Source organism: Salvelinus namaycush, chromosome 2 (assembly GCF_016432855.1).
Source record: "Salvelinus namaycush isolate Seneca chromosome 2, SaNama_1.0, whole genome shotgun sequence".
Classification (NCBI taxonomy): Eukaryota; Metazoa; Chordata; class Actinopteri; order Salmoniformes; family Salmonidae; genus Salvelinus; species Salvelinus namaycush.
In genome coordinates this window covers 77,279,461-77,351,549 of record NC_052308.1, presented here as the reverse complement: position 1 = coordinate 77,351,549, position 72,089 = coordinate 77,279,461, and the positions used below count along the sequence as shown (strand labels likewise).

The 72,089-nt window shown below is 42.5% G+C and overlaps 4 protein-coding genes across 4 annotated transcripts; all 4 read right to left on the bottom strand.

Moving 5' to 3' along the window:
* Positions 1 to 1,057: 1,057 nt before the first annotated feature.
* LOC120023649 (uromodulin-like) lies at positions 1,058 to 5,497 on the bottom strand. Its single transcript, XM_038967702.1, has 6 exons — positions 5,336 to 5,497; positions 4,398 to 4,555; positions 1,814 to 2,059; positions 1,536 to 1,686; positions 1,325 to 1,400; positions 1,058 to 1,077 (listed from the first exon to the last, which is right to left on the bottom strand). The coding sequence occupies exons 1-6, from the start codon at positions 5,495 to 5,497 to the stop codon at positions 1,058 to 1,060; spliced, it is 813 nt and encodes a 270-aa protein (XP_038823630.1).
* Positions 5,498 to 31,464: 25,967 nt separating this feature from the next.
* On the bottom strand, positions 31,465 to 34,915 carry LOC120019186 (pancreatic secretory granule membrane major glycoprotein GP2-like). Its single transcript, XM_038962499.1, has 6 exons — positions 34,708 to 34,915; positions 33,423 to 33,574; positions 32,770 to 33,018; positions 32,409 to 32,559; positions 32,002 to 32,077; positions 31,465 to 31,816 (listed from the first exon to the last, which is right to left on the bottom strand). The coding sequence occupies exons 3-6, from the start codon at positions 32,970 to 32,972 to the stop codon at positions 31,797 to 31,799; spliced, it is 450 nt and encodes a 149-aa protein (XP_038818427.1). The 5' UTR covers positions 32,973 to 33,018; positions 33,423 to 33,574; positions 34,708 to 34,915; the 3' UTR covers positions 31,465 to 31,796.
* Positions 34,916 to 40,065: 5,150 nt separating this feature from the next.
* LOC120019196 (pancreatic secretory granule membrane major glycoprotein GP2-like) lies at positions 40,066 to 43,091 on the bottom strand. The gene is made up of 6 exons (XM_038962510.1): positions 42,959 to 43,091; positions 41,934 to 42,091; positions 41,191 to 41,436; positions 40,899 to 41,049; positions 40,709 to 40,784; positions 40,066 to 40,461 (listed from the first exon to the last, which is right to left on the bottom strand). Exons 3-6 carry the CDS (start codon positions 41,388 to 41,390, stop codon positions 40,442 to 40,444), a joined length of 447 nt encoding a protein of 148 aa, XP_038818438.1. The 5' UTR covers positions 41,391 to 41,436; positions 41,934 to 42,091; positions 42,959 to 43,091; the 3' UTR covers positions 40,066 to 40,441.
* Positions 43,092 to 43,096: 5 nt separating this feature from the next.
* Positions 43,097 to 58,807, bottom strand: LOC120023642 (uromodulin-like). Its single transcript, XM_038967691.1, has 5 exons — positions 58,796 to 58,807; positions 56,879 to 57,121; positions 44,174 to 44,621; positions 43,807 to 43,893; positions 43,097 to 43,209 (listed from the first exon to the last, which is right to left on the bottom strand). The coding sequence occupies exons 1-5, from the start codon at positions 58,805 to 58,807 to the stop codon at positions 43,097 to 43,099; spliced, it is 903 nt and encodes a 300-aa protein (XP_038823619.1).
* Positions 58,808 to 72,089: the final 13,282 nt, after the last annotated feature.

Genomic DNA, 72,089 nt, shown 5'->3' with positions numbered 1-72,089 from the left:
AGGAAGGTCCTCAACCAACAGTAACAATGGAGAGAGATGGAAGGTCCTCAACCAACAGTAACAATGGAGAGAGGTGGAAGGTCCTCAACCAACAGTAACAATGGAGAGAGGTGGAAGGTCCTCAACCAACAGTAACAATGGAGAGAGGTGGAAGGTCCTCAACCAACAGTAACAATGGAGTCATAAGAAAGGAGCATCATAAACTACTACTCAGACTGTCATGGTCATTCTGAAGACTTTCATTGTGTTCTTCTACAGTGGAACTTAAACAGCACTATTTCAATACACCAATCAGTCTTCCTGCTTTGGTAAAACAACCTAGGAATTGTTCAGTACATTAACTAAATACACATCATGAATGTCACTTGTCTTTAACAAGTTTAGCCAGTTTTCCTAAAATCCTCTATGGTCAATTAGTCCTCTGTTGTTCTGCCTTTTTTAAATATGTGTTTAACCTGCCTTACAATAAATATAGACATGTTTATTTCTATGTTTACAACCTGTTAAATAGACAATCATTAGACAATGAGCATCATCATACAGAGTTATTTATTGACATCATCAAATCACAGCATACACACACAGCAACTCAGGTTTGGTTGGAACTTACACACACATTACTCAGGATTGGTTGGAACTTACACACACAGCAACTCAGGTTTGGTTGGAACTTACACAATGATTTGAGGAAATGATCAGTCCTAAAACAATGCAAGTCTATGTGTATACAACATACACAGTACAATGAAATCACACTGTAGTGCATCAAATCATTACTTAGAATCTAAACGAGTATTTCTGTGCCCTTGAAAGTTACACTGGGCTGTAGGTTGGGATGGAGATCAGAGGAGTAGTGCAGGAGGGACCCCATCCTTCATATGCTGGGGGTCCCAAGGCTCACTCCAGACTCTGGGCCCCTGCCATCCTTCATATGCTGGGGGTCCCAAGGCTCACTCCAGACTCTGGGCCCCTGCCATCCTTCATATGCTGGGGGTCCCAAGGCTCACTCCAGACTCTGGGCCCCTGCCATCCTTCATATGCTGGGGGTTCCCAAGGCTCACTCCAGACTCTGGGCCCCTGGGGGCCAAAGAGAATCTGACTGTTAGAGAGGAAACACACCAGAACGACAGTTCCTCTGACCAGACCATCATTTTCCTGATCATTTCCCAAAGAATCTACATGTTGAATCTGTGAAACAGCCACCGTTCTCTGGCACCCAGCAGGTGGTCGCTAAAAGACAGCTTGGCGACAGCAGTCAGCTACTTATTGCCTAAAGCCTAGGTGGTATTTTACCTTATGAACTAAACTGGAATGAAATACTCACAGCTGATTGGCCCGATGGCTATGGGCTTGAGGAGGACAGATTCAGACACAGAGCGAGATTTCCTTCCAGAGCACACCTGTAGAGAGAAAGAGACAAACCACTACGTCAGAGAGACCAACCACTACGTCAGAGAGACCAAGCACTGCATCATAGAGACTAAACACAGAAGTCAAAGAGTCAGAGAGAGACTGAGAAGAACATCAGGACTCACTGGAGTGCAGGAGGAGCTCCTCTGGTCACACAGGCTGAGGCTGCAGTGCAGGAAGAAGTAACGGTAGTCCACCTGCAACGCAGCAGAGAAGCGAGCCCTGAGGGACGAGCCACTTTCCTCCACGGTCACCTGGGTACGATTTGTAGGACACCTGGGAGAAGAGCCAAGAAACAGCAAAGGGTTCAAGGCAGACCGGACACAGCAACAAACATACCATACTTCACACACAAAACAAACACACATAGACATGCAAACAGCTGATGAATAGAGTCATGGACCTGTCCTGAATCATGTAGGTCCGCGGGAGATTATCAGGGTTGGGGGATTGGTTGGCATAGCAGTCCCTTAGAACAACAACAAAACGCTCCATCCCGGACTCCTCTACGGACACGCCCACGCGCAGAGTGGAACCAATCGGCAGGAGGACTTCACCAGCTGGGTAAGACTCTGTGTAGTTGGAGTTACGATACAGAAACATGGAGGCTCTGGCCTTGGCACCGACTCCAACAGCTCCACGACTATTCCTATCAAGAGGTGAACATGAAGCCAAATAACATCAGATATTAGACAGTTTGATAACTTCAGATATCAAAGTTATTACAAAAAACGTGTGAACAAATATTTTATTATTGAACCTTTATTTAACTTGGCAAGTCAGTTAAAACCTGTTGGGGACAGAGGGCGCTGTTTTCACTTTGGGGGAAAATTGTGCCCAATTTAAACGGCCTCGTACAAAATTCTTGCTCGTACAATATGCATATTATTATTACTATTGGATAGAAAACACTCTCTAGTTTCTAAACCCGTTTGAATTTTGTCTGTGGGTAAAACAGAACTCATTTGGCAGCACACTTTCTAACCAGGAAGTGGAAAGTCTGAATTCGATGCTCTGTTCAAGGACCTGCCTATAAATGGGCATGATACGTATGACTATACTTGCACGTCATACACCTTCCCCTAGATGTCAAGAGGAAGTGAGAGAAGAAATGAGTTGATTATCTTGGTCTGAGATGGAATGAATCCTCTTGGAATGACGTGTCCTCCATTTTCGGTTTTCTGGAAGGCGCGTGGAGGGACCTGTAATTGCCTTCTGAAAAACTGTTGTTATAGGCGAATACTATCTCCGGCTTTGATTTTATTTGATACATGTCACAATATCATCGTAAAGTATGTTTTTTCAATATAGTTTTATTAGATTATTGAAATTTTTTCGGGACGTTAGGCGTGTTGCTTTGTCTGCATATGTTCAGGAAGGATAGCTTCGCGCCACTTGGCCAGTGTGCTTGCTAATTCAAGAGGGAAAAACGACGTTCTAATACCAAACAAAGACGGTTCTGGACAAAGGACCCCTTGTACAACATTCTGATGGAAGATCACCAAAAGTAGGATCCATTTTGTGATGCTATTTCATATATCTGTCGAACTGTGTACTAGTAGTTTTGCGCCCAGAATTTGGCCACTCTCTGGCTATAACGTAAGCTGGATGTCGTAATGAAGATATTTTTAGAATTCTAACACTGCGATTGCATTAAGAACTAATGAATCTATAGTTTCCTATACAACATGTATTTTTTTGTAATGTTTATGAATAGCTATTTGGTCAGAATAGGTGAGAGTCTAATAGAAATATCCGCACATTCTGGGAAAAATATGCTACGTTAGCATAATGGATAACCACTGATTTCAGCTCTAAATATGCACATCTTCGAACAAAACATAAGTGTATGTTTAACCTGATGTTATAGGACTGTCATCTGAGGAAGGTTTATGAAGGTTAGTGAAAATTAATATCTTTTGCTGGTTTATTCGCTAACGCTAACGTGCCTATTGCTATCGCTAACGTGCCTTGATGAATGAATGCGGTTGTGTGGTAGGCTATTGTAGTAAGCTAATATAATGCTATATTGTGTTTTCGCTGTAAAACACTTAAAAAATTGGAAATATTGGCTGGATTCACAAGATGTTTGTCTTTAATTTGCTGTACACCATCGATTTTTCAGAAATGTTTTTGATGAGTATTTAGGTATTTCACGTTGGTCTCTATAATTACTCTGGCTGCTTCGGTGCTATTTCTGACGGTAGCTGTGATGGTAGCAGCAATGTAAAACTGATTTATACCTCAAATATGCAAATTCTTCGAACAAAACATAGATTTATTGTGTAACATGTTATAGGACTGTCATCTGATGACGTTGTTTCTTGGTTAGTTTGGTTGGTTCTTGGTTAGTTTGGTTGGTTTCGTGCATGCTACCTGTGCTGTGAAAAATGTCTGTCCTTTTTTGTATTTGGTGGTGAGCTAACATAAATATATGTGGTGTTTTCGCTGTAAAACATTTTAAAAATCGGACATGTTGACTGGATTCACAAGATGTGTATCTTTCATTTGCTGTATTGGACTTGTTAATGTGTGAAAGTTAAATATTTCTAACAAATATTTTTTGAATTTCGCGCTCTGCCTTTTCAGTGGAATGTGGGAGGAGTTCCGCAAGCGGAATGCCGGGGCTGTAAAGGTTAAGAACAAATTCTTATTTACAATGACGGCCTACACCAGCCAAACACGGACGACGGTGAGACAATTGTGCGCCACCCTATGGGACTCCCAATCACAGCCGGTTGTGATACAGCCTGGATTTGAAACAGGGTGTCTGCAGTGACGCCTCTAGCCCTGCTTAGACCGCTGCTCCACTCGGGAGCCCCCCTTAAGACTTCCAAACACTTATTACATATCTTAATGTAGGTGTTTCATGTATAACAATATCTTCAATTGGAAAACCAGAGGACAGAATTATTCAAAAACAGTTTGATTTCATAATGACTGTTCTGTCAGAATTAACTTAATAAACATTCTGTGTATTTTCTCACAGTAGGTAGGGTTTGATGGCCACATTCAGACTGCTCTCTGTCCCCAGAGGATAGACACAGGAGAGAGGAAAGCTCACGGGTCGGGAGAGAGAGTCGTTCCTCCCATCTACTGGATAAACAAATAAGCTGTTGGAGTAGACAGCATGGGTGGTGTTAGTCTGAAATAGAAGAAAAGTGTTCACAGTTAAATTAATACTCAGGTCTTATACACAGACCTACTAACATTAAGGTCTTATACACAGACCTACTAACATTCAGGTCTTATACACAGACCTACTAACATTAAGGTCTTATACACAGACCTACTAACATTAAGGTCTTATACACAGACCTACTAACATTAAGGTCTTATACACAGACCTACTAACATTAAGGTCTTATACACAGACCTACTAACATTAAGGTCTTATACACAGACCTACTAACATTAAGGTCTTATACACAGACCTACTAACATTAAGGTCTTATACACAGACCTACTAACATTAAGGTCTTATACACAGACCTACTAACATTCAGGTCTTATACACAGACCTACTAACATTCAGGTCTTATACACAGACCTACTAACACTAAGGTCTTATACACAGACCTACTAACATTAAGGTCTTATACACAGACCTACTAACATTAAGGTCTTATACACAGACCTACTAACACTAAGGTCTTATACACAGACCTACTAACATTCAGGTCTTATACACAGACCTACTAACATTAAGGTCTTATACACAGACCTACTAACATTAAGGTCGTATACACAGACCTACTAACATTAAGGTCTTATACACAGACCTACTAACATTCAGGTCTTATACACAGACCTACTAACATTAAGGTCTTATACACAGACCTACTAACATTAAGGATCAGTTATAGTCTAAACTCTTCCAGTGTTGAACAACCTCCAGTCAGACATTGAGGTAACGTGTTCTCACCTCCAGAGTGTTTCCACAGCGTCCCTCCCGTCGCTCCACCTGGTACCACACCGTGCCGTTACGATCCTCGTGGGCGGAGCACCTGGAGTCAGCCAGGTGAGCTGTGGAAGCGTTCAGACCAGCGGCCCTCAGGTTAGCCCTGTCTAGACCCACCTGTATCATGCTCTGCCCACACACCACCTCTGGGGCCATGATAGGAGGATTGGTGGTGGTAACAGTTATCCGAGGTGGTGTAGGTGTAGGGGCTGTTATAAAAGGTAGATAGAGAGGGGGAGTAGAGAAAGAATGAAATAGAGGAAGAGAGAAAAACAAGAGAATACAAAATGGCTGTCAGCCAGGTGTCAAGAGCAAATAGTGCGGCAGGAACTCGTTCCTCCTACTACACTGGTATTCTGTTGTGGAATAGTCTCCCACTGCCTATTAAACTGTCCCAGTCCCGGGGGGTTAAAGGATAGGTCAGAGTTCATCTTTGGACAAAGTTGAGTAGCTCTTAATGTGACTGCATTAATGCCTCTGCTACATCAGAAAAGTGAAGGCACAGGTCTGGCTCCCGAGGCCGTCTTAGCTGTTAGAGTTTTTGTTGATAATGATAAAAGATTTATTCATGTCCATGAGGACAAAATGAACGGATCAGAACAGGTTGACTGTATTTTCATATTCCTGCATCTATTTGTTGTAGTTATTTATTGACTATATGCTGTGTTGTTTTCTCAGTGTTGTATGTATTCCATCAGAAGTTGGAAAACGTTGGAAATGGATTTGACCCCCGGTCTGTAACTCAGTGCATCTTTTCCCCAATAAGTCAATCAATCACTGAGGAGTACGATGTGTTTTTCTTAACACTCACCTTTCCTCTCACACCTCCAGGTGATCTTATCCTCACTCCTACAGGTGTCATCATCTCTACAGGTAGAACACACCTTGGTGTTGACGTCTGGAACAGCAGAGGGGAGGAGGGTTCATGGATTTGCTGTGACTAGGACACACTCAGGTTATACGCCTGATGTACAACACTACGGTTGTGAAACCACAGCTGAGTTGCACAAAAATGTTTACGCAACCGTTGTGGAGTGTCTAAAGTCTCTCTTGACATACTGTCAATATATATACAGAGACTTGGTTCTGGGTTCAGAGAGTGAATTGGACACCTTGGAACATTCTTAATGTCTTTAAGAAACAGTGACAAGGACATTATGATGGTACATACCTGCACAGTAGGCCAAGTGGCAGCCTGTTGCAGGAACCAACTTGTAGACATAGTAGTTTCCATAGCAGGCTTTGACATGGATGGGAGTTTCTTTGAAGAAGCAGCAGTTACCAGACCAGCTCCCACAGACACCCCTCTGAACCACCCTGTCTGACAGCTGGGGATGGGGATCCGTGAGCCACAGGGGGGCGTGGGTTCCACACATGTTAATCTCCACACACCTTTCTGGCATCTGAACGCTGGTGTGCCCCAGGAACAGGCGATACCAGCCCTGAAAGTTGATGCTCTGGTCACAGTGTAAGCCCCCATTAACCTGGTCGTTGTTGTTGGTGGTGGAACGCCAGTCGTCATTCAGTGCGGTGTAGTTCTGGCAGGGGTCTGCACAGCGAAGTGTTCCACCAACACTGATACAGTCCTGTCCCACTGGACACTGTGTGCCCCCACAGCTAAACTGGATAGATTTGGCAACAGTCACACCTGCGAAAACAACCCCCCCCCCATGAAAACGTATGATATCCCTGGGCTCTGGTCAAAGGTAGTGCACTATACAATCATTAGGAAGCCCTTTGGGATGCAACCCAATGTCTCTCTCTCCAGAGTTGAAACTCTGGCAATAAAGAGAACGAGGGTGATATCTACATCCTGAACTTGAGAATAAGGCTAAAATAATGAATACAGTGTGTCACACCCTGATCTGATTCACCTGTCCTTGTGATTGTCTCCACCCCCAACAGGTGTCGCTTATTATCCCTGGTGTATATATCCCTGTGTTTCCTGTCTCTCTGTACCAGTGTATATATCCCTGTGTTTCCTGTCTCTCTGTGCCAGTGTATATATCCCTGTGTTTCCTGTCTCTCTGTACCAGTGTATATATCCCTGTGTTTCCTGTCTCTCTGTACCAGTGTATATATCCCTGTGTTTCCTGTCTCTCTGTACCAGTGTATATATCCCTGTGTTTCCTGTCTCTCTGTACCAGTGTATATATCCCTGTGTTTCCTGTCTCTCTGTACCAGTGTATATATCCCTGTGTTTCCTGTCTCTCTGTACCAGTGTATATATCCCTGTGTTTCCTGTCTCTCTGTGCCAGTGTATATATCCCTGTGTTTCCTGTCTCTCTGTGCCAGTGTATATATCCCTGTGTTTCCTGTCTCTCTGTACCAGTGTATATATCCCTGTGTTTCCTGTCTCTCTGTACCAGTGTATATATCCCTGTGTTTCCTGTCTCTCTGTACCAGTGTATATATCCCTGTGTTTCCTGTCTCTCTGTACCAGTGTATATATCCCTGTGTTTCCTGTCTCTCTGTACCAGTGTATATATCCCTGTGTTTCCTGTCTCTCTGTGCCAGTGTATATATCCCTGTGTTTCCTGTCTCTCTGTACCAGTGTATATATCCCTGTGTTTCCTGTCTCTCTGTGCCAGTGTATATATCCCTGTGTTTCCTGTCTCTCTGTACCAGTGTATATATCCCTGTGTTTCCTGTCTCTCTGTACCAGTGTATATATCCTGTGTTTCCTGTCTCTCTGTGCCAGTGTATATATCCCTGTGTTTCCTGTCTCTCTGTACCAGTGTATATATCCCTGTGTTTCCTGTCTCTCTGTACCAGTGTATATATCCTGTGTTTCCTTTCTCTCTGTGCCAGTGTATATATCCCTGTGTTTCCTGTCTCTCTGTGCCAGTTCGTCTTGTATGTGTTGTTCCCGTACTTCTTTTGCTATTCTCCTTTTTCTAGTCCTCCCGGTTTTGACCCTTGCCTGTTTTCTGGACTCCGTACCTGCCTGCCTGACCGTTCTGCCTGCCCTGACCTCGATCCTGCCTGCCACTCTGTACCCCTTTTGGATTGTTCAATAAATATCAAAGACTCAAACCATCTGCCACCGGTGTCTGCATCTGTGTCTCGCCTTGTGTCCTTATACAGTGCGATAAAGGAATGAGAGACCTGCACACGGAACATTGCTGTTTTGGCTGCGGGAATAAAGCACTGGGGAGCAACAATATTCTGAGTGAAGCTCTCATTCCGTTACCTAAACGGGAATAAGCCAATCAACCCTTTACCTGAGTTGTCTGCAGTAACATGCTTAAAGAACAGGAGCATCATCAGAACACCCGATGACATCATTCTGTTCAGCTTCTCTTCAGATCAGACACACGACTGAAAGAAATGATACAAAGAAGAAGTGTAAAAATGTGAATTCACTGAGGAGCAAAGTGAGGGGGGCAGTGGAAACGCGTCTCAAACAGTATTGATGAATATACCAACAATGTGATAAACAGCATCACTCTCAGAGCTTGTCAAAGGTTAAAACACAGTCAGGTTGAGTAAGTAGCGTCATCACACTCCAAAGCCATTGTAATACAGTTGAAGTCGGAGGTTTACATACACCTTAGCCAAAGACATTTAAACTCAGTTTTTCACAATTCCTGACATTTAATCCTAGTAAATATTCCCTGTCTTAGGTCAGTTAGGATCACCACTATTTTGAGAATGTGAAATGTCAGAATAATAGCTGAGAGAATTATTTATTTCAGCTTTTATTTCTTTCATCACATTCCCAGTGGGTCAGAAGTTTACATACACTCAATTAGTACTTGGTAGCGTTGCCTTTAAATTGTTTAACTTGGGTCAAACGTTTCGGGTAGCCTTCCACAACCTTTCCACAATAAGTTGGGTGAATTTTGGCCCATTCCTCCTGACAGAGCTGGTGTAACCGAGTCAGGTTTGTAGGCCTTCTTGCTCGCACACGCTTTTTCAGTTATGCCCACAAATTGTCGATAAGATTGAGGTCAGGGCTTGTGATGGACACTCCAATAACTTGACTTTGTTGTCCTTAAGCCATTTTGCCACAACTTTGGAAGTATGCTTGGGGTAATTGTCCATTTGGAAGACCCATTTGTGACCAAGCTTTAACTTCCTGACTGATGTCTTGAGATGTTGCTTCAATATATCCACATAATTTCCCTCCGCCATCTATTTTGTGAAGTGCATCATTCCCTCCTGCAGCAAAGCACCCCCACAACATGATGCTGCCACCCCCGTGCTTCACAGTTGGGATGGGGTTCTTCGGCTTGCAAGCGACCCCGTTTTCCTCCAAACATAACAATGGTCATTATGGCCAAACAGTTCTACACAGGTAAACCTTCAAGTGACTCAAATAATGTCAATTAGACTATCAGAAGCTTCTAAAGCCATGACATCATTTTCTGGAATTTTCCAAGCTGTTTAAAGGCACAGTCAACTTAGTGTATGTAAACTTCTGACCCACTGGAATTGTGATACAGTGAATTATAAGTTAAATAATCTGTCTGTAAACAATTACTTTGTGTCATGCACAAAGTAGATGTCCTAACCGACATGCCAAAACTATAGTTTGTTAACAATACATTTGTGGAGTGGTTGAAAAATGAGTTTTAAATGACTCCAACATAAGTGTAGTTAAACTTCCGACTTCAACTGTATGTTACGCAAACATAAACTACATTATAAACCGGGTGGTTCGAACCCTGAATTCTGATTGGCTGAAAGCCATGGTATATCGATCAATAAACTTGATTGATTAATATATCAATCAATCAATCAATCAAATGCATTTATAAAGCCATTTTTACATCAGCCAATGTCACAAATTTCTATACCACGTGTATGACAAAACATGTATTTTTACTGCTCTAATTACGTTGGTAACCAGTTTATAAAAGCAATAAGCCACCTCGTGGGTTTGTGATATTTGGCCAATACACCAAGGCTAAGGGCTGTGTCCAGGCACTCCGTGTTGCGTCGTGCTTAACAACAGCCCTTGGATGTGGTATATTGGCCATATACCACACCTCCTCGTTATTGCTTAATTATATTATTGAAATCATATTTTGGTTAGGACAAAGTGGATTCTTCTAGTTGAGAGAGAGCACTTACCTCTGTGAACTGATTTCAGTGACCTTCGATGTGAATGATTGGTTGTTAATTGTCTTCTCAGATATCTCTACAGATACAATACAGCATTAACCAAATACAGACACAGATATTCATGCTGTAGTACTGTAGTACTGTAGTACTGTAATACTGAGGAAATTATAAAACCTACCTTTTTGTGATGATTTTGGTCACCACGGACACCTGTGGTACAACATTGCAAGGGGAGAGAGGGGTTTGATTTAGCTAATAACTCACTATTAACAGTCAAATCTTCCCCAAATAACTGGCCCAGTCAATCAGGAGAGATGTCCTATCTGGGTGCCTTCAAAGCAGAAGTCGTGAAATGCATGTCTAACGCAGGGCTGGTAGAAACGCTGCTCTCTGTTCTCTGGAGTTGACGGAGGAGTCTTTATATCTTTCCTGATGGACAGCGCATCACAATCTCAGAAACAATAAAGTACATCTTACCAGTCTGGAGTGAGCCTTTGTTTGTGGTAGAAAGGAACCAAGCCTGCTTGATTTATATACATATGCCGAAGAGGGAAATGACTGTTTCAAATGGTAAAATTAATATTTGAAATTCAAATAAGAGCAAACATCTTCACACCTTGTCTGGGAAGGGAAGTAGATCAGAGTGACGTCTCTGGTGTGGTGCCATTAGGCGTGAACGACAAGCAAAGGTATATAATTGATGTTTAAATGAGATTATTTGTGGATAAAAGTGGGTGAATGCAGCAGACCAATAGTCTGAGAATCTCTCTGTTGATTCAAGACAGAGAAAAGACAACAGCAATTGTGATTTTCAGTGGGTGCTACTGTAAGGTACATTTATCAAATTTCATTTTCATCCTTGTAGACCATTAAATATATTGTAAAATATTAATCTTTGTTTGCTTAAATGTCTAATTTAGCATTTTGTTTTCAAAGTTCTCTTAAAACATTTGCCTAAAACTTTGGGAAATTATTTTTTTGGATTGATGTATTGGTAACTTTGAGTATACATGTGTCATTGAAACTGAGGGGACAGACATCTCCCTGTCTCAAACCACACATTAGCATGTTGTTTAGTTCTAGTAAGTGGCCCATTATTTAATGCTTCTTTTTGTAACTTCAGAAATCTGGAATGAAGAATCCACAAGCCCAACTCAGCATTCAGCACTGCAGAAAGCCAGAGCCTGTGGGTGTAGGTTACACCTATTGTTTGGACTTGCCAAGTAGTTGCTTGACCCTGGTCTGCAGTGAGATGCAGTGCCTTAGACCGCTGCGCAACTGCAAACATGTTTTAGTATAAGTATTGATGTGACATCGTTACATATAATTGGCTCATTTCTTTTGATTAGGTTTCTCCTGTATAAGGTGGCAAGGATGTGAGGGATGCAATGGGGCAGACGTAACCTCTCCAATGAGCTTGCATTCTCCTCAACCTGGAGGGAAATGACTTCCTCATAGACATTCTTTATTTGCTTCAACAGGCTATTGAAACAGGCCAATTTTTGTTGTTGTATGATGTACTATTAGAATGTGCATCTAAATGGTTTTTCCTTAGGAATAACATGGGGGGGGGGGCTGTATGTTCCAACATCTACAAACTGTTAGCGGTAGCACCTCTCACCAATGAGTTGTGTTTCATCTTTAAACTATCAAAATAAAAAGAGTCTGTTGACTGCTGACACGAACATGAACAAGACACCATAGATTTTGTGCACAGGACAGTTGGCATGAGTATAGGATCCTGAAATGAATCTTAAACTAACATCTCCAACAACAGGATACACACAGGACAGTTGGCATGAGTATAGGATCCTGAAATGAATCTTAAACTAACATCTCCAACAACAGTATACACACAGGACAGTTGGCAGGATTCTAATCTTCTGTTTGGTAGTCGATGGGGATGGCGCAAGATCCTGCAGTGAAAAATAATCGATGTCTAGGTAACTAGAGACAACAATAGTACATACACAAGCATAAACACATTCATATTAAAAGGCACTACCCATGTGGAGTCATTAAAAAGAGCATCATAAACTAATATTCAGATTGTCATGGTCATTCTGAAGACTTTCATTGTGTTCTTCTACGGTGGAACTCAAACAGCACTATTTCAATACACCAATATGACTAATAGTCCTACTGCTTTGGTAAGACAGCTTGGAAGCCAGCTGTTTAGCCAGCTGTTGGAGTAGACAGCATGAATAAGCTGTTGGAGTAGACAGCATGAATAAGCTGTTGGAGTAGACAGCAAGAATATGCTGTTGGAGTAGACAGCATGAATAAGCTGTTGGAGTAGACAGCATGAATAAGCTGTTGGAGTAGACAGCATGAATAAGCTGTTGGAGTAGACAGCATGAATAAGCTGTTGGAGTAGACAGCATGAATAAGCTGTTGGAGTAGACAGCATGAATAAGCTGTTGGAGTAAGCATGAATAAGGTGTTGGGTTAAGCATGAATAAGCTGTTGGAGTAAGCATGAATAAGCTGTTGGATTAGACAGCAAAAATAAGCTGTTGGAGTAGACATCATGAATAAACTGTTGGAGTAGACAGCATGAAAAAGCTGTTGGAGTAGACAGCATGAAAAGGCTGTTGGAGTAGACAGCATGAATAAGCTGTTGGAGAAGACAGCATGAATAATCTGTTGGAGTAGACAGCAACAATAAGCTGTTGGAGTAGACAGCATGAATAAGCTGTTGGAGAAGACAGCACGAATAAGCTGTTGGAGTTGACAGCATGAATAAGCTGTTGGAGTAGACAGCAACAATAAGCTGTTGGAGTAGACAGCATGAATAAGCTGTTGGAGAATACAGCATGAACATGCTGTTGGAGCAGACAGCATGAATAAGATGTTGGAGTAGACAACATGAATAAGCTGTTGGAGTAGACAGCATGAAAAAGCTGTTGGAGTAGACAGCATGAAAAAGCTGTTGGAGTAGACAGCATGAATAAGCTGTTGGAGAAGACAGCATGAATAAGCTGTTGGAGAAGACAGCATGAATACGCTGTTGGAGTTGACAGCGTGAATAAGCTGTTGGAGTAGACAGCATGAATACGCTGTTGGAGAAGACAGCATGAATAAGCTGTTGGAGTTGACAGCATGAATAAGCTGTTGGAGTTGACAGCATGAATAAGCTGTTGGAGTTGACAGCATGAAAAAGCTGTTGGAGTTGACAGCATGAAAAAGCTGTTGGAGTAGACAGCATGAATAAGCTGTTGGAGTAAACAGCATGAATAAGCTGTTGGAGTAGGTAGCATGAATAAGCTGTTGGAGAAGACAGCATGAATACGCTGTTGGAGTAGACAGCATGAATAAGCTGTTGGAGTAAACAGCATGAATACGCTGTTGGAGTAGACAGCATGAATACGCTGTTGGAGAAGACAGCATGAATACGCTGTTGGAGTTGACAGCATTAATAAGCTGTTGGAGTAGACAGCATGAATAAGCTGTTGGAGTAAACAGCATGAATAAGCTGTTGGAGTAGACAGCATGAATACGCTGTTGGAGAAGACAGCATGAATACGCTGTTGGAGTTGACAGCATTAATAAGCTGTTGGAGTAGACAGCATGAATACGCTGTTGGAGGAAACATCCTTGTCTGAGGAGTCTTTAAAAAATATATTTGTAATTTATTTAACCAGGCAAGTCAGTTAAGAACAAATTCTTATTTACAATGACGGCCTACCCCGGACAACGCTGAGCCAATTGTGCGTCACCCTATGGGACTCCCAATCACGGCCGGATGTGATGCAGCCTGGATTTGAACCAGGGACTGCAGTGACGCCTCTTGCCCTGAGATGCAGTGCCGTTTTAGTATAAGTATTGATGTGACATCGTTACATATAATTGGCTCATTTCTTTTGATTAGGTTTCTCCTGTATAAGGTGGCAAGGATGTGAGGGATGCAATGGGGCAGACGTAACCTCTCCAATGAGCTTGCATTCTCCTCAACCTGGAGGGAAATGACTTCCTCATAGTCATTCTTTATTTGCTTCAACAGGCTATTGAAACAGGCCAATTTTTGTTGTTGTATGATGTACTATTAGAATGTGCATCTAAATGGTTTTTCCTTAGGAATAACATGGGGGGGGGGGGGGGGGGGGGGGGGGGGGGGGGCCTGTATGTTCCAACATCTACAAACTGTTAGCGGTGGCACCTCTCACCAATGAGTTGTGTTTCATCTTTAAACTATCAAAATAAAAATAGTCTGTTGACTGCTGACACGAACATGAACAAGACACCATAGATTTTGTGCACAGGACAGTTGGCATGAGTATAGGATCCTGTAATGAATCTTAAACTAACATCTCCAACAACAGGATACACACAGGACAGTTGGCATGAGTATAGGATCCTGTAATGAATCTTAAACTAACATCTCCAACAACAGGATACACACAGGACAGTTGGCAGGATTCTAATCTTCTGTTTGGTAGTCGATGATGATGGCGCAAGATCCTGCAGTGAAAAATAATCGATGTCTAGGTAACTAGAGACAACAATAGTACATACACAAACATAAACACATTCATATTAAAAGGAACTACCCATGTGGAGTCATTAAAAAGAGCATCATAAACTAATATTCAGACTGTCATGGTCATTCTGAAGACTTTTATTGTGTTCTTCTACGGTGGAACTCAAACAGCACTATTTCAACATACCAATATGACTAATAGTCCTACTGCTTTGGTAAAACAGCTTGGAAGTGTCCAGAACATTGACTAAACATGGATCATGAATTTCACTTGTCTTTAATAACAAGCCAGCTGTTGAGCCAGCTGTTGGAGAAGACAGCAAGAATATGCTGTTGGAGAAGACAGCATGAACGTGCTGTTGGAGTAGACAGCATGAACGTGCTGTTGGAGTAGACAGCATGAAAAAGATGTTGGAGAAGACAGCATGAATAAGCTGTTGGAGAAGACAGCAAGAGTAAGCTGTTGGAGTAGACAGCATGAATAAGGTGTTGGAGTAGACAGCATGAATAAGCTGTTGGAGAAGACAGCATGAATATGCTGTTGGAGTAGACAGCATGAAAAAGATGTTGGAGAAGACAGCATGAATAAGCTGTTGGAGAAGACAGCAAGAGTAAGCTGTTGGAGTAGACAGCATGAATAAGGTGTTGGAGTAGACAGCATGAATAAGGTGTTGGAGTAGACAGCATGAATAAGCTGTTGGAGAAGACAGCAAGAGTAAGCTGTTGGAGTAGACAGCATGAATAAGGTGTTGGAGTAGACAGCATGAATAAGCTGTTGGAGTAAGCATGAATAAGCTGTTGGAGTAGACAGCAATAATAAGCTGTTGGAGTAGACAGCATGAATAAGGTGTTGGAGTAAGCATTAATAAGCTGTTGGAGTAAGCATGAATACGCTGTTGACGGAGACAGCATGAATACGCTGTTGACGGAGACAGCATGAATAAGCTGTTGGAGTAGACAGCAATAATAAGCTGTTGGAGTAGACAACAAGAATAAGCTGTTGGAGTAGACAGCATGAATAAGGTGTTGGAGTAGACAGCATGAATAAGCTGTTGGAGTAAGCATGAATAAGCTGTTGGAGTAGACAGCATGAATAAGCTTTGGAGAAGACAGCAATAATAAGCTGTTGGAGTTGACAGCATGAATAAGCTGTTGAAGAAGACAGCATGAATAAGCTGTTGGAGAAGACAGCATGAATAAGCTGTTGGAGTTGACAGCATTAATAAGCTGTTGGAGTAAGCATGAATAAGTTGTTGGAGTAGACAGCGTGAATATGCTGTTGGAGTAGACAGCATGAATAAGCTGTTGGAGTAGACAGCATGAATAAGCTGTTGGAGTAGACAGCATGAATAAGCTGTTGGAGAAGACAGCATGAATAAGCTGTTGAAGAAGACAGCATGAAAAAGCTGTTGGAGTTGACAGCATGAATAAGCTGTTGGAGTAAGCATGAATAAGTTGTTGGAGTAGACAGCGTGAATATGCTGTTGGAGTAGACCGCATGAATACGCTGTTGGAGTAGACAGCATGAATAAGCTGTTGGAGTAGACAGCATGAATAAGCTGTTGGAGAAGACAGCATGAATAAGCTGTTGGAGAAGACAGATCGAATAAACTGTTGGAGTAGACAGCATGAAAATGCTGTTGGAGTAGACAGGTGGTGTTACTCTGAAATAGAGGAATGAATGGATCCTTAGGTCTTAAACACAGACCTACTAACATTAAGGTCTTATATACAGACCTACTAACATTAAGGTCTTATACACAGACCTACTAACACTAAGGTCTTATACACAGACCTACTAACACTAAGGTCTTATACACAGACCTACTAACATTAAGGTCTTATACACAGACCTACTAACACTAAGGTCTTATACACAGACCTACTAACACTAAGGTCTTATACACAGACCTACTAACATTAAGGTCTTATACACAGACCTACTAACATTCAGGTCTTATACACAGACCTACTAACACTAAGGTCTTATACACAGACCTACTAACATTAAGGTCTTATACACAGACCTACTAACATTAAGGATCAGTTATAGTCTAAACTCTTCCAGTGTTGAATAACCTCCAGTCAGACATTGAGGTAACGTGTTCTCACCTCCAGAGTGTTTCCACAGCGTCCCTCCCTTCGCTCTACCTGGTACCACACCGTGCCGCTACGATCCTCAGACCAGCAGCCTTGTTTAGACCCACCTGTACCAGGCTCCACCAGCTGGTGTGGGGTCACTTAGAAATGTCCTTGTTTTTTAAAGAAAGCACAATTTTTGTTCATGAAAATAACATCAAATTGATCAGAAATACAGTGTAGACATTGTTAATGTTGTAAATTACTATTGTAACTGGAAACGGCAGATTTTTTATGGAATATCTACATAGGCGTAGAGGCCCATTATCAGCAACCATCACTCCTGTGTTCCAATGGCACATTGTGTTAGCTGATCCAAGTTTATAATTTTAAAAGGCTAATTGATCAATAGAAAACCATTTTGCAAAACTGTTGTTCTGTTTAAAGAAGCAATAAAACTGGCCTTCTTTAGACTAGTTGAGTATCTGGAGCATCAGCATTTGTGAGTTCGATTACAGGCTCAAAATGTCCAGAAAACAAAGACTTTTCTTAAAAAACTAATCAGTCTATTCTTGTTCTGAGAAATGAAGCCCATTCCATGCGAGAAATTGACAAGAAACTGAAGATCTCGTACAGCACTGTGTACTACTCCCTTCACAGAACAGCGCAAACTGGCTCTAACCAGAATAGAAAGAGGAGTGGGAGGCCCCGGTGAACATCTGAGCAAGAGGACAAGTACATTAGAGTGTCTAGTTTGAGAAACAGATGCCTCACAAGTCCTCAACTGGCAGCTTCATGAAATAATACCCGCAAAACACCAGTCTCAACGTCAACAGTGAAGAGGCGACTCTGGGATGCTGGCCTTCTAGGCAGAGTTGCAAAGAAAAAGCCATATCTCAGACTGGCCAATAAAAAGAAAAGATTAAGATGGGCAAAAGAACACAGACACTGGACAGAGGAACTCTGCTTAGATCTCGCCTTGTTTTCACAATCCATTCACATACACACACACACGCACACGCACACACACACACACACACACACACACACACACACACACACACACACACACACACACACACACACACACACACACACACACACACACACACACACACACACACACACACACACACACACACAGAGAGAGAGAGAGAGAAACAATGTAGTGTTATTGTCATCAGTCAGTCAGTCATCAGTCACTCTATCATTCCCCACTCTCTCTCTCTCTCTTTCTCCCCCCCCTCTCTGTCTAATTGTACAGAAGTATCCTGGGCTCAAACTACACACACAATTAGTAATTTTTATTACACAGTAAATAAGAATAGAATATGTTTCTAAACACTTCTACATTAATGTGGATGCTAAAATGATTACAGATAATCCTGAATGAATCATGAATTATGATGAGTGAGAAGGTTACAGAGGGTCAATGATCATACCCCAAGACATGCTAACTTCTCAAAATTGTCAATAACAGGTTAGCATGTCTTGGGGTATGATATTTTCACAACAATAATTCATACAACAGGAATTTGCATTTTCTTGCCCACCCACTTTTAACCCCACCTCTCACCCAATTTTCCATCTACCCCCCCCCCCCCCCCCCCCCCACAACCGTACCCTCCCCCCACCCATCTCTTCCATTTGGCCGGGTAAAGAGCAAACAAATCATAACAAACAAGTCTTAAACATAAATAATAACAACATTAATAATAATAATAATAACAACAATAATGATCATAATAATAACACAAGAATTATTATATTATATATTATTATATATTATAATAAAAGCATATGAAAAGTAGAAGTAGAGTTATTTATTTGGTAGTCAGCGACAGTGTCTGACTGCTGTAAAACAATACACTCTACTACAAGGAAAAGGCCAGCCTGAACTTCCTGTCTGGAGAGTGTCACACAGAGGTTGTGAACACACACACAATGCAAACAATGGTAACCTTGGAGACAATGGGGCATTCATATGGAACGTTACAAATGCGCATGTATCAAAATGTTTTACAGCAAACAATGGAAGACTACTACGATTGTTTATATCCAATATTAGCTATAAGCTAAAACATTGGAACTGAGCATGGACCCAAGCTGAGGCCTACTGTTTAACTTAGCTACTGTATCCACAACACAACGAAGCAGGCCACAACTACATAAAACACAACTAAGACTACTTTATTTACAAGTCTTTAGGGGTGTCAATTATTTTGACCTCTACCTTTGAGGAAAAACGTATTACTTGTTAAACAAGATCTCTTTCTCTGGCAATTGTATTAGTATAAAATAATATAACTTCCTCATTTTTTGTAGCAGACAATATAGCTCAGTATTTCAATTATTTATTTTATACAGTCATTATTGCTCATCTTTATCAAGGGTGTCAATCATTTTGGACCTCACTGTATAACCAACCTATTACAACTTGGCATGTTAAAACTGTCTCCTCATTCAGGTACAAAGTACTGAACGCCAGCGTCATCCCCGAGGGCCAGTTCATGGACAACAAGAAGGCTTCTGAGAAGCTGCTTGTGTCCATTCATATAAATCACAATGATTGTTCAATCACTTCCGAACCCACTGTGTTTCTTTTCCTGTACCTGAGTGAAACCATTCTCTCTGTGATCCACTCACATGTCTTGTTGTTGACGTAAATAAACATCATCTCCATTCAACATGTGAAGGTCCTGTCCCAAATGGACCCCTAAGCCCTATCCACAGGTGTAGCTAAAACTATGGTGGTAGGCCTTGCCCTCTGATAGGCTAGTGGTGGAAGTTTCAACCATATTGCTTATACCAATCAAATCCTCTCATATCTCCACAAGTGCATAGGGCATTAGGTTTAGGGAGCGATTTGAGATTGGGCCTAAGAATGTGGTAATTCTGTATTGAGTGCTTTCAGCGGTCAAGTGTATTCTATAAATCATTTTTCAATGTTTTAAATGGGATTGTCATTTGCCCTCTGTGACATCATCATAGCGTGCCTGTAAAAAGGGGGAGGGGCTCAGCCAGCCCACTGTAGAAATAATGACATCACCACCATAGTTTTTAAAGAGATGTTGGGGTCTTTAAATGTCAATAGCCTCATTATTGAGACTTAGCACTGGTATAAAACGTCTTAAAGGATTTCATGTTCCCACACAAGCCTTTGTTTAATGAAGATGATGGAAAAATCCTCCATTATAAACTTAACTTTAAGCTCACTTTAACCATGTGGTAAAAAAATAAAACCTTAAAATAGTGTTCTGTATGTCTTCATGATTCAACTTCACTCAAAGTTCACATATGAACGACTCAACTCAAAGTTGCATATGAACGACTCAACTCAAAGTTCACATATGAACGACTCAACTCAAAGTTGCATATGAACGACTCAACTCAAAGTTCACATATGAACGACTCAACTCAAAGTTCACATATGAACGACTCAACTCAAAGTTCACATATGAACGACTCAACTCAAAGTTCATATATGAACGACTCAACTCAAAGTGAAGACAAGAGGATGACGTGGTCTAGAAACAGTCCACAGCTCCTGTCCCCAAGCCTAGGCACCTGTGTAGATCAGGGCTGTATGTACACTGCCTTGCAAAAGTAGTCCTACCCCTTGGATTTATTTACATTGTATTGTTACAAAGTAGGATTAAAATGGATTTAATTGTAATTTACAGTTTTTTTGGATTGCTTACACACTAAAATTAAAGGTAGTACACTATTAGCAGAACCTTACACTCAAGAAGCAAAACATCAGCCCATATTTGCACAACTATAAGCACATTGTCAACCTCACACTTGTTGCAAAACTCTACACACAGTGATTTGCAAAACACTAAACACACTTAACATACATTACACACAAAAATCTATCATGAAGTCACGTCCTTGCAATACCAAAGCACTGACTGTCAAATTACCACACCGTCCAACCAATTGGTTCAACACAGTCATCAGGTGTGCAAACACTCGTTTGCTTAATTGTAGACACACCAATCAGGTGTATAAGCACTATAAAAAGCAGCAGGTGAGTTCATCGGTCTTCAAGCACAATGGAAAGAGTCAGAGAAAGAGTAAGACGAGGAGGAGGAGGGGGACGAGGAGAACGAGGAGGACGAGGAGGACGAGGAGAACGAGGAGGACGAGGAGGAGGAGGAAGGGGAGGAAGAGGAAGACAAGAAGCTGCTCAAAGAGGACCGAATCTGACAAATGAGATCCGCGCAACACTGGTTGACCACGTTGTCAACCACGGCCTGACGCTGAGGGAGGCTGGACTGCGAGTACAGCCAAATCTAAGCCGATATACAGTGGCAAGTGTGATGAGAACATTTCGACTGGAAAATAGGTATTGTAAAAATATCATCATATCAAAAACATCTGCACGGTTTCAGTAACTGCTTACAGTACTGTATTCTATGCACTATCAGCACTTCTGTTACCTTTTCCTGTGAAATTACTGTACTATTGTACAGTTTTTTTTTCTACATAGGATTGAGGGTCAGGGACGACAAGGGGGAAGGCCTCCTATGTTCACAGAACAGCAAGAGAGGGAGATAGTAAACATGGTTTTGGCCAACAATGCTATAACACTCAAGCAGCTCCAAGCTAACATTGTCAATAACCACGCCATTTTCAACGATATCCATCAGGTCTCAACATCAACACTGGCACGCATCCTAAAAAAAAAACATATTCAAATGAAGCAAATTTATCGAGTGCCTTTCCGAAAGGGTGAAACGACTGCGGCATGATTATGCAGAGGTATGTATTCACTTTAGCAGTGATCTTGCATATTGTCTCATAATCTTTTACTGTACTGTAATATGTATACTAGATCTACACTGAACTACACAATTTTGCCTGACACTGTTTTTCAGAGAGTTTTACGAATGGATGGAGAGGAGATCCAGCATGAGTTCATTTACGTAGATGAGGCTGGGTTCAACCTGACGAGAACACGAAGCAGGGTAAGAAACATCATTGGCCACAGGGCTATAGTCAATGTCCCAGGGCAACGTGGGGGTAATATAACACTCTGTGCAGCCATTACACAGGATGGGGTCCTCCACCGCCATGCCCATATGGGCCCTTACAACACAGCACTCATACTTACATTCTTGGACCAATTGCACAACATAACAGCAGCAAATCAAATCGATCATATGCAATACATTGTTGTCTGGGACAATGTGTCTTTCCACCGCTCTGCTCTGGTTCAGGACTGGTTTCAGCAACATCCACATTTCACCGTCCTATATCTTCCACCATACTCTCCATTCCTCAACCCTATAGAAGTGTTTTTCTCGGCATGGCGGTGGAAGGTATATGATCTCCGTCTCCAGGCTGAAGTACCCCTCATCCAAGCCATGGAGGAGGCCTGTGACCAGATGGAGGTAGCAGCAATGCAAGGATGGATTCGTCATTCAAGACGTTTCTTTCCAAGGTGTCTTGCTAATGACAACATTGCCTGCGATGTTGATGAAATTCTCTGGCCAGATCCAGCTAGGCGAAGAGACAATGTCTAGTTATTTATTTTTTATTTTTTTTGAACTTACAATATGTAAAGTGACGTTTGGTTACAGTATTATGAATCTCCATGTCAACATTTTGGGCGTATTGAGAAATAAATGAGTTTCTTCAGTCTGCAACATTGGTCTTGTGTAGTGTTTGGTGAATTGACATTATATTTGTACTTTGTTGATAGTAGCCTACTCTAATCATAGGGAAGTAGAAGTGCTCAAAGGGTTTTAGGTTTATCACAGCAGAGTGTAACTCGTGCAAACAGAGTATAGTAATGTGAAACGTGTGTGTTTCATATGTTAACAAAGTGTGGTTTTTAAAAAGAAGTGTATAGTTTTTACAAGAGTGTTTAATTTTGCAAAGGATCTGTAGTGTTTTGCTAATTGGGTGTGTGGTTGTGCTAATTGTGTGTAGTGTTTTGAAAACACGGTCCCTGTTTTGAAAATCGTGCTTAAGCAATCAAAAAAAACTGTAAAAAAATCTACAATCTACACAAAATACTATGTAATGTCAAAGTGGAAGAAAAAGGTGAATTATTTCTAAAGGGAAAATACATCAATCTAGTTGTTGCATAAGTATTCAGCTCTCTGAGTTAATACATGTTAGAAACACCTTTGGCAGTGATTTCAGCTGTGAGTCTTCTTGGGTAAGTCTCTAAGAGCTTTACACACCTGGGTTGTGCAATATTAGACCATTATTCTTTTCAGAATTCTTCAAGCTCTGTCAAGATGTTGGGGATCATGGCTAGACAGAAATGGACAAGTCTTGCCATAGATTGTCAAACAGATTTAACTTCTTGAGAATACAGGGGGTGCTATTTTCCCATTAGCATAATTTGCTCAACAGATTAAACTGCCTCTTATTCAATTATTGCTCTTACTACATGCATATAAATAATACCATTGGAAAGAAAACAATCTCTAGTTTCTAAAACCGTTTCAATTTTGTCTCTGAGTGATACAGAAGTCATTTCACAGCACTTTCCATGACCAAGAACATAAAATCAAGATGTGTTATGCTGGCTTCAAAGCTCTGCCTATATATGGTCGTGCCCCCTATGACCCGAAACACACCTCATTCGCCTTCCTCTGGGTGTCAAGAGGACGTCAGAGGAGAAATTCTTTGTTTATCTGGTACTGACGTGAAATAAGACCTATTTCTTTGGCGTGACCGACAACTTCCGGTTTGCTGATTCGCACGAGTTGGAGCTGCGATTGTGTACTGTTTTGCTGGCGTTATGGATGAAAACTATCTCCGTGTCGAATTTTGTTTGATACATGTGACCATATCATCGTAATGTATGTTTTTTCAATATAGTTTAATCAGATTATTTGAATTTTTTTGGGAGTTTTGCGGTGTTCCGTTGTCACAATTTATTTACATTTGAGAGATCTGTGCCACTCGACCGGTACCTGTGCTAAATGGAGTGGGAAAGGAAGATTTCTGAACGGAACCAACGACTCATCTTGACAAAGGACACTTTGATCAACATTCTGATGAAAGATCAGCCATAGTAAGACCCAATTTACGATGTTATATCATATCTGTTGTGCATGTGAACTGGCCGTGGGCGCCTAGCCGAATCTGCCTTGTATAGCTATCCTAATTTAGCGCTACATTTTGTTTTCGTTATAAAACATTTAATAAATCTGAAATATTGTTTGGATTCACCAGATGTTGGGCTTTCAATATCTGTACGCTGTGTATTTTTCTGAAATGTTTTAAGATGAGTAATTCGTTATATGACGTTGGTCTCTGTAATTGTTCTGGCTGGGTCAGCACTATTTCAGATTGCAGCTGCAATGTAGAACTGTGATTTATACCTGAAAAATGCACATTTTTCCCAAAAAAAACTATGCTATACCATAAATATGTTATCAGACTGTCATATTATGAAGTTGTTTCTTGGTTAGTGGCTATATATATTTTTATCTAGTCGAATTAGTGATAGCTACTGACGCAGGAAAAAGCTGTTGGGAGTAAAAAAATCGTGTCCTTTGCTAACGTGGTTAGCTAATAGATTTACATATTGTGTCTTCCCTGTAAAACATTTTAAAAATCTGAAATGGTGGCTTTATTCACAAGATCTGTATCTTTCATTAGGTGGCTTGGACTTGTGATTTAATGATATTTAGATGCTACTATTTAATTGTGACGCTATGCTAGCGATGCTAATCAGTGTGGGGGGGGTGGGGGGTGATCCCGGATCCGGGGTTGAGGCTCGTTAGAGGTTAAATCAAACTAACTAGGCCACTCAGGAACATTCACTGTCTTCTTTGTAAGTGTCACGTTCCTGACCTTGTTTTCCTTTTGTATTGTTGTGTTTAGTGGGTCAGGACGTGAGATGGGTGGGCAGTCTGTGTTTGTTCTATGTTAAGTGTCAGGTTTAATTGACCTTGTATGGCTCTCAATCAGAGGCAGGTGTTTTCGTTTTCCTCTGATTGAGAGACATACATAGGGAGGTTGTTTCACATTGTTTGTGGTGGGTGGTTGTCTCCTGTGTCAGTGTTTGTCGCACCATACGGGACTGTTCGGTTTGTTTGTAAGTTCGGTCTTTTGTGTAGTCATTTTCCTGTTCGTGAGTTCTGCGTTTTATGTAAGTTCGCATGTCCAGGTTTGTCTACTCCGTTTTGTTGTTTTGTTAGTTTATAGTCAAGTTCGTGTTTTCGTCTTTTCTGTAAATAAATATGTCATCACAACCCGCTGCGCCTTGGTTCAATCACTACTCCTCCTCTTCGGTTGAAGAGGAGGAGGACAACCGTTACAGTAAGAAACTGCAGTGTAGAGCTGACCAGTGTAGAGTGTGGTGTAAAGCAGGTTTTCCTCTAGGATTTTGCCTGTGCTTAGCTCCACCCCTTTTCATTTTATCCTGAAAAACACCCTAGTATTTGCCTATGACAAGCATACCCATACCATGATGCAGCCACCACCATGGTTGAAAATAAGAAGGCAGTTACTCAGTGATGTGGTGTGTTGGATTTGCCCCAAACATAAGGCTTTGCGTTTTGGCCAAAAAGTGTATTCCTTATCAGTATTGTTTTGCAGTATTACTTCAGTGACTTGTTGCATACATGCATGTTTTGTAATATTTGTATTCTATATACTTGTATTCTTCTTGTCACACATTTAAATCATCATTGTGGAGTCCAGAACATTCAGTTCAGAAGGACGACTGAATCTTTGATGTGTCTGGGTGGTTTAATACATCATCCACAGTATCATTATGAACTTGATGCTTAAAGAGATATTCAATGTCTGATTTGTTATTGTTACCCATCTACCAATCACTGGCCTTCTTCATGAGGCTTTCTCAAAGCTCCCTGGTCTTTGTAGTTGAGTCTTGACTGAGGGACCATACAGATGCTGTATGAATGGGGGTCATAGGATGGGTTAGTCATTCAACCGCTGTTATTTCACACAGAGTGAGTCCATGTAACTTATAAGGCATATTAGGCCTTATAAACAAAGGGGCTGAATACTTATGCAGGGACTAGATTTGAGTTTTGACATTTTTAATATTATTATTTTTTTAGCTCGATTTTTTTCTTCCACTTTGACATTACAGAGTTATTTCAGTAGGTTATTGACCAAAAATTACATTTTACTTCCACGTTGTAAGACAATAAAATGTGAAGTAATCAAAGGGGTATGAAAACTGTATCAAGGTACTGTATCAAGGTACTGTGTCAAGGTACTGTATCAAGGTACTGTGTCAAGGTACTGTATCAAGGTACTGTGTCAAGGTACTGTGTCAAGGTACTGTATCAAGGTACTGTATTAAGGTACTGTATCAAGGTACTGTGTCAAGGTACTGTATCAAGGTACTGTGTCAAGGTACTGTGTCAAGGTACCGTGTCAAGGTACCGTGTCAAGGTACCGTATCAAGGTACCGTGTCAAGGTACCGTGTCAAGGTACCGTGTCAAGGTACCGTGTCAAGGTACCGTATCAAGGTACAGTATCAAGGTACCGTGTCAAGGTACCGTATCAAGGTACCGTATCAAGGTACTGTATTAAGGTACTGTGTCAAGGTACTGTATTAAGGTACTGTGTCAAGGTACTGTATCAAGGTACTGTGTCAAGGTACTGTGTCAAGGTACCGTGTCAAGGTACCGTATCAAGGTACCGTATCAAGGTACCGTATCAAGGTAATGTGTCAAGGTAATGTGTCAAGGTACTGTGTCAAGCTACTGTATCAAGGTACTGTATCAAGGTACTGTGTCAAGGTACTGTATCAAGGTACTGTGTCAAGGTACTGTATTAAGGTACTGTGTCAAGGTACTGTGTCAAGGTACTGTATCAAGGTACTGTGTCAAGGTACTGTATCAAGGTACTGTATTAAGGTACTGTATCAAGGTAATGTGTCAATGTACTGTATCAAGGTACTGTATCAAGGTACTGTGTCAAGGACTGTATCAAGGTACTGTGTCAAGGTACTGTATCAAGGTACTGTGTCAAGTACTGTGTCAAGGACTGTATCAAGGTACTGTGTCAAGGTACTGTATCAAGGTACTGTGTCAAGTACTGTGTCAAGGTACTGTATCAAGGTACTGTGTCAAGGTACTGTATTAAGGTACTGTATCAAGGTACTGTATCAGGGTACTGTATCAAGGTACTGTATCAAGGTACTGTATCAAGGTACTGTATCATGGTACTGTATCATGGTACTGTATCAGGGTACTCTGTCAAGGTACTGTGTCAAGGTACTGTATCAAGGTACTGTGTTAAGGTACTGTATTAAGGTACTGTGTCAAGGTACTGTATCAAGAGTGCAGATCTAGGATCAGATCCCCCCTGTCCATGTCATCTTATCAGACCCCCCCTGACCCCACATGTCATCTTATCAGATCACCACTGACCCCATCTCGTCCATGTCATCTTATCAGACCCCCCCTGACCCCACCCTGTCCATGTCATCTTATCAGACCCCCCCTGACCCCACCCCGTCCATGTCATCTTATCAGACCCCCCCTGACCCCACCCCGTCCATGTCATCTTATCAGATCCCCCCCCGACCCCACATGTCATCTAATCAGACCCCCCCTGACCCCATCTCGTCCATGCCATCTTATCAGACCCCCCCTGACCCCATCTCGTCCATGCCATCTTATCAGACCCCCCCTGACCCCATCTCGTCCATGTCATCTTATCAGACCCCCCCCCCTGACCCCACATGTCATCTTATCAGACCCCCCCTGACCCCATCTCGTCCATGCCATCTTATTCATTATGATCTAAAAGGCTATTATAAATTACTCCTATTCGGAGCTGCTTGGTACATATATATATTTTACCTTTATTTAACTAGACAAGTCAGTTAAGAACTAATTCTTATTTACAATGTCACTTTACCGGGGAACAGTGGGTTACCTGCCTTGTTCAGGAGCAGAATGACAGATTTTTACCTTGTCAGCTCTGGGATTTGATCCAGCAACCTTTGAGTTACTGGCCCGATGCACTAACCACTAGGCTACCTGCCAACCCAAAAATACATATGGTCCCTGAAAGGATTGGATAGGAAAGAATATGGTGAAAACTCCTGGCCTATCAGAGGGCAGGGTTGACCTACCATCATATTGTTATCTATCCCATTCTATCAGATCTACACAAGTTGACTAGACTAGCTGGTGCTACTACCACCATATTCTTATCCCATTCTCTCAGATCTACATAAGTTGACTAGACTAGCTGGTGCTACTGCCACCATATTGTTATCCCATTCTATCAGATCTACACAAGTTGACTAGACTAGCTGGTGCTACTACCACCATAATGTTATCATTTAAGTCATCCCATTCTCTCAGATCTACATAAGTTGACTAGACTAGCTGGTGCTACTGCCACCATATTGTTATCTATCCCATTCTCTCAGATCTACACAAGTTGACTAGACTAGCTGGTGCTACTACCACCATAATGTTATCTATCCCATTCTATCAGATCTACACAAGTTGACTAGACTAGCTGGTGCTACTACCACCATAATGTTATCTATCCCATTCTATCAGATCTACACAAGTTGACTAGACTAGCTGGTGCTACTACCACCATATTGTTATCTATCCCATTCTATCAGATCTACACAAGTTGACTAGACTAGCTGGTGCTACTACCACCATAATGTTATCTATCCCATTCTATCAGATCTACATAAGTTGACTAGACTAGCGGGTGCTGCTACCACCATAATGTTATCTATCCCATTCTATCAGATCTACACAAGTTGACTAGACTAGCGGGTGCTACTACCACCATATTCTTATCCCATTCTCTCAGATCTACATAAGTTGACTAGACTAGCTGGTGCTACTACCACCATAATGTTATCCCATTCTCTCAGATCTACACAAGTTGACTAGACTAGCTGGTGCTACTACCACCATAATGTTATCCCATTCTATCAGATCTACACAAGTTGACTAGACTAGCTGGTGCTACTACCACCATATTGTTATCCCATTCTCTCAGATCTACATAAGTTGACTAGACTAGCTGGTGCTACTACCACCATATTCTTATCCCATTCTATCAGATCTACACAAGTTGACTAGACTAGCTGGTGCTACTGCCACCATAATGTTATCTATCCCATTCTATCAGATCTACACAAGTTGACTAGACTAGCTGGTGATACTACCACCATATTCTTATCCCATTCTCTCAGATCTACATAAGTTGACTAGACTAGCTGGTGCTACTACCACCATATTGTTATCCCATTCTCTCAGATCTACACAAGTTGACTAGACTAGCTGGTGCTACTACCACCATAATGTTATCCCATTCTATCAGATCTACACAAGTTGACTAGACTAGCTGGTGCTACTACCACCATAATGTTATCCCATTCTATCAGATCTACACAAGTTGACTAGACTAGCTGGTGCTGCTACTGGAATACATCAAACAAGTGGAAAGACTAGAGTGATCCAGGAGGGGTTTGGGAAACACTGGACTAGAGTCTAGGGATCACAGGATCACAGGTGGCACACATGGTTTCCATGGTTTCCAGTTGTTTGATGTCATTCCATTTGCTCCGTTCCAGACATTATTATGAGCCGTCCTCCCCTCAGCAAGTTCCACTGCTAGGGATTGATTCAGGAATGGGCCAACAGCCAACCTCTCTCTCACCACAGCTCAACATCTCCACCCGGTGGAAAGACTGGAGAACTGCTACCTCTTAAAACTTTCCCCAAACCAACAGCACCTTGGTGCTTTACAGACAGCTCTGTTGAGGTTTAGAGGGTATTACATGAAACTGTCATCTTGATAACAGTAACTGTTTTACAGACTTTAGCTTGACCCTGTGTTAATGAGCTCTTTGTAATAAACACACACATTCTGAATTCTGAAAAGAATAATGGGCTAATATTGCACAACCCACATTGAGTTTACTGTAACAATGGAGAGAGGAGGAAGGTCCTCAACCAACAGTAACAATGGAGAGAGGAGGAAGGTCCTCAACCAACAGTAACAATGGAGAGAGGAGGAAGGTCCTCAACCAACAGTAACAATGGAGAGAGGAGGAAGGTCCTCAACCAACAGTAACAATGAAGAGAGGAGGAAGGTCCTCAACCAACTGTAACAATGGAGAAGGAGGAAGGTCCTCAACCAACAGTCACAATGGAGAGAGGTGGAAGGTCCTCAACCAACAGTAACAATGGAGAGAGGAGGAAGGTCCTCAACCAACAGTAACAATGGAGAGAGATGGAAGGTCCTCAACCAACAGTAACAATGGAGAGAGGAGGAAGGTCCTCAACCAACAGTAACAATGGAGAGAGGATGAAGGTCCTCAACCAACAGTAACAATGGAGAGAGGAGGAAGGTCCTCAACCAACAGTAACAATGGAGAGATGTGGAAGGTCCTCAACCAACAGTAACAATGAAGAGAGGTGGAAGGTCCTCAACCAACAGTAACAATGGAGAGAAGTGGAAGGTCCTCAACCAACAGTAACAATGGAGAGAGGTGGAAGGTCCTCAACCAACAGTAACAATGGAGAGAGGTGGAAGGTCCTCAACCAACAGTAACAATGGAGAGAGGTGGAAGGTCCTCAACCAACAGTAACAATGGAGAGAGGTGGAAGGTCCTCAACCAACAGTAACAATGGAGAGAGGTGGAAGGTCCTCAACCAACAGTAACAATGGAGAGAGGTGGAAGGTCCTCAACCAACAGTAACAATGGAGAGAAGTGGAAGGTCCTCAACCAACAGTAACAATGGAGAGAGGTGGAAGGTCCTCAACCAACAGTAACAATGGAGAGAGGAGGAAGGTCCTCAACCAACAGTAACAATGGAGAGAAGTGGAAGGTCCTCAACCAACAGTAACAATGGAGAGAGGTGGAAGGTCCTCAACCAACAGTAACAATGGAGAGAAGTGGAAGGTCCTCAACCAACAGTAACAATGGAGAGAGGAGGAAGGTCCTCAACCAACAGTAACAATGGAGAGAAGTGGAAGGTCCTCAACCAACAGTAACAATGGAGAGAGGAGGAAGGTCCTCAACCAACAGTAACAATGGAGAGAGGTGGAAGGTCCTCAACCAACAGTAACAATGGAGAGAAGTGGAAGGTCCTCAACCAACAGTAACAATGGAGTCATAAGAAAGGAGCATCATAAACTACAACTCTGACTGTCATGGTCATTCTGAAGTCTTTCATTGTGTTCTTCTACAGTGGAACTTAAACAGCACTATTTCAATACACCAATCAGTCTTCCTGCTTTGGTAAAACAACCTAGGAAGTGTTCAGTACATTGACTAAATACATATCATGAATGTCACTTGTCTTTAACAAGTTTAGCCAGTTTTCCTAAAATCCTCTATGGTCAATTAGTCCTCCGTTGTTCTGCCTTTTGTAAATATGTGTTTAACCTGCCTTACAATAAATATAGACATGTTTATTTCTATGTTTACAACCTGTTAAATAGACAATCATTAGACAATGAGCATCATCATACAGAGTTATTTATTGACATCATCAAATCACAGCATACACACACAGCAACTCAGGTTTGGGGAAATGATCAGTCCTAAAACAATGCAAGTCTATGTGTATACAACATACGCAGTACAATGAAATCACACTGTAGTGCATCAATTCATTACTTAGAATCAAAACGAGTATTTCTGTGCCCTTGAAAGTTACACTGGGCTGTAGGTTGGGATGGAGATCAGGGGAGTAGTGCAGGAGGGACCCCATCCTTCATATGCTGGGGGTCCCAAGGCTCACTCCAGACTCTGGGCCCCTGGAATCCTTCATATGCTGGGGGTCCCAAGGCTCACTCCAGACTCTGGGCCCCTGGGGGCCAAAGAGAATCAGACTGTTAGAGAGGAAACACACCAGAACGACGGCCGAGTGCTTCTGACCAGAATATCGGCCACAAATATTTGTTAATTTCCCGACTATTCTACATTTAGGTCCAAAGCCTATACAATATATTAGCTCATAAACTATGTAAGTCATTACTAAAGTAAAATATTTACAGGTGATTGGCCCGATGGTGAGGGGTTTGAGGCGGATGGACTTGGACACAGAGCGGGATCTCCTCCTGGAACACACCTGTAGAGAGAGAAACCAAACAGTCAGAGAGACCAACCACTAACTCAGAGAGACCAACCACTAAGTCAGAGAGACCAAACACTAAGTCAGAGAGACCAAACACCAAGTCAGAGAGACCAAACACTAAGTCAGAGAGACCAAACACTAAGCCAGAGAGACCAAACACTAAGTCAGAGAGACCAAACACTGAGTCAGAGAGACCAAACACTAAGTCAGAGAGACCAACCACTAAGTCAGAGAGACCAAACACTGAGTCAGACTGACCAAACACAAAGAAACCTGAAAGGCCAAGTAGAGAGTTAATGAGTCTGAGAAGAACATCAGGACTCACTGGAGTGCAGGAGGAGCTCCTCTGGTCACACAGGCTGAGGCTGCAGTGCAGGAAGATGTAACGGTAGTCCCCCTGCAGTAGAGCAGAGAACGAAGCCCTGAGGGACGAGCCACTTTCCTCCACGGTCACCTGGGTACGATTTGTAGGACACCTGGGAGAAGAGCCAAGAAACAGCAAAGGGTTCAAGACATGCACGGCTACACAGACCGTACACAGCAACAAACATACCGTACTTCACACACAAAACAAACACACATAGACATGCACGGCTACACAGACCGTACACAGCAACAAACATACCATACTTCACACACAAAACAAACACACATAGATATGCAAACAGCTGAACAGAGTCATGGACCTGTCCTGAATCATGTAGGTCTGTGGGAGATTATCAGGGCTGGGTGATTCCGTGGTGTAGCAGTCTTCCAGAACAACAACAAAACGTTCTGCCTCGGACTCCTCTACGGACACGCCCACGTACAGGGAGGAACCCGCAATCAGGGTGACTGGCTGACCAGCTGGGTAAGGCTGTGTGTAGTTGGTGTCGCGGTACAGAGACATGGAGGCCTTGGCCTTGGCACCGACTCTGACAACTTTATGATCCGTTCTGTGAAGAGGTACAAAGGTACAAAGAGGTAAAGCTACAAATCAAATCAAACTTTATGAACATTAAAATAACAGTTGAATGTTCATAATGATGACACTGTTAGAAAAAACAGTTCCAAAGGGTTCTTTGGCTGTCCTCATAGGAGAACCCTTTTTGGTTCCAGGTTGAACCTGTTTTGGTTCTAGGTAGAACCCTCTGTGGAGAGGGTTCTACATGGAACTCAAAATAATTATATCTGGAACCAAAAGTTTTCTGCCTGGAACCAAAAGGGGTTATTCAAAGGGTTCTCCTATGGGGACAGCAGAAGAATCCATTTAGGTTCTAGATGGCACATTTTTTCTAATAGTGTAGTTTGCACAAAGACAACAGAATAAACAGAATGGACTTTCTGCATATTTTCTCACAGTGGGAGAGGTCTGATGGCCACATCCAGGCTGCTCTCTGTCTCCAGAGGATAGACACAGGAGAAGGGAAAGCCGAAGGGTTGGGAGTCGTTCCTCCCATCTACTGGATAAACGAATAAGCTGTTGGAGTAGACAGCATGGGTGGCGTTTGTCTGGGAAAAGGGGGGGTTAAGAAATATGTCATATTCATGCATTTATTAGGCCTGCTTGCATTAGTGATGTGTAGACTACCGTGAAATCACAGTGATGTGTAGACTACCGTGAAATCACAGTGATGTGTAGACTGCCGTGAAATCCCAGTGATGTGTAGACTGCCGTGAAATCACAGTGATGTGTAGACTACCGTGAAATCACAGTGATGTGTAGACTACCGTGAAATCACAGTGATGTGTAGACTACCGTGAAATCACAGTGATGTGTAGACTACCGTGAAATCACAGTGATGTGTAGACTACTGTGAAATCACAGTGCTGTGTAGACTACCGTGAAATCACAGTGATGTGTAGACTACCGTGAAATCACAGTGATGTGTAGACTACCGTGAAATCACAGTGATGTGTAGACTACCGTGAAATCACAGTGATGTGTAGACTGCCGTGAAATCACAGTGATGTGTTTGACAATTAACCACCGTTAACACTGTCATATTCGTCTTCAGCCCTGTTTATTTACTTAACCTTGATTTAAAGCAGGGAGTCCTATTGAGACCAAGGTCTCATGACAAGACCAGCAGCTACTACACATTAAATGTTAGAGACACACATACTTAAATCAAGGCAGGAACATAGAAAACACAAAAATACAAAAACACAATTGAAAAAACAAGCAGAGGTTCCTCCACCAACAATCTGAACTGTCCGAAAGGCACCATTGCATCCCGTGTAGCTCAGTTGTAAATGAGAACTTGTTCTCAACTAACTTGTTCTCAAGGTTACATTTTTTTTTTTTAATACATTTACAAAGTAAGATGCAAACCAACTAAAGTGTATGTTTAGTAATAATTCATAAAACTTCTCCAGGGAAAATATTGGGGATGGGACAGCAATATAGAACCTTCTTGAACATAAAGTGAAAATATTGGGGATGGGACAGCAATATAGAACCTTCTTGAACATAAAGTGAAAATATTGGGGATGGGACAGCAATATAGAACCTTCTTGAACATAAAGTGAAAATATTGGGGATGGGACAGCAATATAGAACCTTCTTGAACATAAAGTGAAAATATTGGGGATGGGACAGCAATATAGAACCTTCTTGAACATAAAGTGAAAATATTTCTCACCTCCAGAGTGTTCCCACAGCGTCCCTCCCTGCGCTCCACCTGGTACCACACCGTGCCGTTACGATCCTCGTGGGCGGAGCAGCGGTGGTCGGCCAGGTGAGCAGAGGAAGCATCCAGACCAGCAGCCTCCAGGTAAACATTTGGAAGGCCCACCTTCAGGAGGCTCCGCCCACACACCAGCTCTGGAGCTAAGTAAACAACTCAGGAGGTTATTTAAGCAATAAGGTGTGTGAACAGGTACATGTGTGAGACTGAGATCCCTGTGTGGCTTCTTATACACCACGCAACACGGAATGCCTGCATACATCCCTCAGCCGTGGTATATTGGCCATATACCACAAACCCCCAAGCTGCCTTATCAACCAATCATCATTCAGGGCTGGGACCCTGAATGTTGATTGGCAGAAAGCCGTGGTATCTGAGACCATATATCACGGGTATGAGAAAACATGTATTTTTACTGTTCTAATTCCATTGGTAATCAGTTTATAATAGCAGTAAGGCACCTTGGGGGTTTGTGACATATGGCCAATATACCACCCCAAAAAAAAAAAAAAAAAAAAAAAAAAAAAAAAAAAAAAAAAAAAAATATACCACGCCTCCTCTGCCCTTATTGGTTAAAAGATACGCATCTTAAAGATGCATAATTTCACCCCTAAATCTCTGCGTTTCATAGTGTTTGAAAAAATACAGATGTGACAATGCAGTTTATACACTCACCTTTCGTCTCACATCTCCAGTTGGTCTCATTGTCGCTCACGCAGGCATCAAACACTCCACATGTAGAACACACCGTGGTGCTGACATCTGGAAGAGACAGAGGTAGTGTTAAATGGCTGTTATGTCTAGTTGTTTGAACATTCTTTGTGTCTTTAAGAATCAGGGATAATCCCTTTACGATAGCAATATACCTGCACAGTAGGCCATGTTGCATGTTGTTGTAGGGACAAACTTGTAGACATAGTAGTTTCCATAGCAGGCTTTGACATGGATGGGATTTTGCCTCCAGTAGCAGCAGGCACCATACCAGCTCCCACAAACACCCCTCTGAACCACCCCGTCTAACAGCTGGGGATGGGGATCCGAGAGCCACATGGGGAAGGCGGTCCCACACATGTAACTGTCCACACACCTCTCTGGCATCTGAACACTGGTGTTCCCCAGGAACAGGCGATACCAGCCCTGCCAGTTGATGCTCTGGTCGCAGTGCTCGCCATTAACGTTGGCATTGTTGTTGGTGGCACGCCAATCGTCATTAAGTACGGTGTAGTGCAGGCAGGGGTCTGCACAGCAGGATGTTCCACCAACACTGATATAGTCCTCCCCCACATCACACACACCACAGCTGGTTACAACCAATCCTGCACCAAAAAAAACTGTGAGTTAATATATTAGGTTGAAAACGTATGCATTACAATTCACCCTAAATACAGTATGTCAAATGCATTGAATGCCAACAAACAAGTACAAGATTATCCTTATTACAAAATCTGTATCTATACACAAGTCGTTTTGAATGCCTGCACCTTCCACCATCTCCTCGATCCCACATACGTCCTTACTAGTATCCCTATTAACCTCAGACCATCTTATCACCATCTCCTCGATCCCACATACGTCCCTACTAGTATCCCTATTAACCTCAGACCATCTTATCACCATCTCCTCGATCCCACATACGTCCCTACTAGTATCCCTATTAACCTCAGACCATCTTATCATCATCTCCTCGATCCCACATACATCCCTACTAGTATCCCTATTAACCTCAGACCATCTTATCATCATCTCCTCGATCCCACATACATCCCTACTAGTATCCCTATTAACCTCAGACCATCTTATCATCATCTCCTCGATCCCACATACATCCCTACTAGTATCCCTATTAACCTCAGACCATCTTATCATCATCTCCTCGATCCCACATACATCCCTACTAGTATCCCTATTAACCTCAGACCATCTTATCATCATCTCCTCGATCCCACATACATCCCTACTAGTATCCCTATTAACCTCAGACCATCTTATCACCATCTCCTCGATCCCACATACGTCCCTACTAGTATCCCTATTAACCTCAGACCATCTTATCATCATCTCCTCGATCCCACATAGGTCCCTACAAGTATCCCTATCAACCTCAGACCATCTTATCACCATCTCCTCGATCCCACATACGTCCCTACTAGTATCCCTATCAACCTCAGACCATCTTATCATCATCTCCTCGATCCCACATACGTCCCTACAAGTATCCCTATTAACCTCAGACCATCTTATCATCATCTCCTCGATCCCACATACGTCCCTACTAGTATCCCTATCAACCTCAGACCATCTTATCACCATCTCCTCGATCCCACATACGTCCCTACTAGTATCCCTATTAACCTCAGACCATCTTATCATCATCTCCTCGATCCCACATAGGTCCCTACAAGTATCCCTATCAACCTCAGACCATCTTATCACCATCTCCTCGATCCCACATACGTCCCTACTAGTATCCCTATTAACCTCAGACCATCTTATCATCATCTCCTCGATCCCACATACGTCCCTACAAGTATCCCTATCAACCTCAGACCATCTTATCATCATCTCCTCGATCCCACATACGTCCCTACAAGTATCCCTATTAACCTCAGACCATCTTATCATCATCTCCTCGATCCCACATACGTCCCTACTAGTATCCCTATCAACCTCAGACCATCTTATCACCATCTCCTCGATCCCACATACGTCCCTACAAGTATCCCTATTAACCTCAGACCATCTTATCATCATCTCCTCGATCCCACATACGTCCCTACTAGTATCCCTATTAACCTCAGACCATCTTATCATCATCTCCTCGATCCCACATACGTCCCTACTAGTATCCCTATCAACCTCAGACCATCTTATCATCATCTCCTCGATCCCACATACGTCCCTACAAGTATCCCTATTAACCTCAGACCATCTTATCATCATCTCCTCGATCCCACATACGTCCCTACTAGTATCCCTATCAACCTCAGACCATCTTATCATCATCTCCTCGATCCCACATACGTCCCTACTAGTATCCCTATTAACCTCAGACCATCTTATCATCATCTCCTCGATCCCACATACGTCCCTACTAGTATCCCTATTAACCTCAGACCATCTTATCATCATCTCCTCGATCCCACATACGTCCCTACTAGTATCCCTATTAACCTCAGACCATCTTATCATCATCTCCTCGATCCCACATACGTCCCTACTAGTATCCCTATTAACCTCAGACCATCTTATCATCATCTCCTCGATCCCACATACGTCCCTACTAGTATCCCTATTAACCTCAGACCATCTTATCATCATCTCCTCGATCCCACATACGTCCCTACTAGTATCCCTATTAACCTCAGACCATCTTATCATCATCTCCTCGATCCCACATACGTCCCTACTAGTATCCCTATTAACCTCAGACCATCTTATCATCATCTCCTCGATCCCACATACGTCCCTACAAGTATCCCTATCAACCTCAGACCATCTTATCACCATCTCCTCGATCCCACATACGTCCCTACTAGTATCCCTATTAACCTCAGACCATCTTATCATCATCTCCTCGATCCCACATACGTCCCTACAAGTATCCCTATCAACCTCAGACCATCTTATCACCATCTCCTCGATCCCACATACGTCCCTACTAGTATCCCTATTAACCTCAGACCATCTTATCACCATCTCCTCGATCCCACATACGTCCCTACTAGTATCCCTATTAACCTCAGACCATCTTATCATCTACAGCATGTAAAATACCATTCTTCTCTACCTGAGATGATCACCAAGAGAAGAAACAACCAGTTTGCTGTCATCATTCTGCACAGAAGTCTTCGGCTCAAGCGTGCAAGAACCTTAAAATATATGTTTTAAAGGGTTACTTTCTTTCACATGCTATTTGGTACAGAATAGATTTTAAGTTTCGATTTAGTTGAAACCTCAACATTATTAAGACATCATTTAATCCAACCAATACTATCTCTGTGGACTCTCCACAACAACAGCCCTGCATTACTTACATCAAGCTGAATGAACGTACCATTCACAGAGGACCAATGTCAGAGTGGAGCAGTGGGCTTTCAATACACAATGGTAGAAGGGCAGTGGAAGACGTGTGACTATTAGAATAAAGAGTCATTATTTCCTGATGACTGATTAGAGGGTTTGAGAAAGGATAACAATATATTTAAGATAACAGTGCTTTTAATGTTTTGATTATGATCACATCGTTTCCTAGGCTACACAACTCCCACCTGGGCTATTCGTTAACACTTTTAGTGACCTTGCTCCAGTTTGAGTCCGCGTGTAGTTGTTTGTCTTCCAGATTGTCCTACAATCAAACATACTGGTTAACCTTGATGGTCATTGGTTTGATTACATACATTCACAACTGAGTTGGGTACATGATGGTCTGAGCAAGGAAATATGGCACACATGAACACACACACACACACACACACACACACACACACACACACACACACACACACACACACACACACACACACACACACACACACACACACACACACACACACACACACACACACACACACACGAGGCCTGAAGGCACCACCCACATTGAGTTTACTGTAACAATGGAGAGAAATGGAAGGTCCTCAACCAACAGTAACAATGAAGAGAGGAGGAAGGTCCTCAACCAACAGTAACAATGGAGAGAGGTGGAAGGTCCTCAACCAACAGTAACAATGAAGAGAAGTGGAAGGTCCTCAACCAACAGTAACAATGGAGAGAAGTGGAAGGTCCTCAACCAACAGTAACAATGGAGAGAGGTGGAAGGTCCTCAACCAACAGTAACAATGGAGAGAGGTGGAAGGTCCTCAACCAACAGTAACAATGGAGAGAGGTGGAAGGTCCTCAACCAACAGTAACAATGGAGAGAGGTGGAAGGTCCTCAACCAACAGTAACAATGGAGCCATAAGAAAGGAGCATCATAAACTACAACTCAGACTGTCATGGTCATTCTGAAGACTTTAATTGTGTTCTTCTACAGTGGAACTTAAATAGCACTAGTTCAATACACCAATCAGTCTTCCTGCTTTGGTAAAACAACCTAGGAAGTGTTCAGTACATTAACTAAATACATATCATGAATGTCACTTGTCTTTAACAAGTTTAGCCAGTTTTCCTAAAATCCTCTATGGTCAATTAGTCCTCTGTTGTTCTGCCTTTTGTAAATATGTGTTTAACCTGCCTTACAATAAATATAGACCTGTTTATTTCTATGTTTACAACCTGTTAAATAGACAATCATTAGACAATGAGCATCATCATACAGAGTTATTTATTGACATCATCAAATCACAGCATACACACACAGAACTCAGGTTTGGTTGGAACTTACAAACACAGCAACTCAGGTTTGGTTGGAACTTACACAATGATGTGAGGAAATGATCAGTCCTAAAACAATGCAAGTCTATGTGTATACAACATACACAGTACAATGAAATCACACTGTAGTGCATCAATTCATTACTTAGAATCTAAACGAGTATTTCTGTGCCCTTGAAAGTTACACTGGGCTGTAGGTTGGGATGGAGATCAGGGGAGTAGTGCAGGAGGGACCCCATCCTTCATATGCTGGGGGTCCCAAGGCTCACTCCAGACTCTGGGTCCCTGCCATCCTTCATATGCTGGGGGTACCAAGGCTCACTCCAGACTCTGGGCCCCTGGGGGTCAAAGAGAATCTGACTGTTAGAGAGGAAACACACCAGAACGACGGTTCCTCTGACCAGGCCATCATTTTCCTGATCATTTCCCAAAGAATCTACATGTTGAATCTGTGAAACAGCCACCGTTCTCTGGCACCCAGCAGGTGGTCGCTACAACACAGCTTGGCGACAGCAGTCAGCTACTTATTGCCTAAAGCCTAGGTGGTATATTAGCTTATGAACTAAACTGGAATGAAATACTCACAGCTGATTGGCCCGATGGCTATGGGCTTGAGGAGGACAGTATCAGACACAGAGCGAGATTTCCTTCCAGAGCACACCTGTAGAGAGAAAGAGACCAACCACTATGTCAGAGAGACCAAGCACTGCGTCATAGAGACTAAACACAAAAGTCAAAGAGTCAGAGAGAGACTGTGGAGGAGTTGAGGACTCACTGGAGTGCAGGAGGAGCTCCTCTGGTCACACAGGCTGAGGCTGCAGTGCAGGAAGAAGTAACGGTAGTCCACCTGCAACGCAGCAGAGAAGCGAGCCCTGAGGGACGAGCCGCTTTCCTCCACGGTCACCTGGGTACGATTTGTAGGACACCTGGGAGAAGAGCCAAGAAACAGCAAAGGGTTCAAGGCATGCACGGCTACACAGACCGTACACAGCAACAAACATACCATACTTCACACACAAAACAAACACACATAGACATGCAAACAGCTGATGAATAGAGTCATGGACCTGTCCTGAATCATGTAGGTCCGCGGGAGATTATCAGGGTTGGGGGATTGGTTGGCATAGCAGTCCCTTAGAACAACAACAAAACGCTCCATCCCGGACTCCTCTACGGACACGCCCACGCGCAGAGTGGAACCAATCGGCAGGAGGACTTCACCAGCTGGGTAAGACTCTGTGTAGTTTGAGTTACGATACAGAAACATGGAGGCTCTGGCCTTGGCACCGACTCCAACAGCTCCACGACTATTCCTATCAAGAGGTGAACATGAAGCCAAATGACATCAGATATTAGACAGTTTGATAACTTCAGATATCAAAGTTATTACAAAAAAACGTGTGAACAAATCTTTTATTATTTAATCTTTATTTAACTGGGCAAGTCAGTTAAGAACAAATTCTTATTTACAATGACGGCCTACACCAGCCAAACACGGACGACGCTGGGCCAATTGTGCGCCACCCTATGGGACTCCCAATCACAACCGGTTGTGATACAGCCTGGATTTGAAACAGGGTGTCTGCAGTGACGCCTCTACCACTGCTTAGACCGCTGCTCCACTCGGGAGCCCCCCTTAAGACTTCCAAACACTTATTATATATGAACTCTTAACTCTTAATGTAGGTGTTTCATGTATAACAATATCTTCAATTGGAAAACCAGAGGACAGAATTATTCAAAACAGTTTGATTTCGTAATGACTGTTCTGTCAGAATAAACTTAATAAACATTCTGTGTATTTTCTCACAGTAGGTAGGGTCTGATGGCCACATTCAGACTGCTCTCTGTCCCCAGAGGATAGACACAGGAGAGAGGAAAGCTCACGGGTCGGGAGAGAGAGTCATTCCTCCCATCTACTGGATAAACGAATAAGCTGTTGGAGTAGACAGCATGGGTGGTGTTAGTCTGAAATAGAAGAAAAGTGTTCACAGTTAAATTAATACTCAGGTCTTATACACAGACCTACTAACATTCAGGTCTAATACACAGACCTACTAACATTAAGGTCTAATACACAGACCTACTAACACTAAGGTCTTATACACAGACCTACTAACATTCAGGTCTTAAACACAGACCTACTAACGTTAAGGTCTTATACACAGACCTACTAACATTAAGGTCTTATACACAGACCTACTAACATTAAGGTCTTATACACAGACCTACTAACATGAAGGTCTTATACACAGACCTACTAACACTAAGGTCTTATACACAGACCTACTAACATTCAGGTCTTATACACAGACCTACTAACATTCAGGTCTTATACACAGACCTACTAACATTCAGGTCTAATACACAGACCTACTAACATTAAGGTCTAATACACAGACCTACTAACATTAAGGTCTTATACACAGACCTACTAACATTAAGGTCTTATACACAGACCTACTAACACTAAGGTCTTATACACAGACCTACTAACACTAAGGTCTTATACACAGACCTACTAACATTAAGGTCTTATACACAGACCTACTAACACTAAGGTCTTATACACAGACCTACTAACATTAAGGTCTTATAGACAGACCTACTAACGTTAAGGTCTTATACACAGACCTACTAACACTAAGGTCTTATACACAGACCTACTAACATTAAGGTCTTATACACAGACCTACTAACATTAAGGTCTTATACACAGACCTACTAACATTAAGGTCTTATACACAGACCTACTAACATTAAGGATCAGTTATAGTCTAAACTCTTCCATTGTTGAACAACCTCCAGTCAGACATTGAGTTAACGTGTTCTCACCTCCAGAGTGTTCCCACAGCGTCCCTCCCTGCGCTCCACCTGGTACCACACCGTGCCGTTACGATCCTCGTGGGCGGAGCACCTAGAGTCGGCCAGGTGAGCTGTGGAAGCGTTCAGACCAGCGGCCCTCAGGTTAGCCTAGTTTAGACCCACCTGTATCATGCTCTGCCCACACACCACCTCTGGGGCCATGATAGGAGGATTGGTGGTGGTAACAGTTATCCGAGGTGGTGTAGGTGTAGGTGTAGGGGCTGTTATAAAAGGTAGATAGAGAGGGGGAGTAGAGAAAGAATGAAAGAGAGGAAGAGAGAAAAACAAGAGAATACAAAATGGCTGTCAGCCAGGTGTCAAGAGCGAATAGTGCTGCAGGAACTCGTTCCTCTACTACACTGGTATTCTGTTGTGGAATAGTCTCCCACTGCCTATTAAACTGTCCCAGTCCCGGGGGGTTAAAGGATAGGTCAGAGTTCATCTTTGGACAAAGTTGAGTAGCTCTTAATGTGACTGCATTAATGCCTCTGCTACATCAGAAAAGTGAAGGCAGAGGTCTGGCTCCCGAGGCCGTCTTAGCTGTTAGAGTTTTTGTTGATAATGATAAAAGATTTATTCATGTCCATGAGGACAAAATGAACGGATCAGAACAGGTTGACTGTATTTTCATATTCCTGCATCTAGTTGTAGTTATTTATTGACTATATGCTGTGTTGTTTTCTCAGTGTTGTATGTATTCCATCAGAAGTTGGAAAACGTTGGAAATGGATTTGACCCCCGGTCTGTACTCAGTGCATCTTTTCCCCAATAAGTCAATCAATCACTGAGGAGTACGATGTGTTCTTCTTAACACTCACCTTTCCTCTCACACCTCCAGGTGATCTTATCCTCACTCCTACAGGTGTCATCATCTCTACAGGTAGAACACACCTTGGTGTTGACGTCTGGAACAGCAGAGGGGAGGCGCGTTCATGGATTTGCTGTGACTAGGACACACTCAGGTTATACGACTGATGTACAATGTATTTGTCACTGCGGTTGTGAAACCACAACTGAGTTGCACAAAAATGTTTACGCAACCGTTGTGGAGTGTCTAAAGTCTCTCTTGACATACTGTCAATATATATACAGAGACTTGGTTCTGGGTTCAGAGACTGAATTGGACACCTTTGAACATTCTTAATGTCTTTAAGAAACAGTGACAAGGACATTATGATGTCATACCTGCACAGTAGGCCAAGTGGCAGTTTATTGCAGGAACCAACTTGTAGACATAGTAGTTTCCATAGCAGGCTTTGACATGGATGGGAGGTTGTTTAAACGAGCAGCAGTTACCAGACCAGCTCCCACAGACGCCCCTCTGAACCACCCTGTCTGACAGCTGGGGATGGGGCTCTGTGAGCCACAGGGGGGCGTGGGTTCCACACATGTTAATCTCCACACACCTCTCTGGCATCTGAACGCTGGTGTGCCCCAGGAACAGGCGATACCAGCCCTGAAAGTTGATGCTCTGGTCGCAGTGTAAGCCCCCATTAACCTGGTTGTTGTTGGTGGTGGAACGCCAGTCGTCATTCAGTGCGGTGTAGTTCTGGCAGGGGTCTGCACAGCGAAGTGTTCCACCAACACTGATACAGTCCTGTCCCACTGGACACTGTGTGCCCCCACAGCTAAACTGGATAGATTTGGCAACAGTCACACCTGCGAAAACAACCCCCCCCCATGAAAACGTATGATATCCCTGGGCTCTGGTCAAAGGTAGTGCACTATACAATCATCAGGAAGCCCTGTGGGATGCAACCCAATGTCTCTCTCTCCAGAGTTGAAACTCTGGCAATAAAGAGAACGAGGGTGATATCTACATCCTGAACTTGAGAATTAGGCTAAAATAATGAATACAGTGTGTCACACCCTGATCTGATTCACCTGTCCTTGTGATTGTCTCCACCCCCTCCAGGTGTCGCTTATTATCCCTGGTGTATATATCCCTGTGTTTCCTGTCTCTCTGTACCAGTGTATATATCCCTGTGTTTCCTGTCTCTCTGTACCAGTGTATATATCCCTGTGTTTCCTGTCTCTCTGTGCCAGTGTATATATCCCTGTGTTTCCTGTCTCTCTGTGCCAGTGTATATATCCCTGTGTTTCCTGTCTCTCTGTACCAGTGTATATATCCCTGTGTTTCCTGTCTCTCTGTACCAGTGTATATATCCCAGTGTTTCCTGTCTCTCTGTGCCAGTGTATATATCCCTGTGTTTCCTGTCTCTCTGTACCAGTGTATATATCCCTGTGTTTCCTGTCTCTCTGTGCCAGTTCGTCTTGTATGTGTTGTTCCCGTACTTCTTTTGCTATTCTCCTTTTTCTAGTCCTCCCGGTTTTGACCCTTGCCTGTTTTCTGGATTCCGTACCTGCCTGCCTGACCGCTTTGCCTGCCCTGACCTCGAGCCTGCCTGCCACTCTGTACCCCTTTTGGATTGTTCAATAAATATCAAAGACTCAAACCATCTGCCACCGGTGTCTGCATCTGTGTCTCGCCTTGTGTCCTTATACAGTGAGATAAAGGAATGAGAGTCCTGCACACGGAACGTTGCTGTTTTGGCTGCGGGAATAAAACACTGGGGAGCAACAATGTTCTGAGTGAAGCTCTCATTCTGTTACCTAAACGGGAATAAGTCAATCAACCTTTTACCTGAGTTGTCTGCAGTAACATGCTTAAAGAACAGGAGCATCATCAGAACACCCGATGACATCATTCTGTTCAGCTCAGACACACGACTGAAAGAAATGATACAAAGAAGAAGTGTAAAAATGTGAATTCACTGAGGAGCAAAGTGAGGGGGGCAGTGGAAACGCGTCTCAAACAGTATTGATGAATATACCAACAATGTGATAAACAGCAACACACTCAGAGCTTGTCAAAGGTTAAAACACAGTCAGGTCGAGTACGCAGCGTCATCACACTCCAAAGCCATTGTAATACAGTTGAAGTCGGAGGTTTACATACACCTTAGCCAAAGACACTTAAACTCAGTTTTTCACAATTCCTGACATTTAATCCTAGTAAAAATTGCCTGTCTTAGGTCAGTTCGGATCACCACTATTTTGAGAATGTGAAAAGTCAGAATAATAGCTGAGATAATTATTTATTTCAGCTTTAATTTCTTTCATCGCATTCCCAGTGGGTCAGAAGTTTACATACACTCAATTAGTACTTGGTAGTGTTGCCTTTAAATTGTTTAACTTGGGTCAAACGTTTCGGGTAGCCTTCCACAAGCTTTCCACAATAAGTTGGGTGAATTTTGGCCCATTCCTCCTGACAGAGCTGGTGTAACTGAGTCAGGTTTGTAGGCCTTCTTACTCGCACACGCTTTTTCAGTTCTGCCCACAAATTTTCGATAAGATTGAGGTCAGGACTTGTGATGGACACTCCAATACCTTGACTTTGTTGTCCTTAAGCCATTTTGCCACAACTTTGGAAGTATGCTTGGGGTCATTGTCCATTTGGAAGACCCATTTAACAAGCTTTAACTTCCTGACTGATGTCTTGAGATGTTGCTTCAATATATCCACATAATTTCCTCCCTCATGATGCCATCTATTTTGTGAAGTGCATAATTCCCTCCTGCAGCAAAGCACCCCACAACATGATGCTGCCACCCCCGTGCTTCACAGTTGGGATGGTGTTCTTCGGCTTGCAAGCGTCCCCCTTTTTCCTCCAAACATAACGATGGTCATTATGGCCAAACAGTTCTATACAGGTAAACCTTCAAGTGACTCAAATAATGTCAATTAGACTATCAGAAGCTTCTAAAGCCATGACATAATTTTCTGGAATTTTCCAAGCTGTTTAAAGGCACAGTCAACTTAGTGTATGTTAACTTCTGACCCACTGGAATTGTGATACATTGAATTATAAGTGAAATAATCTGTCTGTAAACAATTACTTGTGTCATGCACAAAGTAGATGTCCTAACTGACATGCCAAAACTATAGTTTGTTAACAATAAATTTGTGGAGTGGTTGAAAAATGAGTTTTAAATGGCTCCAACATAAGTGTAGTTAAACTTCCGACTTCAACTGTATGTTACGCAAACATAAACTACATTATAAACCGGGTGGTTCGAGCCATGAATTCTGATTGTCTGAAAGCCATGGTATATCAATCAATCAATCAAATGCATTTATAAAGCCATTTTTACATCAGCCGATGTCACAAATTGCTATACCACGTGTATGACAAAACATGTCTTTTTACTGCTCTAATTACGTTGGTAACCAGTTTATAAAAGCAGTAAGCCACCTCGTGGGTTTGTGATATTTGGCCAATACACCAAGGCTAAGGGCTGTGTCCAGGCACTCCGCGTTGCGTCGTGCTTAACAACAGCCCTTGGATGTGGTATATTGGCCATATACCACACCTCCTCGTTATTGCTTAATTATATTAATGAAATCATATTTTGGTTAGGACAAAGTGGATTCTTCTAGTTGAGAGAGAGCACTTACCTCTGTGAACTGATTTCAGTGGCCTTCGATGTGACTGATTGGTTGTTAATTGTCTTCTCAGATATCTCTACAGATACAATACAGCATTAACCAAATACAGACACAGATATTCATGCTGTAGTACTGTAGTACTGTAGTACTGTAGTACTGTAGTACTGTATGGATCTATATGTACTGTAGTACTGTAGTACTGTAGTACTGTAATACTGAGGAAATTATAAAACCTACCTTTTTGTGATGATTTTGGTTACCACGGACACCTGTGGTACAACATTGCAAGGGGAGAGAGGGGTTTGATTTAGCTAATAACTCACTATTAACAGTCAAATCTTCCCCAAATAACTGGCCCAGTCAATCAGGAGAGATTTCCTATTTGGGTGCCTTCAAAGCAGAAGTCATGAAATGCATGTCTAACGCAGGGCTGGTAGAAACGCTGTTCTCTGTTCTCTGGAGTTGACGGAGGAGTCTTTATATCTTTCCTGACGGACAGCGCATCACAATCTCAGAAACAATAAAGTACATCTTACCAGTCTGGAGTGAGCCTTTGTTTGTGGTAGAAAGGAACCAAGCCTGCTTGATTTATATACATATGCCGAAGAGGGAAATGACTGTTTCAAATGGTAAAATTAATATTTGAAATTCAAATAAGAGCAAACAACTTCACACCTTGTCTGGGAAGGGAAGTAGATCAGAGTGACGTCTCTGGTGTGGTGCCATTAGGCGTGAACGACAAGCAACGGTATAGAATTGATGTTTAAATGAGATTATTTGTGGATAAAAGTGGGTGAATGTAGCAGACCAATAGTCTGAGAATCTCTCTGTTGATTCAAGACAGAGAAAAGACAACAGCAAGTGTGATTTTCAGTGGGTGCTACTGTAAGGTACATTTATCAAAGTTCATTTTCAGCCTTGTAGACCATTAAATATCTTGCAAAATATTAATCTTTGTTTGCTTAAATGTCTAATTTATCATTTTGTTTTCAAAGTTCTCTTAAAACATTTGCCTAAAACTTTAGGAAATTATTTTTTTGGATTGATGTATTGGTAACTTTGAGTATACATGTGTCATTGAAACTGAGGGGACAGACATCTCCCTGTCTCAAACCACACATTAGCATGTTGTTTAGTTCTAGTAAGTGGCCCATTATTTAATGCTTCTTTTTTTTTACCTCAGAATTCTGGAATGAAGAATCCACAAGCCCAACTCAGCATTCAGCACTGCAGAAAGCCAGAGCCTGTAGGTGTAGGGGACACCTGTTGTTTGGACTTGCCAAGCAGTTGCTCACACACACTGACTACGCTTGTGGAGAAACATCCTTGTCTGAGGAGTCTTTAAAAAATATTTTTTATTTATTTAACCAGGCAAGTCAGTTAAGAACAAATTCTTATTTACAATGACGGCCTTAAGAATAAATTCTTATTTACAATGACGGCCTACCCCGGACAACGCTGAGCCAATTGTGCGTCACCCTATGGGACTCCCAATCACGGTCGGATGTGATGCAGCCTGGATTTGAACCAGGGACTGCAGTGACACCTCTTGCACTGAGATGCAGTGCCTTAGACCGCTGCGCAACTGCAAACATGTTTTAGTATAAGTATTGATGTGACATCGTTACATATAATTGGCTAATTTCTTTTGATTAGGTTTCTCCTGTATAAGGTGGCAAGGATGTGAGGGATGCAATGGGGCAGAGCTTGCATTCTCCTCAACCTGGAGGGAAATGACTTCCTCATAGTCATTCTTTATTTGCTTCAACAGGCTATTGAAACAGGCCAATTTTTGTTGTTGTATGATGTACTATTAGAATGTGCATCTAAATGTTTTTTCCTTAGGAATAACATGGGGGGAATGTATGTTCCAACATCTACAAACTGTTAGCGGTGGCACCTCTCACCAATGAGTTGTGTTTCATCTTTACACTATCAAAATAAAAAGAGTCTGTTGACTGCTGACACGAACATGAACAAGACACCATAGATTTTGTGCACAGGACAGTTGGCATGAGTATAGGATCCTGTAATGAATCTTAAACTAACATCTCCAACAACAGGATACACACAGGACAGTTGGCATGAGTATAGGATCCTGAAATGGATCTTAAACAAACATCTCCAACAACAGGATACACACAGGACAGTTGGCATGAGTATAGGATCCTGTAATGGATCTTAAACAAACATCTCCAACAACAGGATACACACAGGACAGTTGGCATGATTCCAATCTTCTGTTTGGTAGTCGATGATGATGGCGCAAGATCCTGCAGTGAAAAATAATCGATGTCTAGGTAACTAGAGACAACAATAGTACATACACAAGCATAAACACATTCATATTAAAAGGCACTACCCATGTGAAGTCATTAAAAAGAGAATCATAAACTAATATTCAGACTGTCATGGTCATTCTGAAGACTTTTATTGTGTTCTTCTACGGTGGAACTCAAACAGCACTATTTCAACACACCAATATGACTAATAGTTTTACTGCTTTGGTAAGACAGCTTGGAATTGTCCAGAACATTGACTAAATATGGATCACGAATTTCACTTGTTTTTAACAAGCCAGCTGTTGAGCCAGCTGTTGGAGTAGACAGCATGAATATGCTGTTGGAGTAGACAGCATGAATAAGATGTTGGAGTAGACAGCATGAATAAGATGTTGGAGTAGACAGCATGAATAAGCTGTTGGAGTAGACAGCATGAATAAGATGTTGGAGTAGACAGCAAGAATAAGTTGTTGGAGTAGACAGCAAGAATACGCTGTTGGAGTAAGCATGAATAAGGTGTTGGAGTAAGCATGAATAAGCTGTTGGAGTAGACAGCATGAATAAGCTGTTGGAGTAGACAGCATGAATAAGCTGTTGGAGTAGACAGCATGAATAAGCTGTTGGAGTAGACAGCATGAATAAGCTGTTGGAGTAGACAGCAATAATAAGCTGTTGGAGTCGACAGCATGAATAAGCTGTTGGAGAAGACAGCATGAATAAGCTGTTGGAGTAAGCATGAATAAGCTGTTGGAGAAGACAGCAAGAATAAGCTGTTGGAATAGACAGCATGAATAAGCTGTTGGAGTAAACATGAATAAGCTGTTGGAGTAAGCATGAATAAGCTGTTGGAGTAGACAGCAAGAATAAGCTGTTGGATTAGACAGCATGAATAAGCTGTTGGAGTAAGCATGAATAAGCTGTTGGAGAAGACAGCATGAATAAGCTGTAGGAGTAAGCATGAATAAGCTGTTGGAGAAGACAGCAAGAATAAGCTGTTGGAATAGACAGCATGAATAAGTTGTTGGAGTAGACAGCATGAATAAGTTGTTGGAGTAGACAGCATGAACAAGCTGTTGGAGTAGACAGCAAGAATAAGCTGTTGGAGTAGACAGCATGAACAAGCTGTCAGAGTAGACAGCATGAACAAGCTGTTGGAGTAGACAGCATGAATAAGCTGTTGGAGTAAGCATGAATAAGCTGTTGGAGTAGACAGCATGAAGAAGCTGTTGGAGAAGACAGCAAGAATAAGCTGTTGGAATAGACAGCATGAATAAGCTGTTGGAATAGACAGCAAGAATAAGCTGTTGGAGTATACAGCAAGAATAAATTGTTGGAGTAGACAGCAAGAATAAGCTGTTGGAGAAGACAGCATGAATAAGCTGTTGGAGTATACAGCAAGAATACGTTGTTGGAGTAGACAGCAAGAATAAGCTGTTGGAGTAAGCATGAATAAGCTGTTGATGTAAGTATGAATAAGCTGTTGGAGTAGACAGCAAGAATAAGCTGTTGGAGTAGACAGCATGAATAAGCTGTTGGAGTAGACAGCAAGAATAAGCTGTTGGAGTAGACAGCATGAATAAGCTGTTGGAGTAGACAACAAGAATAAGCTGTTGGAGTAGACAGCATGAATAAGCTGTTGGAGTAGACAGCATGAATAAGTTGTTGGCGTAGACAGCATGAATAAGCTGTTGGAGTAGACAACAAGAATAAGCTGTTAGAGTAGACAGCATGAATAAGCTGTTGGAGTAGACAGCATGAATAAACTGTTGGAGAAGACAGCATGAATAAGCTGTTGGAGTAGACAGCATGAATAAGCTGTTGGAGTAAGCATGAATAAGCTGTTGGAGAAGACAACATGAATAAGCTGTTGGAGTAAGCATGAATAAGCTGTTGGAGAAGACAGCAAGAATAAGCTGTTGGAATAGACAGCATGAATAAGCTGTTGGAGTAAGCATGAATAAGCTGTTGGAATAGACAGCAATAATAAGCTGTTGGATTAGACAGCAAGAATAAGCTGTTGAAGTAGACAGCATGAATAAGTTGTTGGAGTAGACAGCATGAATAAGCTGTTAGAGTAGAAAGCATGAACAAGCTGTTGGAGTAGACAGCAAGAATAAGCTGTTGGAGTAGACAGCATGAACAAGCTGTTAGAGTAGACAGCATGAACAAGCTGTTGGAGTAGACAGCATGAATAAGCTGTTGGAGTAAGCATGAATAAGCTGTTGGAGTAGACAGCATGAATAAGCTGTTGGAGTAGACAGCATGAATAAGTTGTTGGAGTAGACAGCATGAACAAGCTGTTGGAGTAGACAGCAAGAATAAGCTGTTGGAGTAGACAGCATGAACAAGCTGTTAGAGTAGACAGCATGAACAAGCTGTTGGAGTAGACAGCATGAATAAGCTGTTGGAGTAAGCATGAATAAGCTGTTGGAGTAGACAGCATGAATAAGCTGTTGGAGAAGACAGCAAGAATAAGCTGTTGGAATAGACAGCATGAATAAGCTGTTGGAGAAGACAGCAAGAATAAGCTGTTGGATATACAGCAAGAATAAATTGTTGGAGTAGACAGCAAGAATAAGCTGTTGGAGAAGACAGCATGAATAAGCTGTTGGAGTATACAGCAAGAATAAGTTGTTGGAGTAGACAGCAAGAATAAGCTGTTGGAGTAAGCATGAATAAGCTGTTGGAGTAAGCATGAATAAGCTGTTGGAGTAGACAGCATGAATAAGCTGTTGGAGTAGACAGCATGAATAAGTTGTTGGAGTAGACAGCATGAACAAGCTGTTGGAGTAGACAGCAAGAATAAGCTGTTGGAGTAGACAGCATGAACAAGCTGTTAGAGTAGACAGCATGAACAAGCTGTTGGAGTAGACAGCATGAATAAGCTGTTGGAGTAAGCATGAATAAGCTGTTGGAGTAGACAGCATGAATAAGCTGTTGGAGAAGACAGCAAGAATAAGCTGTTTTGAATAGACAGCATGAATAAGCTGTTGGAATAGACAGCAAGAATAAGCTGTTGGAGTATACAGCAAGAATAAATTGTTGGAGTAGACAGCAAGAATAAGCTGTTGGAGAAGACAGCATGAATAAGCTGTTGGAGTAGACAGCAAGAATAAGCTGTTGGAGTAAGCATGAATAAGCTGTTGGAGTAAGCATGAATAAGCTGTTGGAGTAGACAGCAATAATAAGCTGTTGGATTAGACAGCATGAATAAGCTGTTGGAGTAGACAGCAAGAATAAGCTGTTAGAGTAGACAGCATGAATAAGCTGTTGGAGTAGACAGCATGAATAAGTTGTTGGAGTAGACAGCATGAATAAGCTGTTGGAGTAGACAACAAGAATAAGCTGTTAGAGTAGACAGCATGAATAAGCTGTTGGAGTAGACAGCATGAATAAGCTGTTGGAGAAGACAGCATGAATAAGCTGTTGGAGTAGACAGCATGAATAAGCTGTTGGAGTAAGCATGAATACGCTGTTGGAGAAGACAGCATGAATAAGCTGTTGGAGTAAGCATGAATAAGCTGTTGGAGAAGACAGCAAGAATAAGCTGTTGGAATAGACAGCATGAATAAGCTGTTGGAGTAAACATGAATAAGCTGTTGGAGTAAGCATGAATAAGCTGTTGGAGTAGACAGCAATAATAAGCTGTTGGATTAGACAGCAAGAATAAGCTGTTGAAGTAGACAGCATGAATAAGCTGTTGGAGAAGACAGCATGAATAAGCTGTTGGAGTAAGCATGAATAAGCTGTTGGAGAAGACAGCATGAATAAGCTGTTGGAGTAAGCATGAATAAGCTGTTGGAGAAGACAGCAAGAATAAGCTGTTGGAATAGACAGCATGAATAAGCTGTTGGAGTAAACATGAATAAGCTGTTGGAGTAAGCATGAATAAGCTGTTGGAATAGACAGCAATAATAAGCTGTTGGATTAGACAGCAAGAATAAGCTGTTGAAGTAGACAGCATGAATAAGTTGTTGGAGTAGACAGCATGAATAAGCTGTTAGAGTAGAAAGCATGAACAAGCTGTTGGAGTAGACAGCAAGAATAAGCTGTTGGAGTAGACAGCATGAACAAGCTGTTAGAGTAGACAGCATGAACAAGCTGTTGGAGTAGACAGCATGAATAAGCTGTTGGAGTAAGCATGAATAAGCTGTTGGAGTAGACAGCATGAATAAGCTGTTGGAGTAGACAGCATGAATAAGTTGTTGGAGTAGACAGCATGAACAAGCTGTTGGAGTAGACAGCAAGAATAAGCTGTTGGAGTAGACAGCATGAACAAGCTGTTAGAGTAGACAGCATGAACAAGCTGTTGGAGTAGACAGCATGAATAAGCTGTTGGAGTAAGCATGAATAAGCTGTTGGAGTAGACAGCATGAATAAGCTGTTGGAGTAGACAACAAGAATAAGCTGTTAGAGTAGACAGCATGAATAAGCTGTTGGAGTAGACAGCATGAATAAGCTGTTGGAGAAGACAGCATGAATAAGCTGTTGGAGTAGACAGCATGAATAAGCTGTTGGAGTAAGCATGAATAAGCTGTTGGAGAAGACAGCATGAATAAGCTGTTGGAGTAAGCATGAATAAGCTGTTGGAGAAGACAGCAAGAATAAGCTGTTGGAATAGACAGCATGAATAAGCTGTTGGAGTAAACATGAATAAGCTGTTGGAGTAAGCATGAATAAGCTGTTGGAGTAGACAGCAATAATAAGCTGTTGGATTAGACAGCAAGAATAAGCTGTTGAAGTAGACAGCATGAATAAGCTGTTGGAGAAGACAGCATGAATAAGCTGTTGGAGTAAGCATGAATAAGCTGTTGGAGAAGACAGCATGAATAAGCTGTTGGAGTAAGCATGAATAAGCTGTTGGAGAAGACAGCAAGAATAAGCTGTTGGAATAGACAGCATGAATAAGCTGTTGGAGTAAACATGAATAAGCTGTTGGAGTAAGCATGAATAAGCTGTTGGAATAGACAGCAATAATAAGCTGTTGGATTAGACAGCAAGAATAAGCTGTTGAAGTAGACAGCATGAATAAGTTGTTGGAGTAGACAGCATGAATAAGCTGTTAGAGTAGAAAGCATGAACAAGCTGTTGGAGTAGACAGCAAGAATAAGCTGTTGGAGTAGACAGCATGAACAAGCTGTTAGAGTAGACAGCATGAACAAGCTGTTGGAGTAGACAGCATGAATAAGCTGTTGGAGTAAGCATGAATAAGCTGTTGGAGTAGACAGCATGAATAAGCTGTTGGAGTAGACAGCATGAATAAGTTGTTGGAGTAGACAGCATGAACAAGCTGTTGGAGTAGACAGCAAGAATAAGCTGTTGGAGTAGACAGCATGAACAAGCTGTTAGAGTAGACAGCATGAACAAGCTGTTGGAGTAGACAGCATGAATAAGCTGTTGGAGTAAGCATGAATAAGCTGTTGGAGTAGACAGCATGAATAAGCTGTTGGAGAAGACAGCAAGAATAAGCTGTTGGAATAGACAGCATGAATAAGCTGTTGGAGAAGACAGCAAGAATAAGCTGTTGGATATACAGCAAGAATAAATTGTTGGAGTAGACAGCAAGAATAAGCTGTTGGAGAAGACAGCATGAATAAGCTGTTGGAGTATACAGCAAGAATAAGTTGTTGGAGTAGACAGCAAGAATAAGCTGTTGGAGTAAGCATGAATAAGCTGTTGGAGTAAGCATGAATAAGCTGTTGGAGTAGACAGCATGAATAAGCTGTTGGAGTAGACAGCATGAATAAGTTGTTGGAGTAGACAGCATGAACAAGCTGTTGGAGTAGACAGCAAGAATAAGCTGTTGGAGTAGACAGCATGAACAAGCTGTTAGAGTAGACAGCATGAACAAGCTGTTGGAGTAGACAGCATGAATAAGCTGTTGGAGTAAGCATGAATAAGCTGTTGGAGTAGACAGCATGAATAAGCTGTTGGAGAAGACAGCAAGAATAAGCTGTTGGAATAGACAGCATGAATAAGCTGTTGGAATAGACAGCAAGAATAAGCTGTTGGAGTATACAGCAAGAATAAATTGTTGGAGTAGACAGCAAGAATAAGCTGTTGGAGTAAGCATGAATAAGCTGTTGGAGTAGACAGCATGAATAAGCTGTTGGAGTAGACAGCATGAATAAGCTGTTGGAGTAGACAGCATGAATAAGCTGTTGGAGAAGACAGCATGAATAAGCTGTTGGAGTAGACAGCATGAATAAGCTGTTGGAGTAAGCATGAATAAGCTGTTGGAGAAGACAGCATGAATAAGCTGTTGGAGTAAGCATGAATAAGCTGTTGGAGAAGACAGCAAGAATAAGCTGTTGGAATAGACAGCATGAATAAGCTGTTGGAGTAAACATGAATAAGCTGTTGGAGTAAGCATGAATAAGCTGTTGGAGTAGACAGCAATAATAAGCTGTTGGATTAGACAGCAAGAATAAGCTGTTGAAGAAGACAGCATGAATAAGTTGTTGGAGTAGACAGCATGAATAAGCTGTTAGAGTAGACAGCATGAACAAGCTGTTGGAGTAGACAGCAAGAATAGGCTGTTGGAGTAGACAGCATGAACAAGCTGTTAGAGTAGACAGCATGAACAAGCTGTTGGAGTAGACAGCATGAATAAGCTGTTGGAGTAAGCACGAATAAGCTGTTGGAGTAGACAGCATGAATAAGCTGTTGGAGAAGACAGCAAGAATAAGCTGTTGGAATAGACAGCATGAATAAGCTGTTGGAATAGACAGCAAGAATAAGCTGTTGGAGTATACAGCAAGAATAAATTGTTGGCGTAGACAGCAATAATAAGCTGTTGGATCAGACAGCATGAATAAGCTGTTGGAGTAGACAGCAAGAATAAGTTGTTGGAGTAGACAGCATGAATAAGCTGTTGGAGTAGACAACAAGAATAAGCTGTTAGAGTAGACAGCATGAATAAGCTGTTGGAGTAGACAGCATGAATAAGTTGTTGGAGTAGACAGCATGAATAAGCTGTTGGAGTAGACAACAAGAATAAGCTGTTAGAGTAGACAGCATGAATAAGCTGTTGGAAAAGACAGTTTGACTAACACTAAGGTCTTATACACAGACCTACTAACATTAAGGATCAGTTATAGTCTAAACTCTTCCAGTGTTGAATAACCTCCAGTCAGACATTGAGGTAACGTGTTCTCACCTCCAGAGTGTTTCCACAGCGTCCCTCCCGTCGCTCCACCTGGTACCACACCGTGCCGTTACGATCCTCAGACCAGCCTTGTTTAGAGCCACCTGTACCAGGCTCCACCAGCTCTGTGTCGCTACGATCCTCAGACCAGCAGCCTTGTTTAGACCCACCTGTACCAGGCTCCACCAGCTCTGTGTCGCTACGATCCTCAGACCAGCAGCCTTGTTGAGACCCACCTGTACCAGGCTCCACCAGCTGGTTTGGGGTCACTTAGAAATGTCCTTGTTTTTGAAAGAACAGCACAATTTTTGCCCAATAAAATAACATCAAATTGATCAGAAATACAGTGTAGACATTGTTAATGTTGTAAATTACTATTGTAACTGGAAACGGCAGATTTTTTTTGGAATATCTACATAGGCGTACAGAGGCCCATTATCAGTAAACATCACTCCTGTGTTCCAATAGCATGTTGTGTTAGCTGATCCAAGTTTATAATTTTAAAAGGCTAATTGATCAATAGAAAACCCTTTTGCAAAACTGTTGTTCTGTTTAAAGAAGCAATAAAACTGGCCTTCTTTACACTAGTTGAGTATCTGGAGCATCAGCATTCGATTACAGGCTCAAAATGGCCAGAAACAAAGACCTTTCTTCAAAAACTCATCAGTCTATTCTTGTTCTAAGAAATGAAGCCCATTTCATGCGAGAAATTGACAAGAAACTGAAGATCTCGTACAGCGCTGTGTACTACTCCCTTCACAAAAAAGAGCAAACTGGCTCTAACCAGAATAGAAAGAGGAGTGGGAGGCCCCGCACAACTGAGCAAGAGGACAAGTACATTAGAGACGCCTCACAAGTCCTCAACTGGCAGCTTCATTAAATAATACCCGCAAACACCAGTCTCAACGTCAACAGGGAAGAGGCGGCTCCGGGATGCTGGCCTTCTAGGCAGAGTTGCAAAGAAAAAGCCATATCTCAGACTGGCCAATAAAAAGAAAAGATTAAGATGGGCAAAAGAACATTGTTTTCACAATCCATTCACACACACGCACACACACACACACACACACACACACACACACACACACACACACACACACACACACACACACACACACACACACACACACACACACACACACACACACACACACACACACACACACACACACACACACACACACACACCTATTACCCTTACCCCCTCTGCCCACCCAACCAGGAGCTCCAAAACTAGCCCATCAAGGTGAGCACATGTTTTGGGTGACTACAGACCACGTGAGCCTGAGTTACGCAAGGACTTTACAAAGAGCTCCCCATTTCTCTTTACCTCCGCTCTCTCTCTCTCTTTCTCTCTCTCTCTCTTTCTGTCTCGCTCACTCTTTTCTCTCTCTCTCTCTTTCTGTCTCTCTCCCGTTCTCTCTCTCCCTTTCCTTCTTTATTTCGTTCTCTCTCTCTCTCTCTCCCTTTCTCTCCCTCTCCCTCTCTATCTCTTCCCCCTCTCTCTCTATCCCTCCCCACTATCTCTCTCTCTCTCTCTCTCTCTCTCTCTCTCTCTCTCTCTCTCTCTCTCTCTCTCTCTCTCTCTCTCTCTCTCTCTCTCTCTCATTGTACAGAAGTATCCTGGGCTCAAACTACACACACAATTAGTAATTTTTATTACACAGTAAATAAGAATAGAATATGTTTCTAAACACTTCTACATTAATGTGGATGCTAACATGATTACGGATAATCCTGAATGAATCATGAATTATGATGAGTGAGAAGGTTACAGAGGGTCAATGATCATACCCCAAGACATGCTAACTTCTCAAAATTGTCAATAACAGGTTAGCATGTCTAGGGGGTATGATATTTTCACAACAGTAATTCATACAACAGGAATTTGCATTTTCTTGCCCACCCACTTTTAACCCCACCTCTCACCCAATTTTCCATCTGTAAAACAATACACTCTACTACAAGGAAAAGGCCAGCCTGAACTTCCTGTCTGGAGAGTGTCACACAGAGGTTGTGAACACACACACAATGCAAACAATGGTAACCTTGGAGACAATGGGGCATTCATATGGAACGTTACAAATGCGCATGTATCAAAATGTTTTACAGCAAACAATGGAAGACTACTACAATTGTTTATATCCAATATTAGCTATAAGCTAAAACATTGGAACTGAGCATGGACCCAAGCTGAGGCCTACTGTTTAACTTAGCTACTGTATCCACAACACAACGAAGCAGACCACAACTACATAAAACACAACTAAGACTACTTTATTTACAAGAGTCTTTAGGGGTGTCAATTATTTTGACCTCTACCTTTTGAGGAAAAACGTATTACTTGTTAAACAAGATCTCTTTCTCTGGCAATTGTATTAGTATAAAATAATATAACTTCCTCATTTTTTGTAGCACACAATATATCTCAGTATTTCAATTATTTATTTTATAGTCATTATTGCTCATCTTTATCAAGGGTGTCAATCATTTTGGACCTCACTGTATAACCAACCTATTACAACTTGGATTGTCTTAAAACTGTCTCCTCATTCAGGTACAAAGTACTGAACGCCAGCGTCATCCCCGAGGGCCAGTTCATGGACAACAAGAAGGCTTCTGAGAAGCTGCTTGTGTCCATTCATATAAATAACAATGATTTTTCAATCACTTCCGAACCCACTGTGTTTCTTTTCCTGTACCTGAGTGAAACCATTCTCTCTGTGATCCACTCACATGTCTTGTTGTTGACGTAAATAAACATCATCTCCATTCAACATGTGAAGGTCCTGTCCCAAATGGACCCCTAAGCCCTATCCACAGGTGTAGCTAAAACTATGGTGGTAGGCCTTGCCCTCTGATAGGCTAGGGGTGGAAGTTTCAACCATATTGCTTATACCAATCAAATCCTCTCATTTCTCCACAAGTGCATAGGGCATTAGGTTTAGGGAGCGATTTGGGATTGGGCCTAAGAATGTGGTAATTCTGTATTGAGTGCTTTCAGCGGTCAAGTGTATTCTATAAATCATTTTTCAATGTTTTAAATGTGTTACGTTCCCCAGTTTCTGTGTTGTATTTGAGTGTGTGTGTTTCAGGAGATGGCTTCCTGATAACTCCCCAAGCAGCTGATTGGTCGACCCCAGGCTAATTGATGATTGGAGCTGACCCCGCCCCCTCGTCAAGAAGCAGCTGACTCTAATCACCATTGCCACCAGAAGATATAAAAACCAGTGTTCTGTTCAGAAGAAGAGAGATGAGATCAGGAGAGAGATTAGAGGGAGATTGAATATTTAGGAGAGAGATTAGAGAGAGAGGAGAGAAATTAGAGATTAGAGGGAGATTGAATGTTTTGGAGAGATCATTAGAGAGAGAAGGAGAAGAGATCAGAGATAGAATTGAATATTTTGTATAGTGTTGGTTGTGTATCAGAAAGTGTTGGTATGTACTATATTAGTTGTTGTTGGTAGCAGCTTTGCTATGTCCTGTGTTTGTGAGTGTTTGTGAAATTGTTAATAATTATTCTGTTTCATTTGTTCCCAGGGGGGAAGGGGAAGGCACTTTGGGAGTGCTTAGGCAAGAGGCCCGCGGGCATACATATACCCGTAGTATATTTACTGTCTAGGCACACTAGGTAAGACCTGGGCGGACCACCCCCTGTATTTTGGTTAGGGCACCAGGTGGTGCTAAGTTAGGTAAGTTAAGTGGGTAGGCAGGTTAGATAGGAGAGGGGGAACTTTGATATTTACTTTCTTTGCTTTGGTTCCGTCCAGCCCCTTTTCCCCATATTACCGTGTAAGAAAATAAATCCTAGTAAACGGTAAATTCTGCCTTTGTCGTCCTTTCTCGCACCTGCAGTCCATACCTCTTGCACTTCACAGGGAGTTGAGTTGTAGCAGGGAGTTGCGTTCCCTCTTCTCAGAGGCGTGCGTAACAAATGGGATTGTCATTTGCCCGCTGTGACATCATCATAGCGTGCCTGTAAAAAGGGGGAGGGGCTCAGCCAGCCCACTGTAGAAATAATGACATCACCACCATAGTTTTTAAAGGGATGTTGGGGTCTTTAAATGTCAATAGCCTCATTATTGAGACTTAGCACTGGTATAAAACGTCTTAAAGGATTTCATGTTCCCACACAAGCCTTTGTTTAATGAAGATGATGGAAAAATCCTCCATTATAAACTTAACTTTAAGCTCACTTTAACCATGTGGTAAAAAAATAAAACCTTAAAATAGTGTTCTGTATGTCTTCATGATTCAACTTCACTCAAAGTTCAGATATGAACGACAACTCAAAGTTGCATATGAACGACTCAACTCAAAGTTCACATATGAACGACTCAACTCAAAGTTCACATATGAACGACTCAACTCAAAGTTCACATATGAACGACTCAACTCAAAGTTCACATATGAACGACTCAACTCAAAGTGAAGACAAGAGGATGACGTGGTCTAGAAACAGTCCACAGCTCCTGTCCCCAAGCCTAGGCACCTGTGTAGATCAGGGCTGTATGTACACTGCCTTGCAAAAGTAGTCCTACCCCTTGGATTTATTTACATTGTATTGTTACAAAGTAGGATTAAAATGGATTTAATTGTTTTAACAAATCTCTCCAATCTACACAGAATACTCTGTAATGTCAAAGTGGAAGAAAAAGGTGAATTATTTCTAAAGGGAAAATACATCAATCTAGTTGTTGCATAAGTATTCAGCTCTCTGAGTTAATACATGTTAGAAACACCTTTGGCAGTGATTTCAGCTGTGAGTCTTCTTGGGTAAGTCTCTAAGAGCTTTACACACCTGGGTTGTGCAATATTAGCCCATTATTCTTTTCAGAATTCTTCAAGCTCTGTCAAGATGTTGGGGATCATGGCTAGACAGAAATGGACAAGTCTTGCCATAGATTGTCAAACAGATTTAAATCAAAACTGTAACTAGGCCACTCAGGAACATTCACTGTCTTCTTTGTAAGAAACTCCAGTGTAGAGCTGACCAGTGTAGAGTGTGGTGTAAAGCAGGTTTTCCTCTAGGATTTAGCCTGTGCTTAGCTCCACCCCTTTTCATTTTATCTCGAAAAACACCCTAGTATTTGCCGATGGCAAGCATACCCATAACATGATGCAGCCACCACCATGCTTGAAAATAAGAAGGCAGTTACTCAGTGATGTGGTGTGTTGGATTTGCCCCAAACATAAGGCTTTGCATTGAGGCCAAAAAGTGTATTCCTTATCAGTATTGTTTTGCAGTATTACTTCAGTGACTTGTTGCATACATGCATGTTTTGTAATATTTGTATTCTATATACTTGTATTCTTCTTTGAATACAAGTATAGATGATGACATCTCGTCCATGTCATCTTATTCATTATGATCTAAAAGGCTATTATAAATCACTCCTATTCGGAGCTGCTTGGTACATATATATATATTTTACCTTTACTTAACTAGACAAGTCAGTTAAGAACTAATACTTATTTACAATGTTGCTCTACCGGGGAACAGTGGGTTACCTGCCTTGTTCAGGAGCAGAATGACAGATTTTTACCTTGTCAGCTCTGGGATTTGATCCAGCAACCTTTGAGTTACTGGCCCGATGCACTAACCACTAGGCTACCTGCCAACCCAAAAATACATACGGTCCCTGAAAGGATTGGTGAAAACTCCTGGCCTATCAGAGGGCAGGGTTGACCTACCACCAGATTGTTATCTATCCCATTCTATCAGATCTACACAAGTTGACTAGACTAGCTGGTGCTACTACTGGAATACATCAAACAAGTGGAAAGACTAGAGTGATCCAGGAGGGGTTTGGGAAACACTGGACTAGAGTCTAGGGATCACAGGACGTTGGTGGCACACATGGTTTCCAGTTGTTTGATGCCATTCCATTTGCTCCGTTCCAGACATTATTATGAGCCGTCCTCCCCTCAGCAAGTTCCACTGCTAGGGATTGATTCAGGAATGGGCCAACAGCCAACCTTTCTCTCACCACAGCTCCACAGCTCCACCCACCTCCAACCTATCAGAGCTCTTGCAGCATGACCTGACAAGTTGTCCGACCAATCAAAGTATCAGATATTCAATCTAGTTCTGGAAGAATAAACTACAGCCAGCTAGCACTGTAGTGCATAAAATGAGGTGAGTAGTTGACTCAAAGAGAAAGACAATAGTTGAACAGTTTTGAACCTATACATTTCTTTAAAAATGAAGGAGAAGCAAGAGAGAGTGGGAGAGAGCTAGCAGACTATTTAGTTGTATTTTTTCCCTTTCACTTTCACTTACTTAGCCAGCAGCTAATGCAGATAGCTAGTTTAGCCTACTCAAACAACCGTCTCAAACAGAGAGGGGTGGTATGTTCGCTAGTTGGCTACGGCTATCCAACACTGGAACTCTTCCAAGTCAAGGTACGCTTTTGGCTTTATTAATTTATTGCCACGTAGGACCACCGGTGTAACTGCTAAACTGCTTGCTGACTGTACACATACTCAAAGTTTTCTCTCGACCTGTACACCTACGTTATAACCTTTCATTCATAAGCTAGGATGTAGCAACTGCATGATGGCTATAGGGAACATTAGAATATCATGACATGTAGTAGCTTAAACATATCGATGTTGCATTGAACGGGGAGAATGGAATATGAATGACAGTCATCCAAAATGCTGTGATCGAAATAAGGCCAAACTCATAAAAAATGTGTATCCTCCCTCATCTTAAATGTGTCTCTGTCTGTCTGTCTGTCTGTCTGTCTGTCTGTCTGTCTGTCTGTCTGTCTGTCTGTCTGTCTGTCTGTCTGTCTGTCTGTCTGTCTGTCTGTCTGTCTGTCTGTCTGTCTGTCTGTCTCCCCGCCATAGTATAGACAGGCTGCACTACCAGACCCCACCACAGGGGGCAAAGTATGTCCTTCAGGACTCCAGTGTTGGACCTCTCCTCCCCTCAGGACTCCAGTGGTGGACCTCTCCTCCTCTCAGGTCTCCAGTGGTGGACCTCTCCTCCCCCCAGGACTCCAGTGGTGGAACTCTCCTCCCCTCAGGACTCCAGTGGTGGACCTCTCCTCCCCTCAGGACTCCAGTGGTGGACCTCTCCTCCCCTCAGGACTCCAGTGGTGGACCTCTCCTCCCCTATGGACTCTAGTGGTGTACCTCTCCTCCCCTATTGACTCCAGTGGTGGACCTCTCCTCCCCTCTGGACTCATGTGGTGGACCTCTCCTCCCCTCATGATTCCAGTGTTGGACCTCTCCTCCCCTCAGGACTCCAGTGGTGGACCTCTCCTCCCCTCAGGACTCCAGTGGTGGACCTCTCCTCCCCTCATGATTCCAGTGGTGGACCTCTCCTCCCTTCAGGATTCCAGTGTTGGACCTCTCCTCCCCTCAGGAATCCAGTGGTTGACCTCTCCTCCCCTCGGACTCCAGTGTTGGACCTCTGCTCCCCTCAAGACTCCAGTGTTTGACCTCTCCTCCCCTCAGGATTCCAGTGGTGGACCTCTTCTCCCCTCAGGACTCCAGTTTTGGACCTCTCCTCCACTCAGGATTCCAGTTGTGGACCTCTCCTCCCCTCAAGACTCCAGTGTTTGACCTCTCCTCCCCTCAGGATTCCAGTGGTGGACCTCTTCTCCCCTCAGGACTCCAGTTTTGGACCTCTCCTCCCTTCTGGACTCCAGTGGTGGACCTCTCCTCCCTGGAGGACTCTAGTGGTGGACCTCTCCTCCCGTCTGGACTCCAGTGGTGTATCTCTCTTCTCCTCTCCTCTGGACTCCAGTGGTGGACCTCTCCTCCCCTCATGACTCCAGTGGTGGACCTCTCCTCTCTTCTGGACTCCAGTGGTGGACCTCTCCTCTCCTCTGGACTCCAGTGGGTGAGTATATTTATTCTGGTTATTCCACAGTATACATTTCTACTGTTATAGGTTCTATAGGCTGTCTCAAATAGCACCCTGTTCATATATTCCTTATATTTTGACTGTGGTCATCTCCCTCCCTTCCTCTCCTCCTTCTACATTCTGTACTGTTGGTGAGATAGAGAGTGTCAGAGTTCTACATTCTATTTATATTTTCTGTAAAGTAGGTGTGGGAAGATCGAGAGTATCAAAGTTCTCGATTCTAATTCTATGTTCTTTACATTTACATTTACATTTAAGTCATTTAGCAGACGCTCTTATCCAGAGCGACTTACAAGTTGGTGCATTCACCTTATGATGTCCAGTGGAACAACCACTTTACAATAGTGCATCTAACTCTAAGGGGGGGGGGGGGGGGGGGGTAGAAGGATTACTTTATCCTATCCTAGGTATTCCTTAAAGAGGTGGGGTTTCAGGTGTCTCCGGAAGGTGGTGATTGATTCCGCTGACCTGGCGTCGTGGGGGAGTTTGTTCCACCATTGGGGTGCCAGAGCAGCGAACAGTTTTGACTGGGCTGAGCGGGAGCTGTACTTCCTCAGAGGTAGGGAGGCGAGCAGGCCAGAGGTGGATGAACGCAGTGCCCTTGTTTGGGTGTAGGGCCTGATCAGAGCCTGAAGGTACGGAGGTGCCGTTCCCCTCACAGCTCCGTAGGCAAGCACCATGGTCTTGTAGCGGATGCGAGCTTCAACTGGAAGCCAGTGGAGAGAGCGGAGGAGCGGGGTGACGTGAGAGAACTTGGGAAGGTTGAACACCAGACGGGCTGCGGCGTTCTGGATGAGTTGTAGGGGTTTAATCGCACAGGCAGGGAGCCCAGCCAACAGCGAGTTGCAGTAATCCAGACGGGAGATGACAAGTGCCTGGATTAGGACCTGCGCCGCTTCCTGTGTGAGGCAGGGTCGTACTCTGCGAATGTTGTAGAGCATGAACCTACAGGAACGGGTCACCGCCTTGATGTTGGTTGAGAACGACAGGGTGTTGTCCAGGATCACGCCAAGGTTCTTAGTGCTCTGGGAGGAGGACACAATGGAGTTGTCAACCGTGATGGCAAGATCATGGAACGGGCAGTCCTTCCCCGGGAGGAGGAGCAGCTCCGCCTTGCCGAGGTTCAGCTTGAGGTGGTGGTCCGTCATCCACACTGATATGTCTGCCAGACATGCAGAGATGCGATTCGCCACCTGGTTATCAGAAGGGGGAAAGGAGAAGATTAATTGTGTGTCGTCTGCATAGCAATGATAGGAGAGACCATGTGAGGATATGACAGAGCCAAGTGACTTGGTGTATAGCGAGAATAGGAGAGGGCCTAGAACAGAGCCCTGGGGGACACCAGTGGTGAGAGCACGTGGTGCGGAGACAGATTCTCGCCACGCCACCTGGTAGGAGCGACCTGTCAGGTAGGACGCAATCCAAGCGTGGGCCGCGCCGGAGATGCCCAACTCGGAGAGGGTGGAGAGGAGGATCTGATGGTTCACAGTATCAAAGGCAGCCGATAGGTCTAGAAGGATGTGAGCAGAGGAGAGAGAGTTAGCTTTAGCAGTGCGGAGCGCCTCCGTGACACAGAGAAGAGCAGTCTCAGTTGAATGACTAGTCTTGAAACCTGACTGATTTGGATCAAGAAGGTCATTCTGAGAGAGATAGCAGGAGAGCTGGCCAAGGACGGCACGTTCAAGAGTTTTGGAGAGAAAAGAAAGAAGGGATACTGGTCTGTAGTTGTTGACATCAGAGGGATCGAGTGTAGGTTTTTTCAGAAGGGGTGCAACTCTCGCTCTCTTGAAGGCGGAAGGGACGTAGCCAGCGGTCAAGGATGAGTTGATGAGCGAGGTGAGGTAAGGGAGAAGGTCTCCGGAAATGGTCTGGAGAAGAGAGGAGGGGATAGGGTCAAGCGGGCAGGTTGTTGGGCGGCCGGCCGTCACAAGACGCGAGATTTCATCTGGAGAGAGAGGGGAGAAAGAGGTCAAAGCACAGGGTAGGGCAGTGTGAGCAGAACCAGCGGTGTCGTTTGACTTAGCAAACGAGGATCGGATGTCGTCGACCTTCTTTTCAAAATGGTTGACGAAGTCATCCGCAGAGAGGGAGGAGGGGGGGGGGGGGGGAGGAGGATTCAGGAGGGAGGAGAAGGTGGCAAAGAGCTTCCTAGGGTTAGAGGCAGATGCTTGGAATTTAGAGTGGTAGAAAGTGGCTTTAGCAGCAGAGACAGAAGAGGAGAATGTAGAGAGGAGGGAGTGAAAGGATGCCAGGTCCGCAGGGAGGCGAGTTTTCCTCCATTTCCGCTCGGCTGCCCGGAGCCCTGTTCTGTGAGCTCGCAATGAGTCGTCGAGCCACGGAGCAGGAGGGGAGGACCAAGCCGGCCTGGAGGATAGGGGACATAGAGAGTCAAAGGATGCAGAAAGGGAGGAGAGGAGGGTTGAGGAGGCAGAATCAGGAGATAGGTTGGAGAAGGTTTGAGCAGAGGGAAGAGATGATAGGATGGAAGAGGAGAGAGTAGCGGGGGAGAGAGAGCGAAGGTTGGGACGGCGCGATACCATCCGAGTAGGGGCAGTGTGGGAAGTGTTTTTACTGTAGGTGTGGGAAGATCGAGAGTATCAGAGTTCTACATTCTGATTCTATGTTCTGTATTGTAGGTGTGGGGAGAGAGAGAGTATCAGAGTTCTACAAGAGAGATTATGTGCCTTTGTCAACTTGAAGAATCCCAACATGTCCACTTGCACCTTGGAGAGGCTAAAGGTGAGAGGTGGGATGAAACATAATGCTGTCATATGCATTTAACTATGTGAGATGTGCTTTCCATTTTTTAGCTTGAACTTAAGGAGTGTGTACTCTTGGGACCATGCTATTGGTTCAATTGTATTTTTGGGACTAATGGTTCCATTGTACTTTTGAGAAAATACTATTGGTTCCATTGTACGCTTAGTACTATGCTATTGGTTCTATTGTACTTTTGGGACTATGCTATTGGTTCCATTGCACTTTTAGGATAATCTTTATTTAACCTTTATTTAACCAGGCAAGTCAATTAAGAACAAATTCTTATTTACAATGGTGGCCTGGCAAGAGGCAAAAGGTCTCCTGTGGGAACGGGGGCTTAAAAAAAGGCAATGCAAACTAGTGACATGGACTGACAACTAGAAACAGCTACATGTCTCAATAACCTGTTCATCTATTTAACCTTTGAACTCCTCCAAGGGAGGACATTCCAAGATCAAGGGGCTGAATATTGAAAGGACTTTTTTCCATGTTTGGTTCTAATTTTCGGTACTGTTAGCATTAAACAAGATTGAGATGTGAGTTTGTATGTGTTCTCATTTCATGCCAGAAGAGAGGATATATAACATGGCAGTTTTCCTTAAATGGTCTTCTGAATAAGAATGTACCAGAGTTTGAGCCTGCGTGTTGCTACTGATGTCCACCTGACAGCACTGCACAGATCACAATGGTGAGTTAGACGTCTCTGCATGATACACAGAGTCAAGAGCCTTCAGTGTAGAGCTTGAGTCTTGCACATAAATAGTATCACCAAGGTACAACGATTCAACTCCTTTCTGGCGGCAAAAAAAACAAAAAAACAAGCCAGTAATAAAATCCAATGCAATGTTATTGGTTTCATTGTACTTTTGGGACAATGCTATTGGTTCAATTATATGTATTTGGACTGCGCCTGCAGTTTGTCCTCCTGTCCAGGGGGTGGAGCTGAAGAGCACCAGGCTTGTGATCAGGTACCCAGACAGCTAGACAGAGAACCACTACCTCTCCTCAGAGGACCAACCCTACAGGCCTCATCACCTCCTCAGCCTCCCAGTACGCCTCCACAGGGTAAGGACATCCATCTGCAGTCAAAACATCATTATGAGGTATTCTAAAGTGTTACCATTCAACTCATATAAACTTTTGAAATGTACAAAGTGATGGAATGAGGAAGCAGGAGCACAGGTGCAGGTGTTTGTGTTTTCATACTGTTTGTCTCTCTCTCTCCCAGGACCAGGAGGATGGCTCCCATCAATGGTGACGAGTGTTTCTTCTGGAGGACCACCGGCTGTTTCTATGGTGACAAGTGTCGCTTCAAACACAAGAATGACCAGAGAGGAAGAGACAGGAAACCATGTCAACCCTGTCCACCACGCAGTGACTGGATAGTAGAGAGGGAGGAGAATGATGAAGATGAAGGAAGAGGATGAGGGACTGTGTCCCTACTTTAAAAGGGAACAGGATGCTTGGGAGGGTGTCACCCCGTTTGTAGTCCTTCCCCCTCTCCCTCGGCCTGAGCTGTGAAACATGGAAATTACATCATCATTAAAACCTTGAAGGGATCTTTGCCCAGTGAACCTCCTCTATGATTACCATGTTGTAGACACTAAGGGGGCTGACATCTGTTGTTATCATGTGTTTTACTGTGTATGTATGTTTTGTCATGTGACTGGAAAGGTAACCTGAATGTGTGACTCCTTGTGATGTCACTGTGAGACTCACTGCCAGCCTGATGCCATAGGGTGCCTAGTAATTGCACCAACAGGGGATAAATAAATGCTATTATTTAATAGAATTACAGTTGAATATGGGGCATGTTCCAGGTAGACTATATTGCAGTCACCTGCCTGCTCTCACAAACATTAGTCCTTCTCCTTTTTTACCTAAAGGGGTACTATAATTCAAAATCAAATAGCTAAATGATCCATGGTATGATCATCTTAAAACAATTCCATATGTCAGCTAGTAGAACCCCCCAAACGGCTCAGACTTTTAGATGTTCAGAAACCCAGTGTCAGAGGGAGCAATGTCCAGCACCTAGACACACAAATCAAATCAAATCTAATTGTATTTGTCACATCCGCCGAATACAACAGGTGTAGACCTTACTGTAAAATGGTTACTGACAAGCCCTTAAGCAACAATGCAGTTGTTAAAACCTTTTGTCAATAGGGGGGCGCCATTTCGACATTGTAAAAAAACGTTCCCAAATTAAACTGCCTCGTACTCAATTCTTGCTCGTACCATATGCATATTATTATTAATATTGGATAGAAAACACTCTCTAGTTTCTAAAACCGTTTGAATTATATCTGTGAGTAAAACAGAACTCATTTTGCAGCAAACTTCCTGTTAGGAAGTGAGAAATCTGAAATCGGGCACTCTGTTCCAGGGTCAGTTTATTAATTTGCATGTAATCTATGGGTCGACATGCACTGCATACGCCTTCCCCTAGATGTCAGTAAGCAGTGAGAATTGGAATGGGGTGTCTAGGTAGATCTGAGGCCGTACAAAAGCTCTTGGAACCGGGTGTGCAGTCTTTTCAACGTTCGTCATGGCGCAAGACAGACCCCAGGATTGCATTCTGAAAAGCTCTCGTTATAGGCGTTAGATATATCCGGCTCTGATTTTATTCGATATAGGTGTTAAAAACATCATAATGTAGTTATTTTAAACCGAGTTATATCAGTTTATATCAGTATATTGCGATTTTCGGTATTTTATTTGTGCTGCGTTATGGTGAGTTGGACACGTCTTCGCCACATGGCTAATGTTTGCTGCTAATTCCAAAGTTGAAGACGACAATCTACAACCGAGCAACGATTATTCTGGACAAATAGACAACTTGCACAAGATTCTGATGGAAGCTCATCAAATAGTAAGAACTATTTATGATGTTAATTCGTATTTCTGTTGAAAAATGTTAAACTATTATTCCGCCATTAATTTCGGTGCGGTCTCGCTTTAACGCACGCTGTATGTCGTAGTAACGTTAATTTTAAAAATCTAACACAGCGGTTGCATTAAGAACTAATGTATCTTTCATTTGCTGTCCAACCTGTATTTTTTAGTCAAGTTTATGATTAGTTATTGATTAGATTAGGTGCCTCTCCCAAGATTTCTCCCGACATTTTGTTTGCAGTTTGGCTACTATTCTCATTGTATAACCACGATTTGTGCCGCTAAATATGCACATTTTCGAACAAACCATATATGTATTGTGTAATATGATGTTATAGGACTGTCATCTGATGAAGTTTTGAGAAGGTTAGTGAAATTTTTTATATCTTTTGCTGGTTTATTCGCTATCGCTAACGTGCATGAATCAATGCTGCTGTGTGGTTGGCTATTGTAGTAAGCTAATATAATGCTATATTGTGTTTTCGCTGTAAAACACTTAAAAAATCTGAAATATTGGCTGGATTCACAAGATGTTTGTCTTTCACTTGCTGTACGCTGTGTATTTTTCATAAATGTTTTATGATGAGTATTTAGGTAATTCACGTTGGTCTCTGTAGTTATTCTAGCTGCTTTGGTGAGATTTTGTGATGGTGGCTGCAATGTAAAACTATGATTTATACCTGAAATATGCACATTTTTCGAACAAAACATATGCTATACAATAAATATGTTATCAGACTGTCATCTGATGAAGTTGTTTCTTGGTTAGTGACTATTTATATCTTTATTTGGTCGAATTTGTGATAGCTACCTATGCACTAAAGAAATGGTGGGAAAAAAAAGTTGAGTCTTTTGCTATCGTGGTTAGCTAATAGAAATACATATTGTGTCTTCCCTGTAAAACATTTTAAAAAACAGAAATGATGGCTGGATTCACAAGATGTGTATCTTTCATCTGGTGTCTTGGACTTGTGATTTCATGATATTTAGATGCTAGTATTTACTTGTGGCGCTATGCTAAGCTATGCTAGTCAGCTTTTTTACTGATGAGGGTGCTCCCGGATCCGGGATGAGTACCAAGTAAAAGTTAATATGTAAGAAAATATTTGATTTTTTAAATTATAAAAATTAAGAAAAAAAATCACACAATAAAATAACAATAATGAAGCAGCAATAAACATTACATGAAAGATTATTCATTGTCATTTAAAAAAACACGCATCATACAGACACAATAGGACACAATAATCCCAGACAGACAGACAGACTTAGTTATATACATGTCAGGGTTCACTTTGAGTCCATTGTTCTGAAGATCAGTGAGCTGAACACATCTCTTTCACACAAGAACACACTGGAAACTCAGAGCAGCTTGCCTTGGCCTTGGCATAATGACAGCTCAGGACTGGAGGCTGCAGTAATGTTGAGATGCCAGTAGGCAGAGCTCTAGTCTAGAACACTGCAGTAATGTTGAGATGTCAGTAGGGAGAGCTCTAGTCTAGAACACTGGTACCAAAGATACTCCCCTTTTATCTGTTCTGGAACCTTCAGTACCAGCTGATGAGGAGTTATAGGAATGGGTCACATTTTGTCTCTTGTAAAACATGTAGGCCCACTCCTCAAATAAAGAAATGTAACTACAGTATGCTGACTTTAGACCATTTTCTATTTAGATACAGTAACATC

Excerpts from the sequence above, each read along its gene's own strand:
- LOC120019196 (XM_038962510.1), bottom strand. The coding sequence starts at position 41,390 with ATGTTTCTGTATCGTAACTCAAACTACACAGAGTCTTACCCAGCTGGT. Across the intron at positions 41,050-41,190 it reads ACCTACATGATTCAGGACAG|GTGTCCTACAAATCGTACCC; the intron begins GTCCATGACTCT and ends CTCTTCTCCCAG. Across the intron at positions 40,462-40,708 it reads AGCCATCGGGCCAATCAGCT|GGGCCCAGAGTCTGGAGTGA; the intron begins GTGAGTATTTCA and ends TTTGACCCCCAG.
- LOC120023649 (XM_038967702.1), bottom strand. The coding sequence starts at position 5,497 with ATGATACAGGTGGGTCTAGACAGGGCTAACCTGAGGGCCGCTGGTCTG. Across the intron at positions 2,060-4,397 it reads GCCATCAAACCCTACCTACT|GAATAGTCGTGGAGCTGTTG; the intron begins GTGAGAAAATAC and ends ACCTCTTGATAG. Across the intron at positions 1,687-1,813 it reads ACCTACATGATTCAGGACAG|GTGTCCTACAAATCGTACCC; the intron begins GTCCATGACTCT and ends CTCTTCTCCCAG.
- LOC120019186 (XM_038962499.1), bottom strand. The coding sequence starts at position 32,972 with ATGTCTCTGTACCGCGACACCAACTACACACAGCCTTACCCAGCTGGT. Across the intron at positions 32,560-32,769 it reads ACCTACATGATTCAGGACAG|GTGTCCTACAAATCGTACCC; the intron begins GTCCATGACTCT and ends CTCTTCTCCCAG. Across the intron at positions 31,817-32,001 it reads CACCATCGGGCCAATCACCT|GGGCCCAGAGTCTGGAGTGA; the intron begins GTAAATATTTTA and ends TTTGGCCCCCAG.
- LOC120023642 (XM_038967691.1), bottom strand. Across the intron at positions 43,894-44,173 it reads CCACTTGGCCTACTGTGCAG|ACGTCAACACCAAGGTGTGT; the intron begins GTATGACATCAT and ends CTGCTGTTCCAG. Across the intron at positions 43,210-43,806 it reads CTGGAGGTGTGAGAGGAAAG|CCCCTACACCTACACCTACA; the intron begins GTGAGTGTTAAG and ends CTTTTATAACAG.